This window comes from Myotis daubentonii, chromosome 19 (assembly GCF_963259705.1).
Source record: "Myotis daubentonii chromosome 19, mMyoDau2.1, whole genome shotgun sequence".
NCBI classification, from domain to species: domain Eukaryota; kingdom Metazoa; phylum Chordata; class Mammalia; order Chiroptera; family Vespertilionidae; genus Myotis; species Myotis daubentonii.
In genome coordinates, this window is record NC_081858.1 from 14950192 (window position 1) to 15011139 (window position 60948).

Consider the following 60948-nt stretch of genomic DNA (forward strand, 5'->3'; position numbering starts at 1 on the left):
CAGAGGCCTCGTCTGGGCAGGACAGAGCTTATAGCCCTGCAAGGAATGGAGGTGAGAGCATGTGGATGGGGATCTGGGGGTGGCAGGGGGCGCTCAGAGCTGGCCCAGGGGCTCACCTACTGCCTTCCCTGGTCACAGGATGGAGGAGTTGGGTCTGCATCCCGCTGACCGCCAGGTTTACTTTGGACAGCTGCTGGGCATGTGTGACCAGATCAGCTTCCCACTGGGTAAGCTGGGCCTCCCTGGGGGTGGGGTGCGGGTGTCGGGGTCAGGACTCACCCCCTCTGCCTGTGCGTGCAGGCCAGGCGGGCTTCCCTGTGTACAAGTACGTGCCCTACGGCCCTGTGATGGAGGTGCTGCCCTACCTGTCCCGCCGCGCCCTGGAGAACAACAGTGTCATGAAGGGCGCCCGACGGGAGCGGCAGCTGCTATGGCAAGAGCTCAAGCGGAGGCTCTACACAGGCAACCTCTTCTACCGCCCGGCCTAGCGCCCACGGGCCACCTGCCACCAGACTTGGTTTCCCAGGGCCTCGGGCTGGGGTCTGGCTGGCCCCTAGGCCAATGCTGCTACAGCCCAGCCGCACGCGGATCCGCCGCTCCACACCCGAGACTCTGAGAACTGCTTCCTACCCAGGATGTGGGCACCCACGTACAGGCGGTCTGATACCTGCCGGAGCCACTGAGAAGGTCAGGAACTGCCCTTTGAGTGGGCACCGCCCCCATCTCTGCCCACTTTCCACCAGGGTCTGTCCCACACACTGTGAGCCCCACAGGTGGGCCAGCCAGGCTGAGGGAGGTGGACTGGTCAATAAACCACTACTTCTGCAGCCAGGAGCCCTCCACGCCCTTTCCTGTGGGGCCCTCAGGTGGGGTCAGCAGAGAGGGCGTGGCTCCAAGGCCTGAGAAGTCTCACCTATCTCCAGTCACGTGTCCCTGGGGGCCAGGCCCACACTTCCATCCAGGCTGTACCGCAGACCCGCCATGCAGGGTGCTGGACCCCCCCAGCTCTGACCAATGCCGACAGGAGGCCCCAGGGATTGTGCGTGGTGCTTCCCCACCCTGGTCTCTCCGTCCCTCACCCCCTTCCTGCTCCCTGTACCCATGACCCACACCAGGCTTTTGCTGCTCCAATAGGAGCAGGCCCGTGGCTGCCACCCACCGTGTCCCTCGCTGCCAGCCCCATAGGGCAGACTGGCTGCGCCCTAGTGGCCCAGGGACAGCCCCAGGCAGGGGCCTCTGTGACACGGGGTGGGGGCACCCTCCACAGGCCGTGGAGCTGCCAGGCGAGGGCCCAGCTGGGCCCTGGTCATGACAGACCACAGAGCTGTCACACAAGCCACTTGCAGGCCATACCGAGGCGCCTTTATTTCTCTGGCTCACACGAGCCTCTCCTACTTGGGGGCGGTACCAACCAAGAACGGGCCGAGACCAGAAATAAGCACAGAGCCTGGGGCTTGGCAGAGGTCGAGGTGTGCTGGTGCCAGGGGCTCTAGCCCTACCCTCTGCTCAGCTCTGGTGCAGCCAGCCAGTAGGCGGGCCTGCTCCCCCTTCCCCACACCGCTCTAGCTTTAGGCATAAAACCCCCGGCAAAGGGGGGGGGCAGACACAGCCGGGGTCCACCCGCCTCTCCTCAGAGGTGACCTTCCTGCAGGCACCTAGGAGGGTGGTGGCCAGACATCAGGAAGACGAGCTCCTTAGCTTTGTGCCACGCGTGACGCCAGGGGGACAGGACTGTCTTCCCAGCCAGGACGGGCGGGGGGTGACCGGCAGGGACCCCACCTGCTCACAGGGCTGCCTTCCCCGCCGGGCAGCCTCTCTGCTGCAGCTTCCGGATGAGCTCCAGCAGGTTCATCTGTAGCGTCAGCTCCTGGGATCCAGAGGGGCCACTGTGAGGCCAGAATGACGCCGGGGCCCCCTTTGCCGCAGTAAAGGCCCAGATAGAAGCCCCGTCCCCAGGGCCCAGGAGCAGACCTCAGGGCCTAGAGCAGTGACGGCGAACCTGTGACTCACGTGTCAGAGGTGACACATGAACTCATTTTTTTGGTTGATTTTTCTTTGTTAAATGGCATTTAAATTTATAAAATAAATATTAAAAAATGTCTATATGTGACACGGCACCAGAGTTAAGTTAGGGTTTTTCAGAATGCTGACACGCTGAGCTCAGAAGGTTTGCCATCACTGGGCTAGAGTGTGCCAGGCAGTGAGTCTGGCCACAGCCTGCCAGGGGCTTGGCGCACACAGATGTATGCCGGGGGGGGGGGGGGGGGCCCACAGGCGCCATGGAGCTGGGGACAGTGAGCAGTGCCCCTGCACCTGTGGGCAGAGGCGGTGGGACCTGCCTCCATGCTGAGCGCTGCACAGAAACCCTTCCTGGAGCCGAACTCCTCCCATTTCCCCTTCCCCCACGCACCCCAGGCCTCCCCACCCCCACTCGTACCCTGCCGCTGCCTGGGCAACCAGCCCTACAACCCCAGACGGAATCTGGCCTTTGGGGGTTAGCGTCCCCAGGGCAGAGCCAGGCCCAGGACACTGACCTGCGGGTTGGTGGTCACGTAGAAGCCGGCGACGCCCGCCTTCTCCAGGGTGCTCTGCTGGTCCGCCACCTTCCGGTCCAGCTCCAGGATGATCTTCTGGTCCATTGCCCGCTGCTCCTCACGGATCCGGTGCTCCATGGCCTGCCACAGCGAGGGCAGCTCAGGGATTCAGACTCCACCCACCATACCTCCCACACAGGGTCCTGGCCTGCCACTGCCACCCTTCTAGAAGCCTGGGCTCCAGGACCACTGATGGCTCCCTTACTGCGCCCAGATCACTGCCTTCTTGGCCACACCAGACCCCCCAGAGGGCTCGGCTGCCCTCCCTCACATGTCCTCTCTAGGCCCTCCCGCCAGGTGTCCTCTCTGCTGTACCAGGCCGCACCCAGTGCTGACTGCTCAGGGCCACCATGAACTGGCAGACGCCATTCCACCTCTGCTTCTGTCAAGTCAGCCACTGTCTCTGGGCCTCTGTGCACATTACTTCCCCACGGGGGTGCCTGAGACTCCAGCTCGGCACCTCCTCCCTGCACCCCCAGCCTTGAGACTGCCTCAGAACCCCACACCTGTCTCTGCATTCACCCCCATCATCCATGGCTGCTTGGTCACATTCAGGTTTTCTGGTTGTCCCTGAGTAACCAGGGAGCAGGATGGGCCCCTGCCGACTCCCTGTCACCCCACCATTGCCCTTGCACCTCCAAAGCCATGGGCACAACGGCCCCTACACAGGCCCCGCCCATCAGGAGCTGCAATCTTGGGGAGCAGGTGGAGGGGATTGCACACTCTCTACCTGGTCCTGGCACTCCAACACCCCATGGTGAGAAGCCACATGTAAGAACTCTCCAAGCCTTCAGCAGCCCACCCCAGGCTGGGGCCCAGGACAGCCAGCAGCTCCCAAGTCCCCCTGAGCCCCCACCCTGCCTGCACCCGTACCTCCTGCTCGCGCTGTTGAGCTGCCTGGAGCACCGGCAAGTTGTGGGGCCGGCAGGCCTGCTGGGCTTCCTGGTGCTTCTGCCGCAGTGCCTGCCTGAGCACTGGGAGGGAACAAGGTCAGAGAGTCCATCAGGAGGCGGCAGGGGCGAGATGGAGGGGCCAGGGAACACCGCCCACCTCAGGGCCTGCCCCACCTCAGCACCAAACTGAGGCCCAGGGCAGCCAGGTCAAAGGCGTAGACGTGAGGCCCCAACTGATCACCCAGCCGGCCCGAAGCCCCGTATAAGAAGCCGGGGGGGCGGGGGGGGGGTGAGGGGGAAGTTCCAGTCCCCGGGCAGCCCAGCCCACTTAGTCCTACCCTCCCCCAGGGCAGGGCCTTTCTCCAGCAGGAGGCTCCAGGGATAGTGCCCTAGAGCAGCGGTTCTCAACCTGTGGGTCGCGACCCCTTTGGCGGTCGAACGACCTTTTTACAGGGGTCGCCTAAGACCACCCTGCATATCAGATATTTACATGACGATTCATAACAGTAGCAACATGACAGTTATGAAGTAGCAACGAAAATAATTTTATGGTTGGGTCACAACATGAGGAACTGTATTAAAGGGCCAGAAGGTTGAGAACCACTGCAGAGGGTGAGGCAGGGCAGGCTGGTGTGGGGTGGGTTCAGGTCTGGAGCCCGGACTCAAGACCATGTGGATGAGAGACTTTGGTCTGGAGGCTTCTGGGCTCAGATGGCCACCGGCCAGCAGTCCTGGGTGTGACCTGCTCATTGTCCATGGGACATCCACTGAGATGTCCAGGAGACCACCCAGGCAGAGGCCTGGAAAAGGAGGATGAGGAGGGCGTCCCTGTGCCAGAGCAAGGTGTGGCCTCTGCCCACATGTTCCGAAGGATACGCAGCAAAGGGTTTAGAGCAGTGGTTCTCAACCTCGGCTGCACATTAGAATCACCTGGGAATTTTTTTAAAATCCTGATTTCTGGGCCTCATCCTCCGGAAATTCTGTTTCTTTGTTACTAATGTTGTGGCCCCACCCCATCACAAAGAAACAGAATTTCCGGAGGATGAGGCCCAGAAATCAGGATTTTAAAAAGATTCCCAGGTGATTCTAATGTGCAGCCAAGGTTGAGAACCGCTGGTCTAGAGAGGATCAAAAACTTCCCCCTGAAAGGAGCCAAGCCTTGAGCACAAATACTAAAATGGGAACGATGCAGAGAAGATTAGCATGGAGTCTCAGGACTGGACAGAGCAGAAAGGAAACCAGTCACAAAACAGAATATATGACACTACACAGCCCACACCTTAGACCAGTGGGTGTCAAGTGGCCGTAGCTTCCCATGAAGGGGAGGCCCTGGTCCTAAGGAAACACAAGCCCAGCCCTGTCCCCGGCAGAACCCTCACATTGCAGCTCTTTCAGGAGAGGCCCTGAGGTTCTGCCAGTCGTTTGGTACCTGCTGTGCCCACAGCCTTCTGTTTCTTGGGATCCGGTACACACCTCGACTATGGCATTTATCACATTAAATAAATGAGTCTGAAACCAAGAGCCACCCTCAAGACATAGGCGCAAGAAACACGATCCCTAGTTGATGTGCGCGCCAATGGAGGCAGGATGTGAGGAAAACATAAATACGGGGAACTGTCCCTTTCACTGTTTATGAAACGTTGCTGCAAATCCCAGGTCCACGCCCAGACTCCACTGGGTGAGCAGCCAGCGATCAGAGGAGAGCGGCGCCCGCTGCAGGGGTGCAGGGCCCCAGTCATGACCAAGGAAAGCGACCGCAGCCAGTCACCACCTGCGCAGTCAGAGGAAGGGATGACCAGAAAGTCACAGGGCGCTGGCCCACTGCCGGCAGCACCCAAACCTGCCCACGTGTTCTGAAGGGCAAGTAGCAAAGGGTCTACAGCAGCGGTTCTCAACCTTCCGAAGGCCGCGACCCTTTGATACAGTTCCTCCTGTTGTGGTGACCCCCAGGCATAAAATTATTTTCGTTGCTACTTCATAACTGTAATGTTGCTACTGTTATGAATTGTCATGTAAATATCTGATATGCAGGATGTATTTTCATTGTTACAAACTGAACATAATTAAAGCATAGTGATTAATTACAAAAACAATATGTAATTATATATATGTTTTCTGATGGTCTTAGGCGACCCCTGTGAAAGGGTCGTTCGACCGCCAAAGGGGTCGTGACCCACAGGTTGAGAACCGCTGGTATAGAGAGTATCAAACACTTCCCACCAGGTGGAACCAAGCCTCGGGCTCACTCCTGCAGCACACAGACTAAATAAAATTGGAGCGATACAGAGAGGATCAGCAGGGCCCTTGCTCAAGGATGACATGCAAATTCATGAAACATTCTGTTTTTAGTAAATGAATCAATATGACAAAGTACAATTAAAAAAAAAAACCTGGGGTGAGGGGTGGGAGCGGGCTGGAAGAGGCTAATGGAGGGAAAAAGGAGGACCGATGTAATACTTTCAACAATAAAGATTAAAAGAAAACAAAACCATTCAATGGAGAAATGGCAGGTTCCTTTTTAAAAAATATATTATTCTGAGTGCTTTATTTGCTCCCCAAATTACTAACCTCTGTGGAGATAAAGGTTACCAAAACCAGCGCGTTTACTAAATACTTATTGACAGCAAGAGTGAGCCACCACTGCTGCCTGCACCTGCAGACTCAATCGAAGGCAGGAGTGAAAGCTTTGCATGGCCAAAGCTGTCTGTCTGTCCTAATGGGAGGCTGGTTACAAAGGTGTCCGTCCAGATGGGAGGCTAGTTACAAAGCTGTCCGTCCTGATGGAAGGCTGGTTAGTGTGGGGAAGCTGCAGGTGGTCTGACTAGAAGAGGGGCTGAGGCAGGGAAAGAACGAGGAAAGATGAGCCTGAACACGTGCCTCTACCTGCGGTTCTCAACCTGTGGGCCGCGACCCCTTTGGCGGTCGAAGACCCTTTCACAGGGGTCGCCGAAGACCATCCTGCATATCAGATATTTGCATTACGACTCATAACAGTAGCAACATGACAGTTATGAAGTAGCAACGAAAATAACTTTATGGTTGGGTCACAACATGAGGAACTGTATTTAAAGGGCCAGAAGGTTGAGAACCACTGCTACCAGGAAGCAAGGAAGTGCTCCAAGAATGATGGGACCTGTCAACACGACTCAGGAGCCAGGCTGAAGTCCTCCCTCTGGCCAAATGCGGCACGATTTGAGCATTAAAAAGAATGATGAGCTATGTATTTTGGGTTTGTGAGCATATGCATCTTATACCTCAACTAGTGGCCCGTGCATGAGTTCGTACATATTGAAAGTAAGTTAATTAGAAGAAATATTTTAATATCGCTATTCGCCCTTTCTCAATAACAGAAGTGTCAACCAAATTCATGATCGACAGTGACAGATGGAAACACCAGGGCGCTAGGCGCCACCAAGAGCTTTATATGTATCGCGCATGCACGAGTCCACTTAGCCTTTTATAGATATAGAACTTGCTTAATCAGACCTGCTTTCTGATGTAGCTAAACTTTTTCCAGCCCAGTGAAGCACCCCAACTTCTCTTTCCGGTAATTATCAGCAACACAGCAGTAAATATCAACACGAAGTAGATTATTATTGTAGATCACGCAGGGAGAACAAAGGGTAAAATATTTAACAGCAGCCGTGTTTGACTAAATTCTGCGCAGTGAGAAAACCTGAAGTCATTTTCACATGAAGTCTTCCCCACACTATTTCTTCTTTTCAGTCGGGTCAAGTTTCTAAGCTTTCTAAATCTCTGTTTTCCGGCTAATGGAAAGAAAACAGGATTCCACCGAGTCTCCTATCTACCTACTCCAGGACTTCTGTGAGCATCAAATGAGATGAGGCACGGGAAAACGCTTCACAGACATTTGGTTACAGTGTAAAGTGTTTCCACCTGGCTATAAAGCAAGTCGTGTTCCTGGGCTGAAGAAACTCCAAGGAGGCCAGTGGTCGCTAGGGAGAGGAAGCCAGGTGTCGCTACTTGATGTCATTGCCCAGACCGAGTGAAGGAGGACACTTCGCATATTAGCATTTTACGCAGATTATATAGAGAAAAATGTTTACAAAGATAACCACCCAAACAGGGCAGATGTAATACTGACTCTAATCGAACTCTTCTGGAAAACCAAAGGGAACACTTCCCAACTCACCCTACGAAGCCAGTTATCACCCTGACACCCAAACCAGACATCACAAGGAAACTACAGAGTGATGTCCCTCATGAACACAAAAATCTTTGAGATTTTAGCAAATCCAATCCAACATGGACCAAAAGGACAATACATCATGATCAAGGAGGATCTATTCCAGGAATACAGTCTATCCCAGGAATTAAAAACAACAACAATATAACTCACCATAGTAACCAAAAAGCTATTGATCATCTCAACAGATGCATAAAAAAGATTTGGCAAAACCATCAAAGAAACGCACTAATTCTGGGGCAGACATACGTCGCCTGTCTCCATAGGGAAGGGACCTGTATTACCAGAGGAATTTTTGCCACATTTAACCTGCAAACCATCAGGCTCTGCCTGCTGCCCACTTTACAGGAAACACGGAGGGGGGAGAGAAATGGGTTAAATGGCAGCGGGAAGAGGCAATCTGACAGGTCCAGAGTGGGGACATTCTGCAGGGAGGATGCCTTGGAATTTTTAAAGGCCGATGCCACAATAAATGCTGAGGGCTTCCAGAAGCTGAGACCAAAGAAACCAACTGCAATGCACGAATCCACACCGAATCCTTAGGAAGCGCCAGACAGTTTGAGACAAGCTAGGTAACATGACCCTGGACTGAAGGTCGAAGGCACCCTTGAGTGATGAATTTCTCAGGAGGCTAGCCTCTACGGTTACACAGGAGAGTCATTGTAATAGAGCACTGGTTCTCAATCCGGGGCTAACGCAGACCCCCAAGAATGTCTGAGGCATTTTGGGTTGTCATGCCCGGGGGAGGGAGCCCCTGCCATCCCGTGGAGAGAAGCCAGGGATACTCCTCAACATTCTGCCATGCACAGGGCAATGTCACACAATTAATACCTGTCCCGCCACAAAACTGGACTGACCCACTTGCCACCAAAAAACAAAAACAAGCAAACAAAAAAATACACCAAAAAACGCTAGCAAAGACTCCGCTCTTGATCTGCCCCCTACTAGGAACTTCTACCGAGCAACACCCAGGGAAGGGCTCGGCCCGCAGTGCCCGCGAGCTCCCGGGGCAGCTGGGCTCCCTCCCGCAGGAGGAGCGCCGTCGGCCCGCCGCCCCCACGCACCTCGGTGCTCGTTCTGCAGCCGCAGGCGCTGGTTGTAGAGGCTCTTCTCAGTGAGGTGCTGGATCTCCAGCAGCCCCTGCACGATCTCGAACACGGTGCCGTCGAGGAGCGCCAGGGCCAGGTCGCTGAGCGTGGTGTAGGACAGGCGCTGCTGGAAAGAGCTGCGGGCAGAGGGGCGTGGTGAGCGCGGGCAGGACCGGGCCCCGCCGCCGCCGCCGCCGCCCGCCCCGCGGCCCGCACCTGGGCAGCTCCTTGACCAGGCTCTGCAGCGCTGACAGCAGCTGGTAGTGCCGCTCCTGCTGCCGAGCACCATCCACCGCCTCCTCCAAGGCGCCCGCATAGCGCTCCATGGCCCCCGCACCCTGCCAGCCGCGGCCCGGAGGGACGCTCCCCGCCGTAAGCCAGTCCCGAGCCCGGGGCGCCCCGCCCCCTTTTACGACAGTTCCGAGCGCGTTGCGGCCCAGCTTTGCGCGTCGGCCAGAACGAGGCTCGCCCCGCCCCTCAGCGGAAGCTCCTGGGCGGGTCTCGCGTCGTCCCCGCCCCTTTCCCCGCCCACGCAACCTCGGAGGCGTAACTCCAGGGCGTGGAAATCCAGGATTTCCTAGATGCCGCCCAGCCCGCAGGTGTCCGCACTGACCTAAGCTCCGTTCCCAGCCTCTCCCTCTCGCTGCCTCTGGACGCTCATGGCCTCATTGGGCTGCGCGGGGCGGGGGCTGGTCCTGCGCATGCGTCCGCCGGGGCGGCCTGAGGGTCCTGCCGCCTCCACCGGGCGGCCTCGCGTCAAAAGTGCTTGGGTCACGGAGTCCCCGAGCTCCGCCAATGTCAAGCGGCGTGACCTTGCGACAGTTTTGTCACTTTTTGGGCCTCGGTCTTCTTGTCTTCCACTCGTGGGACGCTATTCCGGGCCACTTGTCAAGCCAGACTGCCCCCGCCCCGGGCTGGGAGCTCCAGGCAGGGCGTGCGCGTGCCTGGCATCGGGCTGGCATCAGGCTGGCATCCCTGCCCCGCGTCCACCTCCACCCACAGGGTCAGCTTGGAGAAGAAAACTCAGTTCAACGCCTCATTCCAACCTTGAAAATAAATGATTGGGAATCCCCAATTACACTTTTTATAAACTATCAAAATCTACCAAAAAATCAGACTGCTGAATATTCTGCTGTGCTCTTGGGGGCAGGAGGCGGGAGATTCCTGTCTTAGAGAAATAGCATTGTCATGGGTCTGCCCGGTCTGGAATGGGTGGGTTCTTAAAAAAAAAAAAAAAAAAAAAAAAAAAATATATATATATATATATATATATATATATATATATATATATATAAATTACTGATTTCAGAGAGTAAGGGAGAGGGAGAGAGATAGAAACATCTATGATGAGAGAGCATTGATGGCCTGCCCCCTGCACGCCCCCTGCTGGGGGTTGAGCCAGAAACCTGGGCATGTGCCCTGACAGGTAATCCAACAGCGACCTCCTGGTTCATAGGTGGACACCAACCATTGAACCACCCCCGCAGGGCAGGAATGTGTGGGTTCTTGACTTCAGGCAGGAAAGAAGCCAATATACAGTCAGTCCAGTTGATGTTGAGAGAGTGTTTATCAACGTTTGGGACAGTAGAACCAAAGAAGGGCTTAGGATAGAAGCAGCGAGATCACCGACAGCAGTGAGCCTGGGCTGGGCTCACTAAACAGTTAGGCGAGAGGAGGGCCCTCCGGGCTTAGGAGAAAGAAAGAAAAAGTACACAAGCCTGAGGAAAGGGGGGCTTGGCTGGGGTGCGCTCAAGGGAGGGGCGTGCAGGCTCCCTTGGTCCTGAGCGTTTGATCTGGTTTCTGCAGGCGGGAATGCTAGGGGAGGGCTCCCTTACTACGCATCAGCTTTCCAGGTGTTTAATATTCTGACACATCAACATGAGCCTACAAGGGGGCTTGAGGTCTTTGGTCAGCTTCACCTCTATTTTGGATTTATCTGGCTCTAACTTTTTGTTGCTGTTGTTACTTATTACCCCGACTTCATTCGTGTTGGGGTTCGGCTGGCACGGCTGGCACTAACTGGGTCTCTGTCATCTATCTCCCTAAGGCAGTGGTTCTCAACCTTGGCTGCACGTTAGAATCACCTGGGAATCTTTTTAAAATCCTGATTTCTGGGCCTCATCCTCTGGAAATTCTGTTTCTTTGTTATGGGGCGGGGCCACAACATTATTAACAAAGAAACCGAATTTCCGGAGGATGAGGCCCAGAAATCAGGATTTTAAAAAGATTCCCAGGTGATTCTAATGCGCAGCCAAGGTTGAGAACCACTGCCCTAAGGTAACGTAAGCTGCCGGCTCTCTGGTTGGGGAGGAGCAATGAGCATCATCTGCTCTTAAGTGCCTTTGGTTAGTGAGGACGGGTCTTGTTAGCTCTGTTAATTGCATGGCCGTTAGTTTATTTTGTCTCCGTTTTCCTCGTTCCACTTGTCAGGGACCGTCCTAGCTTTTTACTGACCTGCCTCAGCACCATGTCTTCCTCATCTCAGGGGAAGGGAGTCCTGCACTGTTCAAATTGGGAAGGGGCTGCTGTGCAGCAAAATGTCAGAAATAGCCCTAGCCGGTTTGGCTCAGTGGATGGAGCGCGGGCCTGCAGATTCAAGGGTCCCAGGTTCGATTCCCGTCAAGGGCATGTACCTTGGTTGCGGGCACATCCTCAGTAGCGGGTGTGCAGGAGGCAGCTGATCCATGTTTCTCTCTCATCGATGTTCCTAACTCTCTATCCCTCTCCCTTCCTCTCTGTAAAAACAAAACAAAACAAAAAATAAAACACACCAATAAAATATATATTTTTTAAAATGTCAGAAATAGGGAGAACATTGGGGGGGGGGGGGAGGGGGGAGGCCAGAAAGAAGGCTCGGGTGCCCAACTTGAGAGGATGAAATGTCCAGACACCTGGGGGCAGACAGTGCCCAACAACCCGCGGGAATGCCATCGGGAGGAGGGGAACCAGGCCGGGCCGAGCTCGGGGGCCCCTTCTCCGTACCCTCAAGACGGCCTGTGCCAATCCTCGGCTGAGTGGGGACTTGGAAAAACCTCCTAGAGGTGACTCCGATGAACAGACCCCAAGGGGTCTCCGGATGGCCATCCGCCTCCGTATGGCCATCCGCACCTGCACGATCCCGCCCTCGCAGACAGCCCGGTCGGATCCCGCTCCCACTGCGAGCCGAGCCTGCGAGCCGAGCCTGCGAGCCGAGCCTGCGAGCCGAGCCTGCGAGCCGAGCCTGCGAGCCGAGCCTGCGAGCCGAGCCTGCGAGCCGAGCCTGCGAGCCGAGCCAGCGGAGGAAGCTACACAAAGTGGCCGCCAGGTGGCGCGCGGCACCGCGGCGCGGTCGGCAACCGGGCGGGTCTGGGTCCCCCGCCGGCGGGAGCGCACCGCCAAGCCCGGCAGGAGTGTCCTCGTCGCGGTTCAGTCTCAGAACGGGACGGGGGAAGGAAGAGGAGGCCGGGCGAAGTCCCCTGCCGGCCCCCTGGCACCGGGCATCCTGCCAGGCCCCAGCTCCGGGGAAGGGACTTGGAAATATTTGGGGAAGATCTGACCACCAGGTACCCGCACTCCGTATGGGCGCTCGGCACGGATTTACCCGTCGGGCCGGAGCTGGTGCCCTCCAGAGCGGGACTCGGAAAGACTGGGGGTCCAGTCCTCCGGAGACGCCCTCCTGGCCCATCCCGCGGGCAGAGCAGCTCTTTGCCTCTGGAGTGGTAACGGGAGAAACTCGGAGGCGCCTCCGACAACCGGACCGCGTCCGGGACGGCGTCCGGGCGCGGGAATCCTCTCCCGTTACCCCGTGGCGGCCCCGGTCGGTCCCGCGGGGGTACAGGCACCGGCGGGTGCTGGTCCACCCGCCCCAGCAGCCTATAACCTAGTCCGGGAGAGCGGCAATGGACGCCCCCACGGGTCCCTGCGCGTTTAATCTCGGCGAATAGGTGACGCGCCGTCTCCGCGGCACCACGGGACGATCCCGTTAGCGGCGTCGGCCTCCCGAAAGTCCACGTTGGGCACCGCGGCCGCGTCCCGTCCATTGCAGATTTCGCTGGAGCTCCCGAGGGAAGACGCTACCTAAACGAGGCCGCCAGATGGCGCCCGAGGACCAGCACGAAAGTCCGCAGGACGGACCTGACCGCGGGCCGGCGAGATTCGCACGGAGGCCGCCCAGACGCCGCATCTCATCGCGTCTCTTGTCCCCGGGCAGGTGGATCGGGCGTCAGGACACGACCCCGGCAGCAGAAGGGAAACTTAAAAATGTGTTCAGGCCGCTGCCGGGAAGGGCCCCACCACGCGCTGAGCTTTTCAGGACTCTGGAGAGGACTTGCAACCCCCCGCCACTCCCACCCCCCCCTCGGAGACGCCGGCCGACCTGGAGCCGGTCCTGGCTTCCCAGAGTTGTTCCCTGCTCCAGGATGGATTTCGTCAATTTTTCAGGGACTCGGCTGTATAACGGAAATCTTGAAAGTACTCATAGAAACATGGATGAATCATTTTTATTTATCATTTCAGGAGAAGGTCTTTCTAAAGCATAAAACATTGCCAGGCACCCAGGTTTTTCTGCCCTGGTGACCTTCTGTACCTGGCCCATCGGATTTGCTATGCTCATGTCTGTCTAACTGCCTATGGCAGAATCACTGAAGTTATACATTTCTACTTTTTTTAAAATATATTTTATTGATTTTTTGCAGAGAGAAAGGGAGAGGGATAGAGAGTTGGAAGCATCGATCAGCTGCCTCCTGCACACCTTCCACTGGGGATGTGCCTGCAAACAAGGTACATGCCCTTGACCGGAATCGAACCTGGGACCTTTCCGTCCACAGGCCGACGCTCTATCCACTGAGCCAAACCGGTTAGGGCATACATTTCTACTTTGAAAGTCAAATACGCATATGTATTTCATCCTTACATGAATAGTGGAAATGCTGCAAAAAGTAACTCAGCTGTTTTTAGTTTGCTTCTACCAACATTCTCTACCTTTGACTTATGGATGAGTAAGGCAAGACTGAAAGGAAAGGAAACGATGTGTTGCTTTTCCCTCAATGTCATCATTTTTAGCAAGTGATTGGTTACTACAAGGAAGTCACATAGATAAGAATGAGAGAGGAGCCCTAACTGGTTTGGCTCAGTGGATAGAGCGTCGGCCTGTGGACTGGGGGGTCCTGGGTTCGATTCCGGTCAAGGGCATGTTGCGGGCGCATCCCCAGTGGGGGTTGTGCAGGAGGCAGCTGATCGATGTTTCTAACTCTCTGTCCCTCTCCCTTCATCTCTGTAAAAAAATCAATAAAATATGTTTTTAAAAAACGAAAAAAAAAAAATAAATAAAGCATAAAACAAAGCCCAAGCCAGAAAGAAAATGACTGATCAACGTGACCAAATTTTAAACAAAATTGATCTTGGCATATACCAAAGGCCAAGTCAAATGGCAACAAACGAGGAACGTTTATGCCAATGCAAGTGGAATATGATTATCAATTTCAGCATTGCTTGGTATAATACTAGAAAACGGGGAAAATAATAGTCATTAAGAGGGACCAGTTAAAATAAATCTCAGTACATCAATACAATGCAACACTATGAATTGGTTCATACGTAAGACCAGGTCAATGCAAGAATGGAGAGAGACACACAAGAGAAACTTTAAATACTGAATCAAGCAGTTCACTTAAGTAGCCACCAGGTGGTGCTGGTGACTCAGTAACATTGTTTAGCCCTCAACCCCCAGCAAAGTGAATTTTGCTTAAGATTATATTTTGCAACTTTCTTAGGCCCCTAAAATGTATAGCCATGGATTTTATATAGCTCCTTATATAAAACTTTCAACTCATTATTAAAGCATAAGCTTTTTATAAAGGTGTTTTTTTACAGCAAAATTGAAATAAAACAGTTTGAATATATTCAATTTGCAAAATTGTTTGGGAAAAACATTTATTGGGTACTTACTATGTTGTGTCAGGAAGAAAGCATGGAAAAGACATGGCAATCACAATAGAAATGATTTATGCAAATATAAACAAGTGATTTCAATATAATCAATCACTAGATATTAGCACAAGTATTTTTTGTTTTGTTTACAACACCTGGAATATAGTAGGAGTACAATACAGTAGTTATTGAGTAAATGAAATATTTGATTAATTAATGATTAAACATGCTTATAGAAAGTGTTATGAACATAGTTTTTTATGTTCTCTAGTTTTATTTTATTTTTAAAATAAGTTTTTATTTTTCTACAGTTGACATACAATATTATATTTGTTTTGGGTGTACAACAGAGTAGTTAGACATTTGTATATCTTATGAAGTGATCACCCAGATTTATAGTACCCATCTGGACACCTTACATAGTTATTGCAACATTATTGACTATATTCCCTATGCTGTACTTTAAATTTAGGATAAATTAGGTTGCTTCCATATATTGGGTATCCTATATAATAAAAGAGTAGCATGCAAATTGTCCCCTCAACCGGGAGTTATCCGGGAGTTCGACCAGGAGGTGGAGCCAGCCTGGGGGAAGAGAGGGAGTACCCGGCTGACAGCTGGCAGCTGCTAGGGACCCTACCAGTACACGAATTTCATGCACTGGGCCTCTAGTTATAAATAATGCTGCAATAAACATATGCACGTGTCTTTTCAAATTAGTGTTTTGGGTTTCTTCTGTTAAGTAGAAACAGGTCTTTTTGGGTCTCTTGGCCCCTCAAATTCGTCCCCGCCTCTCCACAGGGGTAGGTCTGGCCCAAGGTTCACCTTCCTGCCTGTGCTCAGGGCAGTTTCTGGGGAGGTATTCCTCAAAACCCAAGCTATTCCATCAAGAATAGCAGCACCTTCAACCGAGTAGTTCAGGGTGGTTTCTGGACTCGAATTCTGGGTCCTTCCAAGTCTTCCCGCAAGTTGAGAGTGTAATATGACTTTTCTTTTTTCCTGATTCATTAATAGTTAACTGTCACACACACACACACACACACACACACACACACAGAGACACACACGCTCTTAGAGACGATAAAGTCTAAAGGTACTTTAAAGGATAGAAGAATTTTCCCAAACCCTCCCTAATGCACACAGACCTCCAGGGCAGAAGAGAGGCAGCAGTGAACATAGTCATGTGCGCCCATGGAGCCCCTCCTTTGTTCTTCTTTTGCTTCCAGCCTCAGCACCCAGAGCCCAAGGAACTGACCCAGTCAGAAGACCGCCTACCCCATGGTTACTATTCCAAGGCCTAAGAGTTCCGGAACTTGGAAATGAAATATTTTAGTTTTGCTACAGTTCAGACTATGTGAAGAACTTTCGGGGGAAGCCTTCTCTTGCATGCACATTTATGTATATGAAAGAGACAATGTATGATCTTCCTAGCCAAGCAATCTTTCTGGGGACTGGAAGACTATCTTACCTATGTCCCCAAGGTATCTACGTTTGGTCTTTGCTAAGGCTGCTCCTATAGAAAAAAACCCAAATTCACTCTCTTGGCTCCTCATACCACCATTTGCTCCATCTCCCAGCCAGACATGTCACGGGCAAGAACCCAGTTAGCCTACCGAGAAAAGGAGGGAATGTGTGGGGCCTCATCTTATTAATCTCTTGGGCCTACGATAGAGTCAAGTCAATTATAACCACTTAATCAATGCTAAATTCATACAATGGACCAGTTTAAGTAGTACAACACAGTATAATCCCCAAGAAGAGTATAAGTAAGACGTTCCTAATTTTTAAAGTGGGGAGAAGACCCTACTAGAGAAACAAGATGAAAATCTCCCCACCTGTCGATAAAAAGATACTATGATGCTTCTCAGTAATTCATTGATGCAAACAGAACCATCAGAAAAGCACTCTTTTCAGGGTTTTTCCCAGGGCAAGTTTAACATCCTTATTTCTCAAACTGTAGATCAAAGGGTTAAGCATGGGCACAACGTTGGTGTAGAAGACTGAAGCGTATTTACTCCGGCCCACAGATCCCGGAAAAGAGGTTGTTAAATAGGTGAAGGCCCCTGACCCAAAAAATAGAGCCACAGCGGTGACGTGGGAGCCACATGTGCCAAAGGCTTTGGACCTTCCCTCAGCAGAAGGAATGCGGAGGATACTGGAGAGAATCAAAGCATAAGAGATGAAGATGCTGATACTGGATGTTGCAATGACCATCCCAACAACAATAGAAAACACCAGCTCGTTGACATGGGTGCTGGTGCAGGAGAGCTGCAAGAGGGGGAGAACTTCACACAGATAATGGTCGATGATGTTGGAACCACAGAAGGTCAGTCTCAGCATGCTTCCGGTGTGGGCCATGGCCCCAGCAAACCCTACCGCATATGGACCCAACATCAGCAGAGCACAGACCTGGGGGGACATGGTGACCGTGTACAGCAGAGGATTGCAGATAGCCACATAGCGATCGTAGGCCATGGATACCAGCACATAGCACTCAGAATTGACCAAGAAGCAGAAGAAAAACAGTTGAGTCATGCATCCCGCGTAAGAGATGATATTTTCTGACACAAAATCGTGCAGCATTTTGGGAGTAAAGACACAAGAATAACAGAGATCTATCGAAGACAAGTTGAACAGGAAAAAATACATGGGAGTGTGAAGGCGAGAATTCAGACCAATTAAGGTGATCAGGCCCAAGTTGCCCACCACAGTGAGCACATAGAGCCCTAAGAACAGGAAGAAGAGGGGGACATGGACCTCTGATTGTTCTGAGAATCCCCCAAAGATAAATTCAGTCACCGAGGAGCTGTTTCTCAGAACCATCCTCTTCTGGGGAGCTGTCTGTGGAAACAAGGGGTAAAATACAATAGATTGGTAACAGGCACAAGCATGGATGATAAGAGAGATGAGACCATGTATAGACGCCCTCCCTTTTGCCTTTCGCCTTCTAACTGTGGAACCAGCTCAGAATGGTTCTGTTCTGTTTGATGAGGTGCTCAGTTGCTTTTCAGAGACAACAGACCAAAACCACAAGTCATGCAGGTGAAGCATGCACAGATGAGAGACCTTGGGCCCCAGCTGCACCTGGAACCAAAACCTTGCACATCCCCCTCCCCGGCCCCGCCCCGATGGGACCAAAGGACCGGGACATAACCGGAACTTGAACACCGGAACCCTTGAACAACAGAAGTCAAGGGTCTGTTGTCCAGGAAGATCTGGTGTTGACATCCCTTTACCATAATTGGCCACGTTCCAAGGTCCTCCAGCGAACACTTGTCCCACCAGCACTTCCGCACACCTGTTCCCCTTAGCCCTTTAAAACCCCCTAACCCAGTCCAGCAAGCAAGATGGATTTGAGGCACCACTAGGTCCCCCATCTTCTTGGTTGGCACCTTTTCAATCAATAAACCTTTACTTACTTCAAACCCTGATGCTTTGAGTTTTGGCCTTTTGAAGCATCGGGGAACGCTCTCTCATTTATACCCCCAGCTTAGCTATTCACCACATGCCTGTGACGATATCTCAGCTCCCCTGGGTGATCATGAATCTAGGCTAGAGTTTCTTAGCATGAGCAGCAAGAATTCTGTTCCCACCCTAGCTGGTTTGGCTCAGTGGATAGAGCATCGGCCTGCGGACCGAAGGGTCCCTGGCTTCGATTCCAGTCAAAGGACACATGCCCGGGTTGTGGGTTCGATCCCCAGTAGAGGACGTGCAGAAGGCAGTCGAGCAGTGATGCTCTCTAATCATTGATGTTTCCATCTCTCTCTCCCTTTCCCTTCCTTCCTAAAATCAATAAATATATATATTTTTTAAAAAAGAATTCTGTTCCCTCTTGAGAGATGAGGAGATTGAATACCTCACTTGGCTGCCCAAGGACTCCCAGAAAGACACCCCAAGAGCCAGGAGTACAACCCACAGCCCACTGCTTTAGGGTGTACGGAGAGCTCTTAGGTCTCCCCCTCTCCGCCTCCCTCTCCCAGCCAGACATGGGGTCCTCTGTCCCCCACTCACCTTCCTCCTATAAGCCCCTTCACTCCATCAAAGTCAGTGTTGAGAGCAGGGGAAGGATCAATACCTCCTAGACCTGCTGGTTGTGGGTTTACAAGAAGCTCATCTGAGAGGATGGGACTCAGACATTCCCCTTCCTTCTTCCTGGCTCCCTCAGTGCTGGGCCGTGTGCATCTCTTTCTCCATTAGCCCGAAGGAGAAGATGGTGCTAGTGCATAAAGCAGACAGCTTTCAGGTATGAACTCTTCGGGTGCCCCTGGTGCTGAGAATCAGAGCTTCTAGGGCCCCCAGTCTCCAGAAGCTCTAGGAATAGACCAAGTTTTCTGTGTGGACTTTCTCAGCTGGTCTAAGTCAACTTCAGGAGAAAAAAATAGCGGCCCTCCGTCTCACCAGGACCCGGGCTAGCATGTCATGAGAGCTTTATGCTACTGGATGGCCTCAGGCACCTCATTAGGCACCATTTCCCCTGGGAATTTTTCTGACGGTCCCTGCAGGGAAGAAATTGCAGTCTTTGTTTATGGCTGGGATGATGGTGCTTACGCAGCACCTCGGGACTCAGGTGTTCCCTTCACGCTTCCCTTTTACTTCAGGGACCTCCTGTGGAAGGTTGGGGCCTCGCTTTCCCTCTCCTTCATTAACTCTAATACTTAATCTTTAAGGAAGTGTGGTCCCAGACTTATGTTAGCCACCATTCCCAAGTTTTTGAAGGGAGTTTATATATATATATATATTGATTTTTTACAGAGAGGAAGGGAGAGGGATAGAAAGTTAGAAACATCGATGAGAGAGAAACATCGATCAGCTGCCTCCTGCACACTCCCTACTGGGAATGTGCCCGCATCCAAGGTACATGCCCTTGACTGGAATCGAACCTGGGACCCTTGAGTCCGCAGGCTGACGCTCTATCCACTGAGCCAAACCAGTCAGGGCGGGAGTTTTGAGAATAACAACAACAACAACAACAACAACAAAAAGTTAGATCAGAGTTGCAGGTGCTACAGAGAGAGCACCTCAGATGACGTGTTTCTAGCTCCATGAGCTGTTCAGAACAGTGGAGACACCACCACCACGAAGACCACCTGCTCTCAGCTCTACTCGGGGCCACACAGGCCTTTGCTATGTAGAAGAAGATCAAAATGTTCCCTGAATGAGTAAGAAAGCGCACACACATTCACCTGCGTGAATTCACTTTAGAAACGCGTGCAGGCTCACGGTGTAACAGGAGTTGTACCTCAAGTTTTTAATCCGGGCATTCTCCAGTGACGAAGCTGCTCTCCCTACCATCTGCTACGTGAAGATTCTAAGAAACTTTCAAAGACATGAGCAACTGCACTTACAGTTTCCATGGAGGCCACCTAAAATAATCCCAATTTGCCTGGAAAAGTGCGGATTTCCACCCATTATCACTGTAATTATTAGTACACACCCTATCACTCTCAGGCGTCTGGATTTGGATAACAAATGATATAGTCACTTTACTAAAATAAGCATAAGTAGCTATTCAGGTCCTCTGGGCTCTGCTATCTCCTAGACCCCCTGGCCTCCATCCTAGTTCTGACCAAGGGAATCTCTCTCAGTCTTTTACCTTCCTTGCCCTCTTATTTCTCATTAAAAGAATCTACTCTTCCTGGCCAATCAATACTATCTCTCCAGTCAATTTAGGCTTTAAAAATGAGAAGGGCATTAACTGCAACCTGTTTCTGGTTTATACTTAGCCCTGAACCCTAAAGCAAAGAATTGCAAACACTAGATATCTGCCTGAAATACGTGGAAGAGGAATAAAAGAAGAGGAATTACATCGGTACAAGGAATAAATATTGGTACAACTTTACATTGTAATCATTGGTACATTGTTGTATGTCATTGCATACAGCACAATAAATTATTAGTAGTACTAACTTAACAAACTTGGGCATATGTATATATTTTGACTTGCAGTTTTACTTTGCGGTATATACCCAATAAAAATAAGTACACATGTTTACCTAAAGACATGCCAAGAACGTTCATAGCACCGTTATACATAATTGCTCCAATGTGAAAACAGCCCACATGTCAATCGACTACAGACTGTACAATAAATTGTAGGATATTAATAAAGTAGCACTCCATATAGCTATGAAAGTTAATAACATAGTACATAAATGTCACAAACCTATTATGGAGCAAAAGAAGCCAAACACCAAAACCATACTTAATGATTTCATTTACATGAGGTTTGAAAGCAAGGACACTAATCTTTAGTGTCAGAAGTCAGATAACTGTTATTTGTGGCTGGGAAGTCATGGGCTAGTGGCTGCAGAGGAAAGTGAAGGCGCTTCAGGGTGCTTCTGAGAGGGGTTGGTTCCATGGATGTGTTCAGTTTGTAAAAAATTCATCAAGCTAATACGCTTATGTTACAACTAGAGGCCCGGTGCACAAAAATTTGTGCACTGGGGGGGGGGGTGGTGGTCCCTCAGCCCAGCCTGTGCCCTCTCACAGTCTGGGACCCCCTTGGCTTAGGCCCGCTCCCTGGAGGACTGGGCCTAAGCTGGTGGTCAGACATCCCTCTGGAAGCCCGAGAGCCCTCGGGGGATGTCCAGTTGCCAACGGGGAGCAGGCCTAAGTTGCAGTCGGACATCCTAAGCGCTGCTGAGGAGGCAGGAGAGGCTCCCACCACCACCGCTGTACTGGCAGCCATCAGCCTGGCTTGTGGCTGAGCAGAGCTCCCCCTGTGGGAGCGCACTGACCACCAGGGGGCAGCTCCTGCATTGAGCATCTGCCCCCTGGTGTTCAGTGTGTGTCATAGTGACCAGTTATTCCCAGTCGTTCTGCTGTTAGGGTCAATTTGCATATTACCCTTTTATTATATAGGATTGAGGCCTGGTGCATGGGTGGGGGCCAGCTGGTTTGCCCTGAAGGGTGTCCTGGATAAGGGTGGGGGTCTTGCTGGAGTGCCTGGCCAGTCTCAGTGAGGGGCTGAGGGCCGTTTTCAGACTGGCCACACCCCCTTCAGGATGGGTGTCCCTGCTGGGGTGCCTGGCCAGCCTAGATGAGGGGCTGATAGCTGTTTTCAGGCTAGCCACAGCCTCTTCAGGGTGGGGGTCCCCGCTGGGGTGCCTGGCCAGCCTGGGTGAGGGGCTGATGGCTGTTTGCAGGCTGGCAAAGCCCCCCAGTGGGGACCCTCACCCCATGAAGGTGTGGCCAGCCTGGGTGAGGGGATGATAGCTGTTTGCAGGCTGGCCATAGCCCCTTCAGAGTGGGGGTCCCCCCTGGGGTGCCTGGCCAGCCTGGATGAGGGGCTGATGGCTGTTTGCAAGGTTGGCCAACCCCCCAGTGGGGACCTTCACCCCATGAGGGTGTGGCCATCCTGGGTGAGGGGCTGATGGCTGTTTGCAGGCTGGCCACGGCCCCCAGTGACCCAAGCTTCCAGTGAGGCTGGCTGGAAGCAGGTATCTGGGATTTATTTATCTTCTATAATTGAAACTTTGTTGCCTTGAGTGGAGGCTACAGCTGGCCAGGGTAGGCAGGAAGCTTGGCTTCCTCCATCACCGAGGCAACCAAGCCTCCTGCTTGCTCCAGCTCCGTGGCTGCCGGCCGCCATCTTGGTTGGGTTAATTTGCATATAGTCGCTCTGATTGGCTGACAGGTGTGGCTTGTGGGCGTGGCTTGTGAGTGTGGCAGAGGTACTGTCAATTTGCATGTTTCTCTTTTATTAGATAAGATTAAATGAAAAGTTTACTTAAAACATAAATGAAGAACAAATTAATATTTTAATAAATCATCCTACCAAACTTTTTAACACTAAAATTATTACTAGTAAACATCTTTGATTGTTTAGTAATCTCCAGTAGGGGGCATGCAAGAGGCAGCCAGTCAATGATTCTTTCTCATCATAGATGTTTCTAGCCCTCTCTCCCCCTCCCTTTCTCTCTGAATCAATAAAAATATTAAAAATAAATAAATTAGAGGAAGAAAAAGCCCACAGAAGAAGAAGGCAAAGATATGTGTCTGACTTGGTCTTGGCTGTAGAAGAGTGGAAAGAAGAAAAAAAATATCCCCTATGAATTTCTAACTACTTCTGTGTGGTTAGAAATTATACATGTAATTAAAAAAAACAACCCATACTATACATGTAATAAAAAATAATTCCTCTCTGGAGAATACAATTTAAATCCAGATATGTACACATCAGATATTTATACATATGTATAAATCCATAAGTATTCAAAGATCATGAGCCCTTAATGGAAATCACGTAACAAACACAAATTGGGCCACTAGGAATGAGAATTACCAAGAAAGATGAACCACAAGCTACAGAAACAGACCTGCGAATTTGCTAGGCTTATCAGGGACCGAATACAATTTAAATGTACTTAATCTGTTCAAAGAAAAAAAAGAGCAAATTGAAAGTTACAAATGAAGATAACAATAAAATTAACAAGGCAGACTTTTAAAAAGTCAAATATAACTTTTAGAATTGAAAACACGATAGTTGAAATTTAAAACTCTATGAATATGTTAAACAGCCCATTAGACACGGGTGAAGAGAAAATAAGTAAACTGGAGGGTAGATCAACAGAAATTACCCAGAAGTCAGCATCAGCTGAAGGGGGTGAGGAGGAAAGAGTGTGTAACAAAGAAATATAATTTAAGAAATATAGAAATGGAGACGGTCCAACAGATATGGAAAGAGCGTTTACCACCTTCTGGACCCTGTGCTTTGCTTTAAGAATAAAGCAACAATCAAAACCACTATAGCTCTTCCCCTTTCAGATATATAATCCAGATGGAGAAACCTACAATAAACAGATACTTACACATGACTCATTAGAAATCCAATAAATGTGCGAGCAAGAAGTTCTTGGGGGGGGGGGGCTTTGAAACCATTTAACAGGGATGCCCTCCTGAGTCTGGAAACTCAGGGAAAGCCTCCCTGAGGAAGTGAAATTCAGGTTTAAAACTAAAATGTAAGAAGAGGTAAAAAAGAGTTGCTTGTCTGTGACTGTCCCGCACTGAACCTCCTTCGGTGTTTAGGAAGGAATAAACGCCCTGAGAACGTACTCTTGTGTGAGCCTTGGTTGGAGCCAGGACCAGGCCTCCTTCCGTGAAATCTCTCCAGAGAACGTAAGACAGTGATGGTGAACCTTTTGAGCTCGGCGTGTCAGCATTTTGAAAAACCCTAACTTAACTCTGGTGCCGTGTCACATCTAGTAATTTTTTGATCTTTGCAACCATAGTAAAACAAAAACTTATATTTTTGATATTTATTTTATATATTTAAATGCCATTTAACAAAGAAAAATCAACCAAAAAAATGAGTTCGTGTGTCACCTCTGACACGCGTGTCATAGGTTCGCCATCACTGATAAGACCTGAACTCCACCAGTCACGTTCCCAGGCAGGACCGAAGTGTGGGGCAAGTGACACAAAGAAACAGGAACATTCATGTTGGCAAAGCCAAAGACTCTACCAACTGATGACACATGTTGGGACTGGTGGTGCCAGCAGGAGGGGGCAGCACAGACTGACCAGATGGCTCTGTGGTGTAGCTTGGCTGCAATTCCACCCCTGGCCTCCTCTCAATCCTTCCTGGCTCCAAGAGCTGGTTCCTCAGCTTGTTCTAAGAGTCTATGAACTAAGAGTCCCATTTCTTGCCAATTAACACTCTTTTTTTTTTGTCCCAAGTTAACCAGGACTGACGCTTGCCATTGCAGTGAACAAGCCTGGATGGTATAAGGGGACCGGAGATTAAGGAGGCTGTGTGCAGGGAGTGGGGACGGGGGAAGCACCCCAGGTTGTGGGGCACCTTTCTCAGTTCCCTGAGATGAAGGCAGACATACCTGTCAAAATTACCTTTGGAAAGGGGTGTCACAAACTCTCCCTCAAAGTTTTGCTTTATTTTGAACCATCTTTCCCCTTCCAAGGAAATGTTGTTCCGATGGGGTTTGGAGGATAAAATAAACACACGTGTTACATTTCAGAGACAATTTTTCATACTCCTGCACAACTTTTTTTAAAACATCCAATTCTTTGATGACTCCTCTTTGCTTTAATAAGCCAAATTACGCTAGTTAGTAGAATGAATAATAAGTTTCTATGCTGGGTAAACAGAAATGCATTTACTGAATCATCTGGCTAGCTTTTTAAGTGCAATGTAGGCGATACCAATAATAATTATGATGTTTAACATCTAAGGAACCAATGGCACAGTAATTTTTTTAAAAGATTTTGAGAGAGAGAGGTAGGGAGAGGGGGAGAGAAACATTGATGTGAGATCAGAACATCAATTGGCTGCCTCCTACATGCCCCCAACCATCTAAAAATATACAACCAACAGGCAATTGGGATGGGCCCTGGGGAAGAGACAGGAGGGCCAGAAAACTGGAGTAAAAGGAGCTTTTTCTCTCTTTGGTAATAATTTTAAATGAACATGTACTACTCGGTCAATATACAACATATATGGGATGGAATGCAGAAATAATCTGATGGAGCATAATCATTTTCATAGAATCGGGCATGAGCACAGAAAGAGCAAATAATTGTCTCAAGTTCAAACAATAAATTTGTGGAAATGTTGATAGCAGGAGGCAGAGGGCCTAGCAGGGATGGAAAGAAAAGTAACTGAGCACTTATCATTTCATTGTCTTAGTAATTCTAAAAAAAAAATAAATAAATAAAAGTTAAAGGTAAAGGCATTGATGTTCAGAGACATCGAGTAACTTGGTTACGGTCACACGGCTGCAGAGTAAAAGCTGAGAGTTCAAATCTGATTCTACCCTCCAGTTCCCGCGTCCCTGCTCTTTCTGCGTCAGTCTGGTCTCCTTTCCCCGCCACGGTCGCCCGCATCCAGCGCTGCCCACCGATTCTGTGCCGCCTAAAGCCCCGTTCTCTCGCTTCACTCTCATTCTTTTGAATTCTTGTTTGCTGACCGGTGCCATCCCAAAGGCAAAACTCTCTATCCACCCAAACGTCATTTTTCCAGACACAAGAGCAGCTTCCCAAAGAGAACCTGGTAAGTCAAAAGTGTGTTCACAGCATCTCACATATCGTTGCTTCACAAAAATTTTCACTTACATTTTTCTTTTAAACCAAGAGGCACCGCTGCCTGCCTTTAAGTGCCACTGGGAGGTGGATTTCCACACCTGAGCTGTGCAGCTCTTCCATCCTCTCCTGGAAAAAGTACCAGTCAGGGCCCCAGCAGGCAACAGAGGACTCCCGGAAGCAGAGTAATGGAAACATATGAGGAAGGAACTGTGTGTGTGGGTGGGGTGGGGGGGTGGGGGGAGCCCAAGGTTGGTTGAGAGAAAAGACACAGGGCTCCTGAGGCTCCCAAGGCAGACACCCCTCCACCCACCGGCATGAAGACACCGAGGACGGAGCAGGCGCTGTGACCAGGAAGGACATGGGTGCTGGGTGACTGACAGTGTAGCCCCGCTGGGAGGAAGTCAGGGAAGTGAACTCACAGCAGCACGCGCCTACCCGCTGATTCCCCCCGCTGGACGCTGCCATTGGCCTATCCCAACCGGAAACCAGAGGGCAAGAGATAAAGATAAAGGCGTTGATGCAAGATCCATTAGGGAATGGCTGCCAGGACTTGGATAAGGTCCTGGAAAGCAGACCTGGGGAAGTCCACAGAGAATATCCTCCCACCCCCTGTTTTACCCCCCACCTCACACTGTACAGTAACAGTCAGTGGTAACAGTCATTTCTACTGCTGACCGCCTGCTGGGTGGCGCTAATCTGAGTACTGGCTGGTGATACAAGGCTCTCTGTGCTTCTGAAATCACCTCCAGATCCTTATCTGAGCTGGGAGCCGCAGACTTCTTCCCCCCAACTTTACAAGCACAGTTTGAAATGGAGCAAAGAAACGATTGTGTGGAAGTCATTCCCAAATCCTGTCCTTCATCACCTTGACATGTATAAGGTCTTCCTCCCAGCACTGCCCAACCCTTAAGTCCAAGTGCCCGATGCTGCACACGACAGTCTCAGGCGGTGCCACGCTTAACACTTCGTGGGTCCTAGCACACTTCCCCCGCACACTCTGCAGAATTCTTCCAGAACTTGTCTGGTCATTTAGCCAAGACCAAATCAACCAAATCCTAAACCTCCTACTTTCTTGCAAAAATGTGATATTTAAAATTAGCCCTTGACTAATTTCCGTAGACGGGACTAGATTTTAGCGTCGTAGAGGAGCTCACATTTGAAATGAAAGCGTCCAGGGCTACGGGAGAAAGAAAAGGAGCCATAACAAGCGATGTTAGAAAGCAAGAGCCTGGATTCTCCTCCCAGTTCTGCTGCTGAGTAACTGAGTGACCTCAGGGAAGGTGCCCAGGCCTATATCTATTCTCAGAAACATGAGAGAACTGAATTAAAAGATTCTTTTTAAAAAATATATATTTTATTGATTTTTTACAGAGAGGAAGGGAGAGGGAAAGAGAGTTAGAAACATCGACCAGCTGCCTCCTGCACACCCCCCACTGGGGATGTGCCCGCAACCAAGGTGCCCTTGACCGGAATCGAACCTGGGAGCCTTGAGTCCGCAGGCCGACGCTCTATCCACTGAGCCAAACCGGTTAGGGCTAAAAGACTCTTAAGGTCTACGAAATGTATCCTATAGTCTTAAGAATATTTAAAAATTAAAGGACATTTAAAATGGGAAGGACAGCCTGGCTGGTGTGGATTAGTGGTTGAGTATTGACCTATGAACCAGGAGGTCACGGCTTGATTCCCGGTCAGGGCACATGCCCTGGTTGTGGGCTCGATCCCCAGTGTGGGGGGTGCAGGAGGCATCTGATCAACGATTCTCTCTCATCATTGATGTTTCTATCTCTCCCTCTCCCTTCCTCTCTGAAATCAATAAAATATATATTAAAATAAAATAAAATGGGAAGGCTAAACTTGTTTGAGAAAGAGTTGAAACTTCTTCCATGCAACCAACGAAACCTGAATCATCTGTGGAAGGAAAACAGTGCCTTTCCTAAAGTCCCTATTGCTCCTTTCTCAGGAGAATGAATCTTTTTTTTTGATTAAGGTTTTTTTCAGAGCAGCTTTGACATCCTTATTCCTCAGGCTGTAGATTAAGGGGTTGAGCATCGGCACCACAATGGTGTAGAACAAGGAAGACACCTTCCCCTGGCTCAGAGGTAAAAGAGAAGATGGCTTGAGGTACATGAATGCCCCGGACCCAAAGAAAAGAGAAACTGCAATCATGTGGGAGCTGCAGGTGCTGAAGGCTTTGGACCTGCCCTGGGTGGAATGAATATGGAGAATGCTGGAGAGGATGAGGGCATAAGAAATGAAGATGGTCAGGCTGGGCACACCTATGTCGATGCCCACCACCACGAAAACTACCAGCACGTTCACGTGGGTGCTGGTGCAAGAGAGCTCCAGAAGGGGGAGGATGTCACACATGTAGTGGTCAACCAGATTGTTGGCACAGAAGGTCAGTCTGGCCATGCACACGGTGTGGGCCATGGCCCCAGCAAACCCCATCACATAGACCCCGGACGAAAGAAGCAAGCAGACGCGGGGAGACACGGTGGCCGTGTACACCAGCGGGTTACAGATGGCGACGTAGCGGTCGTATGCCATGGCTGACAGGATGAAGGACTCGGAGACGACAAAGAAAAGAAAGAAGAAGAGCTGAGTCAGGCACCCTGCGTAGGAGATGACGTTCTTCTCCGAGACGAAGCTCACCAGCATTTTGGGAGTGATGACGGTGGAATAGCAGAAATCGATGAGGGACAGATTATAGAGGAAGAAGTACATCGGGGTGTGCAGGTGAGAGTTCAGCCCGATCAGTGTGAGCAAGCCCAGGTTCCCCACCGCCGTCACCACGTAGGAGCCCAGGAACAAGAAGAAGAGAGGCAGCTGGAGCCCCGGGTGGTGGGTTAGGCCTGCGAGGATGAACTCCGTCACAGAGGAATTCTCAGCCACCATCCTCGCTTAGGGCGTTCTGTGGAACAAAGGGAGAGAGAGAGACGCTGCTGCCCTCCCGGTCACCTCCCCGTTCCTGAGAATTAGATCCCCTCAGGCGGACACTGGACCTCAGCAGAAAGGCTTTCTGGATGCCTGGGGTCTGTTCTCCCAACACCCTGGACTCTGCCTCCGGAGGGGGGCCTGCTTCCGCAGTGAGGGTCCCCAGGATGCACCGAGGAGCTTCCAGAGCTTTCCTCCGGCCCGTTGATTGTGTCCTTCCTACTCTGGTTTCTGCCCGAGTTTATCAAAGCTGTGCTCCACCTCTGGGGAAAGTCCTCTCGGAGGTTAGAGCCAGGCCCACTGTCTGGAGCGTGCACCTCACGGTCAAGTTAGTCAGTGAAAAGGCGAGGCGATCTTCCTTCAGGCCGTTACCACCTGAGGTGGGCGGCTCAGGAAGAGTTCGTCCCAGATTCGGTCACTCACCCGCCTTCAGCCTGAAGTTTCAGGGGTGCACCTTCTCCTTAGCCGTTCAGACAGATAACTAACTGGTCACAAAGCTAACCCGGATGAAGGTACTAACAACAGTCCTGTAGCTTCTGTCCTGCTTGGACTGACTTAGAATTCCTTCCGAGCTAACGGAGCTAAAGAACCGTGGTAGCTGTTTGAGGCTTTGCCCTGAGGCCTTTTCTATCTTGGGGTTTGGGGGAGGGAGCCAGCATTCTCACCTGTGATCAGTGCCAGCTGGTGACAGGAAACGGAGCAGTTTTCTTCTGGGTTTAGAGATCTGGGGACCTGATTAGAAGTAGGAAGCCAGAGGTTCCCCTGGGATCACAGCCCCTAGAAACTAACTTTAAAAAGGAGGAACTTTTGCTTATCCCCTTGATAATATCTGAGTGGGGGTTTAAAAACATTATTTGTTCAATGAACATCTGCTCAGTAAAATGCAAAGCATTGTGCAAAAATAATCAGCTATCACTTATTGCACACTTCTTCTGTGTCCCCAACACGCCAAAGCATTGTGCAAAAATAATCAGCTATCACTTATTGCACACTTCTTCTGTGTCCCCAACACGCCAAAGCATTGTGCAAAAATAATCAGCTATCACTTATTGCACACTTCTTCTGTGTCCCCAACACGCCAAAGCATTGTGCAAAAATAATCAGCTATCACTTATTGCACACTTCTTCTGTGTCCCCAACACGCCAAAGCATTGTGCAAAAATAATCAGCTATCACTTATTGCACACTTCTTCTGTGTCCCCAACACGCCAAAGCATTGTGCAAAAATAATCAGCTATCACTTATTGCACACTTCTTCTGTGTCCCCAACACGCTTCCTGTCCTAACACTTACTGACCTCAGCGTGCCAGGATCAATACCATCTATAATAATAAAAGCGTAATATGCTAATTAGACCCAATGTCCTTCCATCCTTCCTGGCTTCGAGGGAAGCCCGGGTCCTGGGTGCCAGAGGGAAGCCGGTGCCGGCAGCCAGGGGAAGGAAGGCCTACTCTTGCATGATTTTCATGCATCGGGCCTCTAGTTTAAATATAATACTTCATTTTAATTCCCCTCAATCTTATTACCTGGGTTTTATCACTCCCATTTTAGAGTTGTAATTTAACAGATGTAACTCCAAATCAGGCATTCTTAACAACAGTGTTTAATGTCTCCCTGTGAGAAATAGTCTATAATAATAAAAGCATAATATGCTAATTAGACTGGACAGCCAAACGACCTCCGGGACGACCTTCTGGATGAAGCCAAGGCTGCGAGGGCCGAGACAAGCCACTGCGGCTGCGAGGGCTGAGCCCCTTGCACAAATTTCGTGCATCGGGCCTCTAGTGGAATGTATAAAATCTTGCCTTCAAGGCTCTGACATTCTCTTGGAAAAGATGAGAGAACACATATAACTAAATATGCAAAAAAAAGTGTAAGATCTAGAAAGGGTAAAAATAAAATGCTATGTAAGTTCAAGGAATGCGCTGTACACACCACTTACATTTCAGTGTATCACAGGACTTGCCCAATACCAGTCTAGGGAGAAGCAAATCTTCTCTCTCATCTCTTGGAATTTGAACTTGACCGTGAAGAACATTCCCCATTAGTTAAGAACTGTTTCCGCGCCCCCCCACCCAACTGCTTAACTGTTGGAATTCTCCTCGATGGGCCCCGTCCTCTAACCTCCCAGCTCCCTTTCAGGCTCCAGGACGCTCAGAGTGAGCCTCAGGGTGACGGCCTTGTAGCTTGATGTCCTTCATCCCACTGGACCCAGCAACGTTTGTTTCACTGTCTTGCTGGCTTTGATCTGTTTCTAACTCCCCCTCTCTCATGGCCAAACTTATCCCTCTGTATCCCAGTCTTTCAGTCTTACTTGAGCTCAGTACAGCTACATCACATTTTGGGGGCTTAGAGGAAAGGATTGCTAAGAGCTAGATCATGCTGAAAGGGGCCAGAGGGAGGCCACTGTAAGGTGGGAGGGGAGAGCTGACAGAAGTTAGCGGAGCTCTGAAGGAATATCTTTTCTTCAAAACTTTATCCCAGGTCCGTCTCTCCAACACGCTTAATCCACAGACAGGTTCAAGGCCCTCGACTATTTACCGTGTCCCTACTTCCTGTCTCACCACCGATGCCCTATTTTTCAAATAGCCACACTCTTCCATACCACAAAGGCCAAATTACAAAGTCAGGAGAGGTTTCCTTGACCATCTCCAACCTTCTCTTTCTGTACCCATTTCTAATCTCAGTCAACATTCCTCCTCCCCAAATACTCGGAGTCCTAATACCTGCTCTGCCTTTGATTCTCCATTAAAACCCGCTCTCAGGAAAGATCTCACACATTCATCAGCACCGTCTCATAAAGATCATCCACATTCCAGACCCTCGTCCATTCATTAAAAAAGTAATAATGAAGACAACATCTCTAACCCACAAACGGATCTCTCATGATGGAATTTCACACAGCACTCAATTGATGAGAGGTATATTTTGGTCAGGATGGGAGAGCTGGAGTCATCATGAACGGGGTTTATAATCAGAGCCACGTTGGCAGTTGCCTGTGCTACTTGGCAAGATAATGACAACCCCTGTATCTGTCCTGTGTACGTGCTGTATGTGTAAGTGTTGGGTGACATTTGCTTGCCAGTCCTCCACACGGGGATCTAGCTTGGTCACTGCTCAGCAACAACAGGCCTAAAGCAGAAATCTTACACTGAGAAATCTGCCGCGGCCATGGTGATAACAATACATCCCAACCCCTGTCATCAAATCACAATGGAAGAAAAGAAATCCTTATTACAAACCTGCAACAAGCCCCATAGGAAAAGGGCTCCCTGAGGCGCAGAAAGCAGAGAAGACTCAAGCTTCATTACAAGTTGACTTTTCTGCCTGAGCTTTGGAGGAGCCTTGTTTGGATGATAGAACCACCCAGCAAAGTTCCTCTGGATTTATGTCACTTCAGAGCCTGTTGCCATGGGAACTACATTTCAAAATCTTCTCAGCTGAGGTTTTTCACTAAAGTCATGTTCCCTAAAGAGCAGACGAAGCCCAAGCAGGAAGCAGTGTGGGAAGCGCTATTCTTAACTGCGCTCCTTTAGTTACAGAGCTGCCCTCTTTCGAAAACTTGAATCTCTATATAGTGCTTCTTTATCACCTATTTCTATTTTTTCCATCTTTTTAAAAATTATGGTCTATTTATGTCACTTCACGCGTAATACATGTAAATGCAACACATTGTCTCCCCTGCACACGCATTAACCCTCAGACTTCTAGTGGCCCAAGGTTGGCCTCAAGGGCATTGAGCATCACTCACACCAGTTGGCCAGACACAAGTCACAGCTTCATGAGGAGAGGCACAGACATCACCAAAGAGAAAAGATGGCAGCTGGAATGTCTTCATTTGCAATGGCCTCAGTGAGCTCCGGAGAAAGCAGGCATTAGGAGTTACGTGGTTCTGCATTATACTTAATCTCCATTTACTTTCATTAAACATTTTCAATTCCTTAACATACAAATCTAGACATAAATGATATATGTATTTAACATAGAATCGTAGAATTAGAAGGAATCGTGGAGGTCTACATTGGGGGGTAATTAACATGTAGTGAAACCTATGTACCACGCACTTTGCTGGTAGGTTTATGTAAATTATACGTATTATGTATTTTTTTTTCAAATATATTTTTATTGATTTCAGAGAGGAAGGGAGAGGGAGAGAGATAGAAACATCAATGATGAGAGAAAATCATGGATCAGCTGCCTCCTGTACACCCCCTACTGGGGATCGAGCCCACAACCCGGGCATGTGCTCTACCTGGAATTGAACCGTGACTTCCTGGTTCATAGGTCGACGCTCAACCACTGGGCCACACCGGCTGGGCTTCCATGTCTCTTTTTATCCACTTGGTCAGATTCTGCCCTTTACTTTTCATCTACTGTTTTGGGATTTGAAGTTCTCCAGCCCCGACTATATTAAAAGTGAGTATGAGGCAAGATGCAATGTTGAAATACTGTTTAACTTACACACCTAATATGACATACCTAACATTGAACACAATGACAAATGTGCACACTCTTTATTACAGTTACTAAGCTCAATAGAAAGAAATATAAATAGGGTTCAGTAAAAGCCCACATTGGAAACTAGATAAATTCAGGGATACATTTGCTTTTCCCCCCAATCCTAAGGACTTCATCAGAGGTTTCCGATAAATAGCTACAGGGCAAACCCATTTCCAAAAGATAAACAAATAATGTAGTTACTCATACATGGTTTTATGACAAAGATCTTGGACGTCTGCAACATGCTGATGTTGACAGAACACCGACAGTCCTGCTAGATGCCGTACCGTTGGGCTGTGACCTGCAGGGTGAAGGTATTTGGAGGTCTGGCAAAGGAGAGTCACTCGGTGCCAGAAAGAGCTGGAAACCTTCCCACGTCGGGAGCTGCCCAGAGCTCGGCTTCATCACAGCCCCCAGTTTGGGGCTTTGAAAACAGGAATCCATTTCTAAGTGACATTTATCGGAGGAATGTATTTGCTATAAAAAGCACGTTGCATTAACACTAGCAATACAAAATACAGGATTTCAAGGCGTGTTAAGGGCATACCATGTTCCAAGATTGCGCCGGAGGGAGAGAATGCCAGGAGGAGGCCTCACTTGAAGGCAATTTGATGGAGGGCAGGTTATTCTAGGCAAAAGTGGGGACGTCTTAATTGACTTAAAAAATTTATCCTAAAACTGCAGAGTCACTAATCTTGTAAAAAAAAACAAAACAAAAACACAAGACTTTCCTTGTTGGATGAAGATGCCTCAGAAATCCAAATTGCAGGACGGTGAAGGCTCTGCTATTTTTTAACATCTCTGTTGGCCAGGAAAGCCACAAAACCTGTAGAACATGGTGGGTTTTTGTTGTTGTTGTTGTTGGTACTTTTCAAAGCTTTCTCTAGGGAACTTTTTGTCCCGAAGGAATGCTGCAGTCGAAGTAACCAGGATTAGGAGTCTCAGCATCCAGCTGTGTGGCCTTGGGAAAGGAAACACGTTTTCAGCCTGGGATTTCCTCTCTGCAAACAGGAATATCCAACCCCCCGCCCCATCTACCTGTGGATGTTCGGTACACTACCCCTGCCGCCCTCTTCCTTGCCCATCCTTAAGCGTTAGTGCCTCAAATTTCCAACCTCACCTTTCTCCTCCCCCTCATCCCATGTAAATTCCCAGAGTAATTCCATTCCTTCCTATGGTTTACCCATCGCCTGCTGATGTGTTAATGATGCATTCATTGCCTTAAAGTATTCCATTGCTGAAAAGACTCACAACTCAAACCCTGTATGGTCACAGGATAGGTTTATCACAAGTAAAGGATAAAGCAGCAGGAGGGAGTGTGCACAGGGAGGGGGGTCCTTCTCGGGCGCTGGCTTCCTTGCCCTCCCACCACTGGGTTGTACCAGATGTACTTTGTCTCCAGGTCTGTTTCTTGGAATGAAAAAAACCCCAAGTCTGCTCTGCTTCGAGTGGGCTGGTATCTCAGGCATCGTCCATCCATGTGGCCAGCATGAACTGGTGCAACCCCCAGGCTCCACTGAAACCCGGTTCCATTATTATCAAATTATTATAATTCAATTATTATTGCCATACAATAAGCACGTCAAACTCAAAGGCTAACACGGGCCAAATAAACAACGTTTAAGTGTATGTGGGCCGCAAAAAAAAAAAAAAAAGCTTCAATTTTCATAGAAATGTACGTTTATTTCAGTACAGACATGCTGAATACAAAGGGCTGAAATAAATGAGTAATCGTTAATGCCCTGACCAGTTTGGCTCAGTGGATAGAGCGTCGGCCTGCGGACTGAACAGTCCCAGGTTTGATTCCGGTCAAGGGCAGGTACCTGGGTTGCGGGCACATCCCCAGTGGGGGCGTGCAGGAGGCAGCCGATCGATGTTTCTCTCTCATCGATGTTTCTAACTCTCTATCTCTCTCCCCTTCCTCTCTGTAAAAAATCAATAAAATATATTTTTTAAAAAATGAGTAATCGTTAACATAAACTAATAGAACATTTTAATAAAGTTAATATTTTTTCTTGAACATTAACTTACCAGACACCGAATAACTGCACAAATTAATAAGCATAATGCAGATAAACCTATTTTTCTCGTTCTCTGAAAGCGAAATGTTTCCTGTTGCCCACACCAAACAAGTCAGTCCAAGACTAATGACGTGGCTATCAGCTACTAAAATATTTGCTGCTAGTATTAGTGGGGAGAAATGGTGCGCCTGCGCGTATAGCGCGTAAGGAAAGTGAATGCAACACCATTATAGTAATCAGTCATTAGCGAATGTTGTAGTTTGTTATTAATAATTATGTATAACAGGATGTTGTAAAAATGAAGTTACGAAGTTTTTATTAAAACGTTTCTTATATACCGTTATATTGGCTGGGCCACAGAAACATTTGTTGTGGGCTGCATGTGGCCCGTGGGCTGTGAGTTTGACATGCTTGCCATACAACATTGGCCAAAACAGGTCAGGGACCCACGGTTATAAAGCATTGTTTATCTTTAGTAAATATATTCCATGGCATTGGCAGTGGTCGGTACAATTGATATCTGCCAAATGTCTATGTCCAGCTCAGACCTATGTCCTGTACTGTCAACAGACTGTCAGACGTCCCCACTGGAATATCTCAGAGACACCTAAGACTCAACCATGTGAAATACACGGATCCCTAAAATGTTCTTCTCCTGGTTTTTAATACAGGCAAAACACAAAATTAATGACTACAATGAACACAATCTTCTTATTCTTGGGTGACCTCCCCATCCAGCCTGAAATCATAGATGTTGATGACTGCGCTGAAACTTCTCAGCCTGTCACTCATTAAGTTTGTTACCATATGCAAAGCAAAACTGCCTATTTGGCATGGATAATGAGAGACTACATCTTTGTCTCTTAGATCTTTTAACATTATTCTTTTTTTAAAATGTTTGAAAAATTTTAAAGTATTTTTTATTGATTTTTAGAAAGAGAGGAAGGGAGAAGGAGAGAGAGAGAAACAGTGATGTGAGAGCATAACATCAATCTGCTGCCTCCTCTATGCCCCCTACTGGGGATCGAGCCCACTACCCAGACATGTGCCCTGACTGGAATCAAACCTGCCACCTTTTAGTGTACAGGACGACGCTCCAACCCACTGAGCCGCACTGGCCAGGGCTGTTTGGCAGTATTTATCAAAGCGAAGCAAGCATAAGCCTACTCTGCGATCCAGCAGATTCACATCTAAGTATTATCCAAAAGAATTGTCTGCTTAGTTCAATCAAAATACATGTTCAAAAATGTTTCTAAAAGCGATGGAGGCAGAAATAGAATATTGGGAACCAGCTAGAATTGTAAGAAATATTAATCATGCTCGATTCACCATCATTGTTTTGTTCTGATTAAAGAAGGCACATTCTAACCTGGTTGGCAGTTACGGAATCCTGGGAGCTCACCTGGAAATGCAGCCCATCCTCCCCATTGCCTGTTACTATGGAAAGATGAACAACCTTGCTGCAGAAACCAGGATGCCAGCCCTTTGAAGATCCCAGCCTTTGCATGTCACTAAGCCCTTTGAAGATCCCCAGGCTTCTGCTTACCTGTTAACTGCCCATTGGCATACCCTTTGGCTACATTCCCATGTAATCTTTGTCCTTCTACCCAATATAAGCAGCTGGCTTATGGTGGGTGCAGAGCAGATTTTTGTGGATGACCTGCTGCTCTCCCATGCTGCCGGCAGTATTGGAATAAATGCTCATGTATGATTCAACCCTGTCTCAGCTTAATAGGCTCAAGTAGTGACAGACAGCACAAATCCATTTATTGTCCAGTTACAAAAGCTTTATTAATAATAGGCAAAAAATTTGAAAGTATCTAATTTTACTAACAGGTTAAATAATTGTATATTCATATAATGGATACTACACAGCAATATAAAATAATAAATCTATCCATAGATTCTACAATATAGACGAATAACATAGGCTTTAGGTTCCCTAAATTCAGGGGCCTATTCAATCTCATTTCAATTCCCCCTTTATATGCTTATTCTTTCCTTTTGGGCAACATTAAGCAAAATCAAAGGGCAAAATTAAACAGTTAATCAAATGTCCTCTATTTCCCAACAGAAGTGAATATTCCTAAGGAAAAGTCTATCAGTCAAAATATTTCCCAGCACTTCATTTGCCATTGCTTCTTAAAGGAACTTTTACCAATAATTATTGAGTTTAGACAAAAATTATTCTCTAAATAATTCTCTAAAAATAATGATTTTTTAAAATACAAAGCTCCATTTTCTATTACTTAATATGGCAGATTTATGAATTTATCATGAGGTCACCATCTCCTACCCATATGCAATTATTACAATATCAAGGCTTCTGCAATCCCTGAAAATTCTATAGCAATTGCCTCTCCTAAGAAGCAACGGCTTGGTGCTGTCATGATAAGTAAATCTGTACCCACAGCCACCTAGGGCTCTGTGACATCCTCCAGACCTGTGTCACCCATTGAAACAGAGTGCAAGCCACATATATTATTCTGAACTCTCTAGTACAGCAGTTCTCAACCTGTGGGTCGTGACCACTTTGGGGGCTGAGTGACGCTTTCACAGGGGTCACCTAAGACCATTGGAAGACACATATATAATTACATATTGTTTTTGTGATTAATCACTATGCTTTAATTATGTTCAATTTGTAACAATGAAATTGGGGGTCACCACAACATGAGGAACTGTATTAAAGGGTCGTGGCATTAGGAACCACTGCTCTAGTAGATACCTTAAAAAAGAAACAGATAAATTCATTTTAATGAAATATTTTATTTAACATAATACTAGTGTACCCAAAATGTTATCATTTCAACATGTAATCAAGTAAAAAGTGTCAATGAGATGTTTTATATTAATTTTCATATTCTTCCAAGATTCAGGGTGTATATTACACCTACTCTGCACACCTACAGATGTCTCAATTTGGATGACCACATTTCAAGTGCTCAATACCATCATGACCGTGACTACCATATTAGGTATTGCAGTTCCCAATTGTCTTGGACCACAACCAAGATAACCCTAGAAATGACACTCTAAACTTTGTCTCATCATTGATATGACACCTCTACCAAACATCTTTATACCCCATAAAACTCAATTTCTCTTCCCTGGAAGTCCTAACTCACCTATGTCCCTACTACTCCACCCACCAATCCAGTGGTCGCCATACTTGCCTGTGAAACCTAACATACTTCCCACTTCCACACTACAAAATTCATCAGACACTGATCTTGTCATTTTGCCAAGACTAACTCAACAAAATTTTTCACTTTTGTTTTTCAGTTCCACCTCTGCCACCAGAAAGCTTTATATTCCCGGACAACCTACAAATACTTCTGCCTCTCCAAAGTGTGATGTATTACATAAAATTCTAGACGAAGTGATTCTGAAGGCCCATTCAATATTGGGAACTCTGTAATCGCAGAAACTATTTCATAAAATAAAGAAGGAAGATTTAGGGGATGAGAATGAGAGAGAATAAATCCATTTGGGACAGTTAAAATTTCCCTTATATATAGAATAGAAAAGCACGAAGCTTGAATTCCTTATCAAAAATAAAAATAGTAGCCCTGACTGGTTTGGCTCAGTGGATAGAGCGTCGACCTGTGGACTGAAGGGTCCCAGGTTTGATTCTGGTCAGGGGCATGTGTCTTGGTTGCGGGCACATCCCCACTGGGGGGTGTGGAGGAGGCAGCTGATCGATGTTTCTCTCTCATCGATGTTTCTGACTCTCTATCCCTCTCCCTTCCTCTCTGTAAAAAATCAATGAAATATATTAAAAAAATAAATAAATGATAAAAATAGTAATACTAACACTCTAATTAAAAATTCTTCATCCATTTTGTTTCCTTTTCCAAAAGAAAGTAATTCTGTCCAAGGATTTCTTCAGGGCAAATTTGACATCCTTATTCCTCAGGCTGTAGATTAAGGGGTTCAACATGGGCACCACAATGGTGTAGAACAGAGAAGACACTTTCCCTTGGTCCAGGGGTAAAACAGAAGGTGGTTTGAGATACATGAAAGCTCCTGAACCAAAGAAAAGAGAAACTGCAATTATGTGGGAGCTGCAGGTACTAAAGGCTTTGGACCTGCCTTCAATGGAGCTAATGTGGAAAATGCTGGAAAGAATGAAGCCATAAGAGATAAAAATGGTAGCAATAGGCAGCCCAATGCCAACGGCCACAACAACAAAGACCACCAGCAAATTGATGTAAGAGCTGTTGCAGGCCAGCTCCAGGAAAGGAATGATGTCACACATATAATGATTGACAAGGTTGTCAGCACAAAAGGTCAGAAACATTATATTTCCTGTATGAGCGACAGCCCCCCAAATCCCCATCCCATAGACACCCAGCAAAAGAGATAAACACACCTGCGGAGACATGGTGACAGTGTACAACAATGGCTTGCAGATGGCAACATAGCGGTCATATGCCATGGCTGACAGGATGAAGGATTCGGAAAACACAAAGAAACAGAAGAAAAATAACTGAGTCACACATCCTGCATAGGAGATGATGTTCTTCTTGGAGACAAAACTGGTCAGCATTTTGGGGATGATGGTAGTCGAGAAACTCAAATCTATGAAGGACAAGTTGAAGAGGAAAAAATACATGGGAATGTGAAGGTGAGAGTTCAGCCCAATCAACGTGATCATGCCCAGGTTCCCCACCACAGTGACCATGTAAAAACCTAGAAACAGGAAGAAGAGGGGCAGCTGGAGTCCTGGCTGGTCTGTCAAGCCCGAGAGGATAAACTCTGTCACCGAGGAGGCGTTATCTGCGGCCATTCTCCTCTGGGAGAGCCTGGGAGGGAAAAGGAAAAGAACTGCTTAGAGAAAGAGAGGGGAAGAACCCCATTCTTGAGAACAGCATTCGAACACAGGTTTTGAACTTGAAAGAAGATGGCATTTTCTTGTACCTGCATCTCTGTCTTTAGGGTCCCAAAGTGGCTTGAACCATTCCAGTAACTGTGGGTGAGATTTGCCTCCCAGGTAAGGGCGAATCCAACTGAGGAGAAAGTCCACAAAGCCTGCCCTCTCTGGTTCTTCCTTCCCTCTAAAGCCCCTGCTCACGTTCTGTAAAGACCTTCTCTTGGGTGCTCTTGAGAGGCTGAAGCCAGTTGGCCCTGCCTAGACCGTCCACCTTTGGTCAGTGCTCATCAGAACAGGAAGATGAGGCCTTGTAGCCTGGTCTTTAGCTGGGATGGCTGTGGAATAATGTGTGAAAATAATCCTGGGGAGGAGAAACCAAGATGGCAGCATAGTTAAACACTGAAATTGCTGCCTCCTACAACAACTTCAAAAATACAACAAAAAGACAAAACGAACATCATCCAGAACTACAGGAAGGCTGGCTGAGTGGAAATTCTACAACTAAAAGGAAAGAGAAAAGCACACTGAGACTCAGAGGAGCTGCGGAAGTAAAGTGCAGAGGTACAGAGGCTCGAGCGCGCACGCAAGGAAAGGGGCTGGCACCTGAGGACATGGCTGTCTTTTTTAATTGGGAGGGAGTCACAAGCTCCTGACTGCTCTGAACTCCAATTCCGGGAAGTCTCTGGGGACCCAGGACTCATACAGGGAGAAACTGGACTGTCTGGCAGGAGGCAGAACTCGGAACTTGAGGTCAGCTTTCCCTCAGAGGTGCTTGCAGCTATTACCGGGACACTGAGACGCACGGCCCCTTAGGGCAGGGCTGAGGATCAGCCATAGCTGCTTGCTTCACCCTGTTGATTCCTTGAGACCCCGCCCCACCCAGGCTGTGGCAGAGGCTTTTGCATATGAATGCCCTGGCCCTTTGCAACCTGAAAATTACCTAACAAATTGCAGCTGGGCCAGACAGACCCAGAACTTCCAAGAGAAGGCCCAAGGCCCCACAGCAGCTTGCATTGCTTCACAGCTGGGCCTCATCTGGGCACCTCCAAACTCCAAAAAAGGAAGGGGAACCTGCAGATCTCTTCATAGCTCCTGCTGGGTAACCTCAGGCAGAGACTAAATTAGCACCTCCTTAGATCCAAGAGCCAGTGTACCCAGTGGTCAGAGTGGGACCATCAAGATTACAACTCCTCAGATCCATAAGGGACACACTCAGGGGACAGACTCAGTGAGCACGAAAGCCCCACTGAAGCAAGTCTTGCCCCAGAAGGGTGTCTCCAGCACAGAAGTTCTCCCACTGCAGACACAGCTGATTCTCACTGCCAATTGGCCTGGAGGTCAATTCCTCCCAGTGATACCTACAACAATCAAGGCATAACTACAACAAGACTATGCACAAAGCCCACAAGGGGGTGCACCAAGAGTGTCCACCTCAGGTAACTGGGGAGGCTGAGCCACTGGGCCCTACAGGACACCTAGCACACAAAACCACTCTACCAACACAGGGAAGCATAAAAAATGCGGAGACAAAGAAACAGGTCACAAAAGACAGAAATGGAGGAAAGCAAACGACTGGATATAGAGTTCAAAACCACGTTTATAAGGTTTTTCAGGAATTTTCTAGAAACTGCTGATAAATTTAGTGAGACCCTGGAGGATATGAAAAAAGACCAACTAGAAATTAAGCATACACTGACTGAAATAAAGAATAATATACAGAGATCCAACAGTAGACAAGAGGATCCCAAGAATCAAGACAAAGACTTGAAATACGAAGAAACAAAAAATACCCAACCGAAGAAGCAAAAAGAAAAAAGAATCCAAAAATATGAAGATAGTGTAAGGAGCCTCTGGGACAACTTCAAGTGTACCAACATAAGAATGATAGGGGTGCCAGAAGAAGAGAGAGGGCAAGATATTGAAAACCTATTTGAAGAAATAATGACAGAAAACTTCCCCTACCTGGTGAAAGAAATAGACTTTCAAATCCAGGAAATGCAGAGAACCCCAAACAAAAGGAATCCAAAGAGGACCACACCAACACACATCATAATTAAAATGCCAAGAGCAAAAGACAAAGAGAGAATCTTAAAAGCAGCAAGAGAAAAAAAGTCAGTTACCTACAAGGGAGTACCCATATGACTGTCAGCTGATTTCTCAACAGAAACCACGCAGGCCAGAAGAGAGTGGCAAGAAATATTCAAAGTGATGAAGAGCAAGAACCTACAACCAAGATTACTTTATCCAGCAAAGCTATCATTCAGAATTGAAGGTCAGATAAAGAGCTTCACAGATAAGAAAAAGCTAAAGGAGTTCATCACCACCAAACCAGCATTAGATGAAATGCTGAAAGGTATTCTTTAAGAAGAGGAAGAAGAAAAGGGAACTCTTACCATTTGCCACAGCATGGATGGAACTGGAGAGCATTATGCTAAGTGAAATAAGCCAGTCAGAGAAGGATAAATACCACATGATCTCACTCATTTGTGGAATATAATGAATAAACTGATGAACAAGGACTGATCCAGAGACAGAGAGGCGTTGATTGGACTGTTGGGCCTTGGAGGGAAGGTAGGGGAGGGTGGTGGTAAGGGGGAAAGATCAACCAAAGGACTTATATGCAAGCATATAGGCCTAACCAATGGACACAGACAACGGGGGGGGGGGGGTGGTGAGGGCATGAGCATGGGGGGGGGGGGGTTTAGGGGTAACGTGGGGATAAGGACACATATGTAATATCTTAATCAATAAAAAATATATTTAAAAAAATAATCCTGGAGTAGTACAGTAAAGTGACTAATTCAACCTAAGGATCATTGACCCCAGCACTAACTATGCCAGTGGCACTGTTTTAATGCTCTCGGGCACTCTGATTAAACCCCTTTAACAGATGAGGACACTGGGCATACCAGTAAGTTCCTTGCACAAGTCCCAGTCCTTCTAAGTGGCAGCAGAGGGGAACCCAGGCAAGTCTGGCTCCCGGGGTTGGAGGTTAACCTCTCTGCTCCAGGACCTACCAGGCCAGGCAGGCACTCCCTTCCTTCTGCCTGGAGTCACAGTGCTGCACTGCGCTGGCTCCCACCCATCTCTCTCCTGGAGACTCAGATGGCCCTGGTGGAAAGGAGGTGACAACTCAGAGCTCAGACCCCTCTGCTTCTGCTTCTCTCCTTCAGAAATGAAAACTTCCAGGTGGCTTTGGTTCTCCTGTGATCCCGGCCTGGCTTTGTCCTGAGCCTCCTGTCCAGCTTCTGGCGGTGAGACAGCACCGTGGATCACGCCGATGAGTTTTATTGTGGAGCAGAGCCCACAGTGACCTAGTTACAGAGGCTCCCTCAGGATCACTGCTCCCTAAGGAAGAAGTGTTTCTTAGGCCCTTGGTAATGCTTGATGGGGCTTTTAATGGCCTAACCTGTCATTCGGGTTACATCTTTCCAAGTACAATTAAGAGCAAAGCTCTGTGGTGAAAATAAGTCTTGTGCTTGTATTGAGCACTTATCTGGTACTGTATACTGTGTATCTGACTGGCACCCTCATCCAAAGAACCCAAAGCAAAATTATTTTACTGTGTTTATTCCTCACAACAACCATATAGGTTAGACCTATCAATCTCCACTTTAAAAGTGAGGCACACACATAGCTTGTAGGTTCCAGAACCTTGAGTCAAATTCTGGTCTGTCCAACTCTAAACTGTATGTGGGCCAAGGATCTTGCAGGGTTTCTTAAGCAAACACAGGCACTGATGTATGTTACTGACAGCACCCAATTTTGTCTCCAGGCAACAGTTCTGGCTACTGTGACCCACACACATTGTCAAACTGTCTAAGAAGGAATTTCACTTATATAGGGACTAACACAGTTTAGTGGGGCAACTTGCAGTCTGCACCCCTTACCAGGGTTTTTTTTACATATTCAGAATGAAAGATTTTTTTAAAAAATATACGTATTTATTGAATGTAGAGGGAGAGGGAGGGAGAGAGAGAGAGAGTTGAAACACTGATGAGAGAAACATCAATCAACTGCCTCTTGCACACCCCCTGCTGGGGATCGAGCCTGTAACGGGTCATGTGCCCTGATGGGAATGGAACTGGTGACCTCTTGGTGCATGGGTCAATGCTCTACCACAGAGCCACACTGGCCGGGCAAGGATGGAAGATTTTATAGCCAGTGGATTATATAGGTTTCATCCTATGTTAATGGCAGAAGTCCTTTTGGGGAAGATAGGAAATCAAACCACAAAGGCAGAATCCATCTTCCTCCAGGCAAATCCAACTAAAACCACTGCACACAGGCCTGTGTGTGTTTCTGAGGATGTGCAGGTGTAGCAGCAAGGCCTTGCTCACCCCCAGATAAGACTCAGCAATCATGGTGCCTCATCTGTCTATTGACTCTGCTTTCACTGAGAATTGTCCACTACCCAGAGTAACTCTGATGGATCCCAAACCCTGCTGTTGATTCCACTGAACAAAAAGGAGGAAAATAATTCATTAAAATGAAAATGAAATTAAAATGAGCTCTTCTAGCCCTGACCTGTTTGGCTCAGTGGATAGAGCGTCGGCCTGAGGACTGAAGGGTCCCGGGTCCGATTCTGGTCAAGGGCATGTACCTTGGTTGCGGGCACATCCCCAATGGGAGGTGTGCAGGAGGCAGCTGATCGATGTTTCCAACTCTCTATCCCTCTCCCTTCCTCCCTATAAAAAATCAATAAAATATATTTAAAAAAATAAAAAATAAATAAAATGAGCTCTTCTTGAGATCCAAGTGCAAAGACAAAACTGGGGGTTCTCTGAAAGCTGTAGGGTGAAGACAGACAATTAATAACATAAGTAACTTATGTAATATTTTAGAAAGTAATAGGAGCTATAAAAAACAAAGAAAGAGGTGTCAGTTGTGAGTTGTATGTTTAAATAGGATGGACATCACAGACAGTTTCCATGACAACCTCATTTCCAGATGCATCTTCAGCAGGGCTTCTCTAAAGCCATGTTACCTGATGACTTGTTATAATACAGAATTAAAACAGCTATTTTGTCTTTCTGTTTGTGCAGTACTGTCGCCTTTCCAAAACTTGAATCCGTGGAACATGGCTTCCTTCTTTATTTCTAACGGAAACTATATATTATACAGGGCACATCACGGAGGCATGTGGAGATTTACATACAATGAAAGTCTGTATATATGTCTCATATCTGTGCAAGAGGTCTTAGCCTTCTGGTAGGTAATCAAATGTATGAATATGGTACTAAACCCATCCCTACATACAGGATTCCCAGCTTCAAGAAGAAACAGAAACCTGGCCAGAGAGAGGAGACAGCAGCTGAGAGACCTTCAATGTGAAACAGCTTCGATGAGCTCCTGATTTTGTTCACGTCCATGTCTTGAGTTATCTCCTGTTGATGACCTCTAAATCTGTATTTAGATCCACATCTGAACCCCCAACAGTCAACTAAAATTCTACACATTAAAGAATTATATCACTACTATTCTTCAAAAATGTTCGCTTCCTATATTCCCTACCTTAATAAATGATACAATTTCCCACTGCTCAGTCACAGTAATAAAGTCAAATTGATTCTAACTAAAGGAGTCAGGCCATTTCCCTGAAAAACTCAGTTCATGAAAGCGAATTCACCAACAGGCGATTTTAAACTGGTCAATTTACAAGTTGTTTATAGATATGTATTTATTGCCATTTTATTATTCATATATTTGATCTTTTTCTTCTTCTCCTTTTTAAGAAGACCCTTTAACATTTCTTGTAATACTGGTTTGGTGGTGATAAACTCCTTTAGCATTTTCTTGTCTGGGAAGCTCTTTATCTACCTTTTGAATCTAAATGGTAGTTTTGCTGGGTAGAATAATCTTGGTTGTATTACTGGAGGAAATAGGTTCTTCCATGGTGTCACAGGAAATGAATTTCAGGGACACATATATAAGAGGATTTTAAGCGCAAGTGGTAAGATTAATTAGAGTGAAACAAAGGAAAGGCTTAGGATAGAAGAGGCAAGATCACAGCAGTGGGAGTATGCCCAGACTGGGCTGCCTACACTCAGGGAAGGAAATTATAGAGGCAAAAGGAGAGTCCTTAAAGCCCACTGCTTCCCTAATTGTAAGTTTCATAGGGACCCTTTGAGTTTAGGAGAAAAGAAAACACAAGTATGGTCCAAGAGAAGGAAGGGTGCACAGAGCACAGATGTCCCCGCAAAGGCTGCCACACTCGACAAGGCACTTCCTGGCACTCAGCTGGTAGGCTGCATTCACTACCACCAGGTACACCATGCCCAGTGCCTCATCCATACGCAACTGGTTCTACTCAGTCTCACTGAGGAAGAAGTCCAGCTTCCAAGGTGCCCACAGAACCAGAAGGGCCAGTGCCCAGAGTTGCTGTGCCATTACCCTGGCACCCAAGGCTTCAGCAGTCCAGCTCAGACTCTGCTGCCAGCTGCTCTCTGGCCTGTGTGGCTGCCAAAAAGAGACCGGAGCCTTTGTTAAGCTTCCTTCTATTTCCCTGGGCCTGGGAGAAGAGGGTTGGCTTTCTTTCAAGCCGTTCGATCTCTTTCCCAGATTTCCCAGGTTTCTCTCATCCCCTTTATGGTGGCCATTTTGGCTTCTACTGCACATGCACCAGTGAAAAGACTTCCCCTGCGCTACCTTCTCTGCCACGTCCCCCCTCCCCCTCCCCCCACCCCCCCACTTAGTGGGGTAGACTCGCCGGGGAGATTGTAAAGCTTAATCAGGCTTTTGACTGGTTCCCTCCTCCCTTTTGGTTAATATCCAACTAACTGCCTACTATAACATTCATAAATCCTAGCTTTTATCACTTTGAACATCTTGTGCCAGTCCCTTCTGGCCTGAAAGGTTTCAGCTGAGAAATCAGCTGAAGTCTTATGGGAGCTCTCTTGTAGATAACTAACTGCTTTTCTCTTATTGCTTTTAAGATTCTCTCTTTGTCTTTGAATAACAGAGTGACATTAATTGATTCACCCAACAAATATTGAGAAACTCTGTTTGGCACTGTTTTAGGGACTGCACTACACAAAACAAAGTTCCCTGCCTCTGTTGAGCTTTTACTCTAGTAGGGGGAAGACAGACAATTAATAACGTAAGGAACTTATGTAATATTTTAGAAAGTAATAGGAGCTATAAAAAAACAAAGAGCTGTGGGTTGTGAGTTGTAGTTTAAAGAGGATGGTAAGTTAGGCAATTTAAGGAAAGTCTTGAGAGACTCTGGTCAGAGCTGTGCTGTTAACATCAACTACTCTAATGGACCCACAAGGGAACATATCACTCCTCCCAGGCAATGCATTACTGTCCTGGGCCTCAGTGAATGGCTTCACCATAAGCACTGGCTCTACTGGAAGGATTCTGGTAGTAGTGACAAGTTAGGGGAAGCAAAGGACCTGTCTGAGCCTTCTTAAAACTCAGAAGTCACACAATGAAGGTCACCGCCCACACACATTTCTGGTCTTCAATGAGCCAGTGCCAGCTGTTCTAAATTCCTTTAATTTCCATATCTGCTCTCAGGACGGGATCTGATAAACTCCTTTGTACAGGGACTAACTGAGCTGCTGTGTAGCTACCTTTATCCAAATATATTTATGCAGAATTTATGATGTTTTTGGCCTAAGGCCAGAGGGATCTCTATTTGGAGAAACTCAAGCTTCAGTGAATAAGTGATTAAGCTATGTTTTTGATCAGGGCATCTCATGAGAGGTTTATGAAATCATACCACAAATGCAGGAACCCAGCTTCTTGTCAAGTCCAACTACAATCACGATACCTATCAATCACTGTGCATATGTGTGTGCCCACATCAATCAATGTCTGCTGGCTTATCCACCTCTGTGAGACATGTTTAGACAATACTCCATAATAATGGTGCTTTATTTGTAAGATTTACACTTAGAACTTTGCTGTGTCCTCCAGTGACTCTAATGACTCCCCAAGCCTAATCTTAATCCCACTACACATAAGTTAGAAATGGAGAAAAACAATGAACTACCATAAATTCTCTTAGGAATGCAACTGCAAAGACCTCAGGGGTTCATTAAAAGTTCACTTTTCTCTAGGAGCCTTGGAGGATTCTTGTCTGTATGATGCAATACCAGGTAAACTTCCGCTGAGTTGATATCACTTCAGAGATCATTGCCGTGAAAACTGTATTTCAAATGCACTTGGTCTATGGCTTTCCAAGACCAAGTTCGCTGATGGCTTGCTTTAACACAAGCAGGAAGCAGTATAGAAAGAAATATTTTTGACCATATTCCTTTTGGTACAAACACTGAATCTCTGCCTCATAGTTTCTTTGCTTTAGTTATTTCTAGCTCAGGTCTAATGTATATTTTTTATTTTATCATATATAATGCAAATCTGATACTTAAACATGTATACAATGTCTTACGTATATGTCTCAGAGTCCATCGAAAGCACTAGGATAGACTTCAGTAAGTTGTTCATCACTCTCCACCAGAGAAACACAAAAACACACATTATTCCAAAATGAGGCTCTCTGGTACCTAACTTTTGGCCTTGAGACACCATTTTACCTCTAAAACAGGGGTGGGCAAACTTTTTGACTCGAGGGCCACAATGGGTTCTTAAACTGGACCGGAGGGCCAGAACAAAAGCATGGATGGAGTGTTTGTGTGAACTAATATAAATTCAAAGTAAACATCATTACATAAAAGGGTACGGCCTTTTTTTTTTTTTTTTTTTTTTTTTTTAGTTTTATTCATTTCAAACGGGCCGGGCCCGCGGGCCATAGTTTGCCCACGGCTGCTCTAAAAGAAACCAAGTTTCTGGAGCAAATGGTTATTTCCTGGTCTGAAGAATGAAACATATGAGATGAGCTTGGAACCTCTTGTCATATCAGATAGCAAGGAAGCGATTAGAGACTAATAGCATTGTCAAAAAGACAGGAGGAAAACTGAAGAGAATTCTGCAGGACCAAAAAAAAGTTTGGCAACAAAACAAGAATGTGGAGTGAAACCATAAAATATGTTTAAATTAGTGAGAGTATAAATATACTCAAGAAAAATAACTGGTCACTGGTCACCTTTGGAGGATAATAAAAAACTAAAACATTATTTGAAATATTAGAAAATGGAGCTGTAGTGGATACATGAACCTATGCATGCAATCAAATTGCATCAACTACACACATATACAGATGAGTACTGGCAAAACTGGGAAAACCTGAGTAAGATCAGTGGATTGTGTGTGGCAATTTGCACTCTCCTGAGTGTGAGGTTGTAGTGAATTTTGCAAAATGTTACCACTGGGGAAACTGTACAAAGGGTGCAGAGGATCTCTCTGTTATATCTTATAACTGCATGTGAATCTATAATTATTTCAAAATCTATAATAATAAAAGCATAATATGCTAATTAGACTGGACGTCCTTCTGGACTGCAAGGGAGCCCGGGTCCTGGGTGCCAGAGGGAAGCCGGTGCCAGCAGCCGGGGGGGGGGGCGGGGGGGGGAAGGAAGGCCTACTCTTGCACGAATTTCCTGCATCAGGCCTCTAGTAGTTTAATAAAAATCTTCATTAGCAATATTTTCATGAATAATATGTTACTGAATGTATTCTTTTTTTTCTCTGAATGTATTTTTGAAAAGTACATTTTCTTATGAACATATTTCACTTATGAATGAGGATATATGTATGAAGAGTTCTTATAAGTCTGTATTCTTGTGTCTCTCAACCTCCTGCCATTCTATACTGTCAGTGTGTACGTATCACGCCAGGGTGACAATTTAATGTTCCTTATACATTCACATTGCTTGGCTAAAATTGTATGGTTGGTTTTATTTATTTATTTATTTATTTATTTTTGTATGGTTGGTTTTAGTAGAATACTTGAATTTGCTTAAAACCCCTTTAAGCCTAGTTAATAATGTGTAATGATAAGTAATCATAATGACAGTAAGTGGTGATGATGTTGATGGTAATGACTGAGGTGGTTTTGGTGGTGGTGGTGGTAGTGGTGGTGATGGTGGTGATGGTGGTGATGATGATAGTGGTGGTAATGATGGTGATGATGGTGATCATGGTTGATGACTGGGTTGTTCATAAAATGTTTGAATGTTAGCTTTAGATTCTAAGTTTCTCAAGCTGCAAGATAACTCTATCAAAGGAAAATTACCACACCTGGGAGACAAAATATGATTCACAGCAGAGATATAAACCAAGACTTAATTGTTCCTTCAGCAAGGACTCCAGTCTCTGAAGTGACTGCATCCCATGAGGGGCTCTGCCCACAGACATATAAACATACGCCCGGGTCTCCCAATCTCAGGGACCCATTTTTTTGTTTTACTCCTGCAACAGCCCCTTTGATTAAATTTAAGACTAGAAATAAATCTGTATGGTTTTCTCATTTTTTCTGACATTTATTTCCTGATTGTTGAAACCAAGGCATCCTCTAAAATTTCCAGGAGACTTCCATTTTTCCTCAGCACAGGTATTTACAGACTTAAAGCAATTTTATGAAAAAAATATGTCTTTCATGAACTCCTGTGTTCAATGTGTGATATTTCCAACCATATGTTTTCCTTCATCTCTAAGTGTTTTCTCTTTGTGTGTTCTCATCAACAGCAATCCTGAGCCTCTGATGGTCTAGTAAAACTAGAGGTAATAATTGTAATAGCTCATATCAAATATGTGGGTCATATTTTTCTATTTATACCATTAGATGACCATGGGAGTAAGAATGAAAACAACTCTGTCTAGGATTTTCCCATCTCCCTGCTTTGTAAAGCACTTTGAATTCTGGTAATGGCATATTTAAGGTGGATTTTCTATCTTTTGGATTGTTTTAAGAGGTAGGCAGGGATACATAAGAATTTTTAACCTATTGTTATCTAGAGGAAATGTATTTTTGTCTTTGTAGTAAATAGAAATAATATTCAAATAATCTTAGCTACCTCTGGTAGTAGTTATCATGAAGTTAAATGCTTCTTAAATACCTCACCACCAATAATGTAACACATAAAGTTCAAAATGCAATGCAGATTTTATTCTCTTTAACCACATCCTAAGGATTTAAAGACTCCTACACCTAGGAAAAAAGAAATACAGTTAGTGCTGGCGTTATTATTATAGGACTCACACGAGGCAGTGTATTTTAAAGTGCTACATTAAAAACCAGGCTAAAATGTTTTTAAAAATACATATATACCTATACACATATAAATGCATATATGCACTGAAAAAATCGAGAAGGGTAGTCATTACCAGTGTTAGTCTCCATGGAGCAGGAAAGTGGTATTTTAGTTTTGCTTATTTGAACTTCTACTTTTCTACCATGAACATATACTACCTGGGTAATTTTCCTGAGGCCCTCCTGATGCGGAGCTGAGGCCTCCTGTCAACTCCTGTCAACACCCAACAAGGCATTGAGACCACCAGCCAACAATCACTGGGAGAGCTTGGAAGCTGACCCTCCAGTCCCGGTTAAGCACTGGGATGTCTGCTGCTCCAGTCAACATCTTGACTGGACCTCACGAGAGACCCTGAGCCCAACAACCCAACTAAGATGCTTCTAAATTTCTGATCTCCATAATTTTTGAGATGTTTGTTGTTTTAAGCCCTCGGTTTCAGCGCAATTTTTATGCAGCATTAGAAACTACTGCATTTCAGCTAATAGAAGAGAAGCTAGAAAGCCTTGATAGTCAAATATTTATTCAAGAACTTGAATCCACTAAACTAGATGCCTTCACCTGCAAATTCTTCCAAAAATTTACTAACTGACATGAATCTAGCACAAACTTTTCCGAGAATAGATAAAAAGGAAATACTTCCTCACTCTCTTAGTGAGGCCAGCATAACCTGCCAAAGTCCTTACAAGAAAGGAAAATAATATCCAGCTTGCTGTTTTTCATAAGTATAAATGCAAAATCTTTAACAAAATTTAAGCAAACTGAAACCACCAAAAATGAAGAGGATATATCAGAATCAAATAAAGTATATTCTAGGAAAGCAAGACTAGTATAACATTCAAAAACCAATCAGTACATTTCATCACAATAACAACTATAAGGAGAAAAATAATCATATGAACATCTCAAATTATATAGAAAAGTACTTTTAAAAATTGAACATCCATTCAAAATAATCACACTTAGTAAAGTAGGAATATAAGAGAACTTAATATAAAAAAGAGTATCCAAAGACAGAGAGAGAGAGAGAGAGAGGAAATAAGATAAGGATACCTACTATCACTACTTATATTCAGTATTGTACTAAAGGTCCTAACCAGTGCAATAAGGCAAGAAAAATAAATTTTCAAAAAGAAATTAAAGGCTAAAGGTTAGAAAATAAATGATCATTTTTCACAGATGACATGATTGGGTAGACAGAAAATCAGAAAGAATCTACAAACTATTAGAATCAATAAATGAATTTAAAAGGTTTGCTGGATAGAAGATCAATATGCAAAAATCAGTTGTAGTTCCTTATATTAGCAACAAGTAGAAAATAATTTTTTTATATTTTATTGATTTTTTAAAGAGAGGAAGGGAGAGGGCTAGAGAGTTAGAAACATCGATGAGAGAGAAACATCGATCAGCTGCCTCCTGCACACTCCCCACTGGGGATGTGCCCGCAACCAAGGTACATGCCCTTGACCGGAATCAAACCTGGGACCTTTCAGTCCGCAGGCTGACGCTCAATCCACTGAGTCAAACCGGTTTCAGCGAAAATAATTTTCTTAAAAAAGTACTCTTAATATTAACAAGAAAGATCAAATACCTAAGAATAAATCATAACAAAAGATGTGTAAGACATCCACACTGAAAACTAAAAATCACTAGGAAGAGAAATTAAAGAAGACCTAAATAGAGGGATATATTGTGTTCATAAATTTGAAACCTCAATACTGGAAGGATATCGATTTTCCTCAAATTAAGCTAGGGATTTAGCAGTCTCAATAAAAAATTCTGAAACTGATAAGCTGATTGTAAAATTCATATAGAAATGCAAAATGTCAAGAGTAGCAGAACAATCTTGAGGAGCAATAAATCTGAGACATTTACACTATATAGGGCAGCGGTTCATCAAAGGGTCACGGCATTAGGAAGGTTGAGAACCACTGCTATAGGGGAAAAGGCCTTAATAGCAGTTAAGATAGTCTGACTGTTGTTACAAAAATAGACAAATTGTCACTTGATTTATGAAAACATCAAACTGTATTACAATGAGAAATGGGTGCTCTTTTTAATAAATTGTACTGAGTTGACTGAATAGCCACATGAAAAATCATGTATCTTGAGCCCTTATGACATGTGTGTGTTACATGCCATGGAGTCAGTTCCAATTTCTGGCAAGCGTGTGAATGAGTGATGTCCCAATGCCGTCCCCAACAGGCCTGCTCAGCTCCTGTGGACTCGGGCCTATGGCTTCCTTTATGGAGTCAGTCCCTCTCACGTTTGGTCTTCCTCTGTCCCCAGTGCCTTCGATTTTCCCAGCATTGTTGTCTTTCCCAAAGAACCCTGCTTTCTTATGATGTGCTCGAAGTAGGACAGTTTTAGTTTTATCATTTTTTGCCTCGAATGATGCTTCAGGCTTAATTTCTCTAGGATCCACTTGTTCATCTTTCTGGCAGTCCAGGGTATCCATACAGTTCTCCTCCTGGAGGGGTCTCCCTTTTCCACGTCCAGCGCGGAAAGAGAGTGATAGGTTCTGTGAGTAGGGGCGGCTGGGGATTTGAGAATATGAAAAAAAAGAGACAAGACACAAAGACGGAAGGAAAAGCTGGGACCGGGTGGGACCGCTGTCCTCTTCTGACTGAGAGACAGAGAGACAGGGACCCAGCACCCATACCAGGTGTTTATTTTATACCCCGATATCAGGAAGGTTCACCAAAGGTCAAGACCAAGGAGCTTATTTGCATTCTTGTAAGGTCACTTCTGGGCGGCCTGAGTCCTATTCATTCCTGGTGCTTGGCTGGATTTACATAATAAAACCCACTCCCAGGCCCCTGGGCAAAGATGAAAGTCAAGCTGAGAACACTTCTGCCTTTTTGGTAAGATGTGCATCCAGGACGTGGCTCCTGCCTGTTGCCCCAGATTCAGCTGACAATTATTAGAGAAATGTCCATGTGCCTTCCCAGGGGCCCTCTACATCCTCCAACATCATATTTCAAATGAATCAATATTTTTCCTAGCAGCCTTCCTCACTGTCTATGCTCACATCCATACATAGTGATTGGGAATATGAGGGTGTGGATGATCTTAGCTTTGGTCTCTAATCTCTCTAATCCCCTCTAACCGCTATTTCCAGTCTCTAATCCCCATCTCACACCATAAGTTAAAAAACTAATTCCAAATGACTGAAGAACATGATAAAGATAAAACAAAGATAATTTCGAGAACAGCTAAAATCATTTAGAGAACAGAAAAAATGTTAGGACATTGGAATAAGCAAAAGTTTCTTAAATAGGGTACATAAAGCAGTAGCCTTAAGAGAAAATACTTGCTACATTGACTACCTGAAAACGATGAATTTCTGGCCATTAAGAGAATGAAAAGTCAAACAATGGAGTGAGAAAAATATAAATAAAACATATCTGATCGTGGCCTTATATGTAAAATATAAAAAGAATTCCTGCAAATCAATAATAAAGAGATAGACAACCTAGCAGAAAAGCAGGAAGAAGTTGAACATACACTTCACAACAGAAGACATTGAAATGGTCAAGGTGGCCAACTGCATTCATCATTAGAGAAATGCAAGTTCAAACCTCAACCCAATGCTACTACACACCTTGCAAAGTGGCTAAATTGATTTTTAATTGCAAAAACATAATAGTAAAGATGTGGAGCAATTAAGACTCTCACAAACTGCGGATGAAATGTAAATTAATACAACCTCTTTGAAAACTAATAAAGATGAACATATGCAAAGTAATCCCAATATACCAATTCTCACTGGTATATAACCAAAAGAAATGCATGTATATATTCCCCATAAGATACAAATTAGAATGTTCACAGTAGCCAGAAACTAGAAACCCAATTGGCCATCAGTTGATGAAGATAAGCAAACTGTTGTATTGCTACACAATAAAAGAAATCAAAATTTGATATGCACAACAACATGGATGAATCTCAAAAATATGTTGAGCAGCCTAGCTGACATGGCTCATGGTTGAGCGTCAACCTATGAACTAGGAGGTCACCATTTGATTCCCGGTCAGAGCATATGCCCAGGTTATGGGCTGGATCCCCAGGGTGGGGCGTGCAGGAGGCAACTGATGAATGATGCTCTCTCATCATTGCTGTTTCTATCTCTCTCTCCCTCTCCCTTCCTCTCTGAAATCAATAAAAATATACTTAAAAATATGTTGAACAGAGAATCCAGACACACAAAAATGCATACATGCAATTCCATTTATATTAAGTACAAAACAGTTGCAAATGGATGGTTCTCATAAATATGATGCAGAGCAAAAGAAGCCCAATACAAAAGAGTACTCACACATGATTCCATCTTTGTAGAGTATAAGGCAAAACTAAACGATGCTATTAGAAGTCATGATAATGATTACCGTTTGGGAAACGGCAGTTATTACAAAAGAGCACACAGGTGGCTTCTGGGTGCTAGTAGCATTCAGTTCCCTGATCAGATGAGAGCTGACTGAACTGTACACTTAGGATATGTGCTTATGAATGTAAGTTTATATACTTCAGTAAAGATGTAAACCAGTTTTTTTTGCCCTGGCTGGTGCGGCTCAGTTGGTTGGGCATAGTCCTGTGCACCTGATGGTTGCGAGTTCGATTCCGGGTCAGGGAACATACTTGGGTTGTGGGCTCGATCCCCGGTGGGGAGTGTGCAGGAGGTAGTAATCTGTGTTCCGCTCTCACATTGATGTTTCTCTCTCTCTCCCTCCCCCCACTTCTCCCTCTAAAAATCAATAAAAATATTTGTTTAAAGTCAACTATTTTTAAAACTCAAAAGCAAATACCTGGATACAAACCAACAACACACATTTGGCAAAAACACTACAAAATTCATCAGATACTGAGCTTGTCATTTTGCCAAGACTAACTCAACAAAAGTTTTCACTTCCGACTCTCTTGGGAAAGGTGCTATATTAAAATTATTTTGTGAAAGTAGCATGAGATTACTGTTAATACATTTGAAATTTGCACGTGCTGGGTCAAATAACAAGTGAAGTGAAATCTTCCAAGGAAGAGGTGGGGCAAGAAAACATGACATAAGGGAAAAGAAATTGGATTGGGATTCAAGCTGAGATTTCAGTTCCAGTTCTGCCACCAGAAAGCTTTATTTTCCCGGATAACCTTCAAATACTTCTGCCTCTCCAAAGTGTAATGAATTATATAAAATTCTAGGCGAAGTGATTCTGAAGCCCCATTCAATACTGGGTACTCTGTAGTTGCAGAAACTATTTCATAAAATAAAGAAGGAAGATTTAGGGGATGAGAATGAGAGAGAATAAACCCATTTGAGACAGTTAAAATTTCCTTTATATATAGAATAGAAAAGCATGAAGCTTGAATTCCTTATCAAAAATAAAAATAGTAATACTAACGCTCTAATTAAAAATTCCTCATCCGTTTTCTCAATTCCTAGTTTTCCTTTTCTAAAGGAAAGTTATTCTGTCCAAGGATTTCTTCAGGGCTAATTTGACATCCTTATTCCTCAGGCTGTAGATTAAGGGGTTCAACATGGGCACCACAATGGTGTAGAACAGAGAAGACACTTTCCCCTGGTCCAGGGGCAAAACAGAAGGCGGTTTGAGATACATGAAAGCTCCTGAACCAAAGAAAAGAGAAACTGCAATTATGTGGGAGCTGCAGGTACTGAAGGCTTTGGACCTGCCTTCAATGGAGCTAATGTGGAAAATGCTGGAAAGAATGAAGCCGTAAGAGATAAAAATGGTAGTAATGGGCACCCCAATGCCAACTGTCACAACAACAAAGACCACCAGCAAATTGATGTAAGAGCTGTTGCAGGCCAGCTCCAGGAAAGGAATGATGTCACACATATAATGATTGACAAGGTTGTCAGCACAAAAGGTCAGAAACATTATATTTCCTATATGAGTGACAGCCCCCCAAATCCCCATCCCATAGACACCCAGCAAAAGAGATAAACACACCTGCGGAGACATGGTGACAGTGTACAACAATGGCTTGCAGATGGCAACATAGCGGTCATATGCCATGGCTGACAGGATGAAGGATTCGGAAAACACAAAGAAACAGAAGAAAAAGAACTGAGTCACACATCCTGCATAGGAGATGATGTTCTTCTTGGAGACAAAACTGGTCAGCATTTTGGGGGTGACGGTAGTCGAGAAACTCAAATCTATGAAGGACAAGTTGAAGAGGAAAAAATACATGGGAATGTGAAGGTGAGAGTTCAGCCCAATCAACGTGATCATGCCCAGGTTCCCCACCACAGTGACCATGTAAAAACCTAGAAACAGGAAGAAGAGGGGCAGCTGGAGTCCTGGCTGGTCTGTCAAGCCCGAGAGGATAAACTCTGTCACCGAGGAGGCGTTATCTGCGGCCATTCTCCTCTGGGAGGGCCTGGGAGGGAAAAGGAAAAGAATTGCTTAGAGAAAGAGAGGGGAGGAACCCTATTCTTGAGAACAGCATTCGAACACAGGTTTTGAACTTGAAAGAAGATGGCATTTTCTTGTACCTGCATCTCTGTCTTTAGGGTCCCAAAGTGGCTTGAACCATTCCAGTCACTGTGGGTGAGATTTGCCTCCCAGGTAAGGGCGAATCCCTGCAGCCTGCCCTCTCTGGCGCTTCCTTCCCCCTAAAGCCCCCGCTCACGTTCTGTAAAGACCTTCTCTCGGGTGCTGTTGAAAGGCTGAAGCCAGTTGGCCCTGCCTAGACCGTCCACCTTCGGTCAGTGCTCACCAGAACAGAAAGATGAGTCCTCGTAGCCTGGTCTTTAGCTGGGATGGCTGTGGAATAATGTGTGAAAATACTCCTGGAGTAGTACAGTAAAGTGACTATTCAAACTAAGGATCGTTGACCCCAGCGCTAACTATGCCAGTGGCACTGTTTTAATGCTCTCAGGCGCTCTGATTAAACCCTTTTAACAGATGAGGACACTGGGAATACCAGTAAGTTCCTTGCACAAGTCCCAGTCCTTCTAAGTGGCAGCAGAGGGCAACCCAGGCAAGTCTGACTCCTGGGGTTGGAGGTTAACCTCTCTGCTCCAGGACCTACCAGGCCAGGCAGGCACTCCCTTCCTTCTGCCTGGAGTCACAGTGCTGCACTGCGCTGGCTCCCACCCATCTCTCTCCTGGAGACTCAGATGGCCCTGGTGGAAAGGAGGTGACAACTCAGAGCTCAGACCCCTCTGCTTCTGCTTCTCTCTTTCAGAAATGAAAACCTCCAGGTGGCTTTGGTTCTCCTGTGATCCCGGCCTGGCTTTGTCCTGAGCCTCCTGTCCAGCTTCTGGCGGTGAGACAGCACCGTGGATAACGCCGCTGAGTTTTATTGTGGAGCAGAGCCCGCAGTGACCTAGTTACAGAGGCTCCCTCAGGATCACTGCTCCCTAAGGAAGAAGTGTTTCTTAGGCCCTTGATAATGCTTGATGGGACTTTTAATGGCCTAACCTGTCATTCGGGTTACATCTTTCCAAGTTCAATTAAGAGCAAAGCTCTGTGGTAAAAATAAGTCTTGTGCATGTATTGAGCACTTATCTGGTACTGTATACTCTGTTTCTGACCTGGCACCCTCATCCAAAGAACCCAAAGCAACCCATAAATAATTTTACTGTGTTTATTCCTCACAACAACCATATAGGTTAGACCTATCAATCTCCACGTTAAAAATGAGGCACACACATAGCTTGTAGGTTCCAGAACCTTGAGTCAAATTCTGGTCTGTCCAACTCTAAACTGTATGGGGGCCAAGGATCTTGCAGGGTTTCTTAAGCAAACACAGGCACTTGATGTATGTTACTGACAGCACCCAATTTTGTCTCCAGGCAACAGTTCTGGCTACTGTGACCCACACACATTGTCAAATTGTCTAAGAAGGAATTTCACTTATATAGGGACTATAGAGTTTAGTTGGGCAGCTTGCAGTCTACACCCCTTACCGGGTTGGGTTTTTTTTGTTTTTTTTACATATTCAGAATGAAAGATTTTTTAAAAAACATACGTATTTATTGAATGCAGAGAGAGAGGGAGGGAGAGAGAGAGAAGGAAGGAGAGAGAGAGAGAGTTGAAACACTGATGAGAGAAACATCAATCAACTGCCTCTTGCACACCCCTTGCTGGGGATCGAGCCTGTAATGGGGTAAGTGTCCTGATGTGAATAGAACTGGTGACCTCTTGTTGCATGGGTCAATGCTCTACCACAGAGCCACACTGGCCGGGCAAGGATGGAAGATTTTATAGCCAGTGGATTATATAGGTTTCATCAGATGTTAATGGCAGAAGTCCTTTTGGGGAAGAGAGGAAATCAAACCACAAAGGCAGAATTCATCTTCCTCCAGGCAAGTCCAACTAAAACCACTGCACACAGGCCTGTGTGTGTTTCTGAGGATGTGCAGGTGTAGCATCAAGGCCTTGCTCACCCCCAGATAAGACTCAGCAATCATGGTGCCTCATCTGTCTATTGACTCTGCTTTCACTGAGAATTGTCCACTACCCAGAGTAACTCTGAAGGATCCCAAACCCTGCTGTTGATTCCACTGAACAAAAAGGAGGAAAATAATTCATGAAAATTAAAATGAAATTAAAATAAGCTCTTCTTGAGATCCAAGTGCAAAGACAAAACTGAGGGTTCTCTGAAAGCTGTAGGGGGATTTTGCGACATCACAGACAGTTTCCATGGCAACCTCATTTCCAAATGCATCTTTAGCAGGGCTTCTCTATAACCACGTGACCTGATGACTTGTTATAATACAGAAGAAAAACAGCTATTTTGTCTTTCTGTTTGTGTAGTACTGTCGCCTTTCCAAAACTTGAATCCGTGGAACATGGCTTCCTTCTTTATTTCTAACGTAAACTATATATTATACAGGGCACATCACGCAGGCATGTGGAGATTTACATACAATGAAAGTCTGTATAGATGTCTCATATCTGTGCAAGAGGTCTAAGCCTTCTGGTAGGTAATCAAATCCATAAATATGGTACTAAACCCATCCCTACATACAGGATTCCCAGCTTCAAGAAGAAACAGAAACCTGGCCAGAGAGAAGAGACAGCAGCTGAGAGACCTTCAATGTGAAACAGCTTCGATGAGCTCCTGATTTTGTTCACGTCCATGTCTTGAGTTATCTCCTGTTGATGACCTCTAAATCTGTATTTAGATGCACATCTGAACCCCCAACAGTCAACTAAAATTCTATACATTAAAAAATTATATCACTACTATTCTTCAAAAACGTTCCCTTCCTATATTCCCTACCTTAATAAATGATACAATTTCCCACTGCTCAGTCACAGTAATAAAGTCAAATTGATTCTAACTAAAGGAGTCAGGCCATTTCCCTGAAAAAATCAGTTCATGAAAGCGAATTCACCAACAGGCGATTTTAAACTGGTCAATTTACAAGTTGTTTATAGATATGTATTTATTGCCATTTTATTATTCATATATTTGATCTTTTTCTTCTTCTCCTTTTTAAGAAGACCCTTTAATATTTCTTGTAATACTAGTTTGGTGGTGATAAACTCCTTTAGCATTTTCTTGTCTGGGAAGCTCTTTATCCATCTTTTGAATCTAAATGGTAGTTTTGCTGGATAGAATAATCTTGGTTGTATTACTGGAGGAAATAGGTTCTTCCATGGTGTCACAGGAAATGAATTTCAGGGACACAGATATAAGAGGATTTTAAGCGCAAGTGGTAAGATTTATTAGAGTGAAACAAAGGAAAGGCTTAGGATAGAAGAG

General features: G+C 46.2%; 6 protein-coding genes and 1 pseudogene across 7 annotated transcripts in view; 2 read left to right on the forward strand and 5 right to left on the reverse strand.

Moving 5' to 3' along the window:
* PRODH (proline dehydrogenase 1) overlaps nt 1–827 on the forward strand; it is an 18977-nt gene extending 18150 nt beyond the window's left edge. Inside the window, exons 13-14 of one of the 2 annotated variants that reach the window (XM_059676525.1) lie at nt 139–227; nt 301–827. In XM_059676525.1, coding sequence (XP_059532508.1) covers nt 139–227; nt 301–488 — 277 coding nt within the window. In that variant the 3' untranslated portion in view covers nt 489–827. Of the gene's footprint in view, nt 1–138; nt 228–300 lie in introns of those variants that run through there. The other variant, XM_059676526.1, reaches the window with a different exon arrangement.
* A 513-nt stretch (nt 828–1340) lies between these two features.
* Nucleotides 1341–9189, reverse strand: LOC132221900 (protein DGCR6). The gene is made up of 5 exons (XM_059676527.1): nt 8999–9189; nt 8759–8919; nt 3468–3568; nt 2535–2675; nt 1341–1867 (listed from the first exon to the last, which is right to left on the reverse strand). Exons 1-5 carry the CDS (start codon nt 9106–9108, stop codon nt 1784–1786), a joined length of 597 nt encoding a protein of 198 aa, XP_059532510.1. The 5' UTR covers nt 9109–9189; the 3' UTR covers nt 1341–1783.
* On the forward strand, nt 5736–5836 carry LOC132222326 (U6 spliceosomal RNA; annotated as a pseudogene).
* Nucleotides 9190–16515: 7326 nt separating the features above from the next.
* On the reverse strand, nt 16516–17515 carry LOC132221748 (olfactory receptor 8B4-like). The gene has a single exon (XM_059676089.1). It carries the CDS (start codon nt 17510–17512, stop codon nt 16583–16585), a length of 930 nt encoding a protein of 309 aa, XP_059532072.1. The 5' UTR covers nt 17513–17515; the 3' UTR covers nt 16516–16582.
* A 10167-nt stretch (nt 17516–27682) lies between these two features.
* Nucleotides 27683–28632, reverse strand: LOC132221805 (olfactory receptor 8B8). Its single transcript, XM_059676232.1, has one exon. The coding sequence runs from the start codon at nt 28619–28621 to the stop codon at nt 27683–27685; it is 939 nt and encodes a 312-aa protein (XP_059532215.1). The 5' UTR covers nt 28622–28632.
* Nucleotides 28633–37950: 9318 nt separating this feature from the next.
* Nucleotides 37951–39982, reverse strand: LOC132221646 (olfactory receptor 8B12-like). Its single transcript, XM_059675878.1, has one exon. The coding sequence runs from the start codon at nt 39971–39973 to the stop codon at nt 39017–39019; it is 957 nt and encodes a 318-aa protein (XP_059531861.1). The 5' UTR covers nt 39974–39982; the 3' UTR covers nt 37951–39016.
* A 16675-nt stretch (nt 39983–56657) lies between these two features.
* Nucleotides 56658–57757, reverse strand: LOC132221740 (olfactory receptor 8B12-like). The gene has a single exon (XM_059676080.1). It carries the CDS (start codon nt 57591–57593, stop codon nt 56658–56660), a length of 936 nt encoding a protein of 311 aa, XP_059532063.1. The 5' UTR covers nt 57594–57757.
* Between the last annotated feature and the right edge of the window lie 3191 nt (nt 57758–60948).

Coding starts and splice junctions, on each gene's coding strand:
- LOC132221900 (XM_059676527.1), bottom strand. CDS start 9,108: ATGGAGCGCTATGCGGGCGCCTTGGAGGAGGCGGTGGATGGTGCTCGG. Junction 3,569..8,758: donor GCTGCAGAACGAGCACCGAG/GTGCGTGGGGGC, acceptor GTTCCCTCCCAG/TGCTCAGGCAGGCACTGCGG. Junction 1,868..2,534: donor ACGTGACCACCAACCCGCAG/GTCAGTGTCCTG, acceptor TCTGGATCCCAG/GAGCTGACGCTACAGATGAA.
- LOC132221748 (XM_059676089.1), bottom strand. CDS start 17,512: ATGGTTCTGAGAAACAGCTCCTCGGTGACTGAATTTATCTTTGGGGGA.
- LOC132221805 (XM_059676232.1), bottom strand. CDS start 28,621: ATGGTGGCTGAGAATTCCTCTGTGACGGAGTTCATCCTCGCAGGCCTA.
- LOC132221646 (XM_059675878.1), bottom strand. CDS start 39,973: ATGGCCGCAGATAACGCCTCCTCGGTGACAGAGTTTATCCTCTCGGGC.
- LOC132221740 (XM_059676080.1), bottom strand. CDS start 57,593: ATGGCCGCAGATAACGCCTCCTCGGTGACAGAGTTTATCCTCTCGGGC.